The sequence below is a fragment of the Amblyomma mixtum genome, chromosome 3 (genome assembly GCF_055824585.1).
Source record: "Amblyomma mixtum isolate Tamu chromosome 3, ASM5582458v1, whole genome shotgun sequence".
Lineage (NCBI taxonomy): Eukaryota > Metazoa > Arthropoda > Arachnida > Ixodida > Ixodidae > Amblyomma > Amblyomma mixtum.
This window is the reverse complement of record NC_143014.1, coordinates 379,548,404-379,620,492: the sequence shown is the minus strand read 5'-3', so window position 1 is coordinate 379,620,492 and position 72,089 is coordinate 379,548,404. Positions and strand designations below refer to the sequence as shown.

At 48.0% G+C, this 72,089-nt stretch overlaps 1 protein-coding gene across 1 annotated transcript; it reads right to left on the bottom strand.

Annotated features, from left to right (window-relative positions):
* Window positions 1-28,451: 28,451 nt before the first annotated feature.
* On the bottom strand, window positions 28,452-68,667 carry LOC149356958 (protein dawdle-like). The gene is made up of 2 exons (XM_089576472.1): window positions 68,634-68,667; window positions 28,452-29,456 (listed from the first exon to the last, which is right to left on the bottom strand). The coding sequence occupies exons 1-2, from the start codon at window positions 68,665-68,667 to the stop codon at window positions 28,567-28,569; spliced, it is 924 nt and encodes a 307-aa protein (XP_089432598.1). The 3' UTR covers window positions 28,452-28,566.
* Between the last annotated feature and the right edge of the window lie 3,422 nt (window positions 68,668-72,089).

Here is a 72,089-nt window from a genome sequence, read left to right as displayed (position 1 = left end):
TAAACAGTTTTCTTTTAGAAGTTCTTGCTGTCTTCATTACTGCCTGGTCTGCCGTCACCACTATAAGTGAGATCTGGTGGAGGTGCTAACGGATGTCCTTGTCGCCCTCACCCTCTGGGAGCCGCCAAAGCAGCCCGAACCGTCTCGAAGACCACGAGAAAGCCACAGATGCAGTCCCAACCTAAGACGAAGTGCGAAGCAGCCGCTGTCTCCAGGGGCGTTCACCTGAATAGGGACTACTACCGGACCGCACGCGAGAAAAGGACTACTCAATTCCGACTTCAACCATGGCTACTCCATCCCCCATTGTTTTGCACCAGCCCCGACTGGCACTTACGTTCAACGGTTCACCGGGGAGGATCCTAAAAAATTGCTGGAACAGTTTGTCCGTGTCGCCGTATTCAACAGTTGGGATGACCAGACTAAAGTAAGCCACATTTTCTTCGCCCTGGAAGGACAAGCGAGAATTTGGTCCGAAAACCACGAAGCTTCTCTGACGACATGGGAACCATTCAAGCGAGAGTTCCTCAAGACCGGATACCCTTTGTCTCGGGGAAAAGAAAAAAGGGCTCCCACTATCGCACCTGCTGGCCACTTAGACGGGGCGCTGGAAGACAGCCCGGCGCGACTGCAAAGCGGGCTACCAAGGAGTACCGCGAAGTGATGCGGGTTTATGCCGTGAAATGTTGACATCGGAATTTGTCTCCAAAGAGAAGGCTGACCCCGCGTACCCTTCCGCGTAGCTTGCCTGTGCATTGATGAGAAACACGCGCGACCAGCTGCACACTGTAGTGCCGGAGCTCCCATTTCGCTGGCTGGCCCCCCTGGAAACAAGCGCTGCGCGCTCGCCGACGCTCAAAGCAGGCCCAGACTCTCTCGGGCATGTCGCGACGTGCAGCGTGACTCATCCAGCCAGGCCGGCGCCGACACGGACCCTTCTTACTCTCCTCCTCTCCGTCGGTGCGAATTCCTCCGACGCTCGCCGGCTCTCGACCATTGGTCTAAGTTGAACGGTGGCCAGTGATTGGAGGATTTGAACGGCTGGCTGCCGTAACCGTTACCAGCGGCTTTAAAAGCGGAGCAGCGCTGAACCCGAGCAGCAGACGGGCAGCAGAAGAGCCATCACGCCGGAGCTACGCTCGCCGCCGGGGCCGCCCTTCTTCTGTGTGCCTGCCCGTGGTGCTCTTGACTCTTGTATCATGTAAAAGCCCTTGTACATACTGTACATAAAGTTCATTTGACTCACCGTCGCCTCGACCGTTTCCTGGCTCGGACTCCCAGTCCCAACAGTGGTGACAGCGGTGGGATGCCCAAGTCCCAACAACACCTTGGGAATGTCACTCGTGGAGATTCCTGTCTGCACGACGACGATGGCACCTTCCTCTCAAACTCAACACGTGGTGGGGGCGTGTTCCCTGGGGAGAGTGCGTGATTACCTTCCACAATGAATTTGGACACGCCTTCCTCTGCAGACACCGTCTCCATCTAGGGATTTTTGGTGAGAGATCCCTTATAAAACCTGGCGCCGAGGACGGTCAAGGAGGCCCTCACATTAGTAGCTTGCTCTCATCGAGACTCTTCGACTGAGGAGCATTCTCAGTTGCTGTACGTGTGCATAATGTAAATAGTTGTATAAAGTTTTCGTTGCCTTCCTCCTAACCCAGACTCCTATCATCCTCGTCCAATCATCGGTCCGGCCACGTAGAAGACATGAAGCGGCTTTTTCGACGTGTCGATCCTGACATGACGGAAAAGAAGAAGATGGAGCTTTTGATGTGGGCTGCTGGAGAGGCACTTTTCGGTGGTCTGATCCGCAATCCACCGAAGGCCATCGCTGAATTCTTCAGTAAAGCGGCACGCTGAGAAAATCTTGGAAGCCCGAGCCCGCCATTTCCCTTGACAGCTCCAAGTGACCTCGACAACTTTCTCGGATGGCACGGCATTCGGAGGCAACTTGCGGGATGTCATCCGTAAAATTGTACGAGAAGAGCTGTGTCGCCTGTTACCATCTCCCAGCCAGTCTCAAGTAGCGACCCTTGGGGAAATCGTCCGCATAGAAGTGCAGCATGCGCTTGGCTCCCCTTCAACGTCGCCTCCAACTGAAGCTCCAGGTATGATCTACGCTCTTCGACTTGAACCAGCTGATCCCTAACGCTGCCCCCCTGTCCCCGCCCGCCCAGCCTAGAAACGGCGCTTAAGTCCCAGGGAATGCGACACACCGAGGAGATCCGACAACCGCCCGCTGTGCTTCCATTGCGGTGAAGCCGGCCGTATTCTTCGTCACTGCCCGTACAGCCGTATCGTTATTCGTGGTTTTCCCATTGACGCACCCCGACCAAGCTTCGGCCAACACCTTCAAGAAATCGACGACCACCTGCGTCGAGAGGAGTATGTGCCTAACCAACTTTGTCGCTCACCTTCGCTGCCAGCCACGCGCTTCGCGTCGCCATACCGCAGCCACGTAACGGCTCTTCGCGGTATGTCTCCGAGCCTCCGCAGGGGATACTAATGAAAGCAACCTTTGGAGGTGAGGTTAATGGCGAGCGAAACGACGAAGATACTCCACCGGCCACGTCGTATGAAGATACCGCACCCTAAAAGCCGACGCCGCACCCAAACGGCAGCTCGACCACGACCCAATCCAACGGCAAAATTACGCCGCCTCAAAAAAAAAAAAACATCCGAACACACGCCGTACACATGCTTAACGAAGCTGTGATCCTACACCGAGGACGACATGCAACTCAAGAACCAGGACATCTGACTTGGAAGTCGCTATCGACGGCCGGAAAGTTACCGCTCTAGTCGACACAGGAGCCGATTACTCGGTGATGAATTGAACATTCGCTGCGCAGCTGAGGAAAGTCACGACTACTTGGGAGGACCCACAAATTCGCACCGCAGCAGCCCACCTCATTACGCCATTGGGACGATTGACTGTCAGTGACTGTCAAGGACATAAATGACTGTTTAAGTCATCTGTCAAAGGACTGTCGAAGGACATAGATATCCGCGACCTTTGTAGTGTTGCAGATGTTCGCGTGACGTCATATTGGGCATGGATTTTCTAATTGAACATCAGGCGATCATCTACCTTCGATCCAGGCTCATAACGCTTTCGACGGATGAAGCCAACCCCTCGATGACTACCATGAAGCAGTATGTTGCCCTGAGTGTCCTGGATAAAACCTTATCAAGCGTCATGGTCACCGTAGGTGCCACGGGTGCCAAGAACATGGAAGCCATCATCAAGGGGAGCAGGGAGTTGCTTTTAGAGCGAGGAATCGGCATCACAAGAGGCATTGCATATTTCTGCGGTGGAACGACGATTCCTTTCTTCGACGAACTATCCGGCATTCTCGACGCTCCACCCTCTCAGATCCGCAATCCGCATCGAAGTTACAGGGAGTGCTTCTCGTCATCGCCGAAGGTCCAACAAACGCTGATTACCAGGCACCTCATTTTAACCAACTAGCACGCCCGACCTCTCCGCCACAGCCCCTACTGTTCGTCGCAGCCAGAACGACAAGCCATCCGGGACCAAGTGGAAGGAATGCTTCGCGACCACGTTATCAAGCCATCGAAGAGCCCCTGAGCGGCACCGGTTGTTCTAGTGACGAAGAAAGAAGACGCTCTTCGATTCTGCCTTGATTACCGCCGCTTGAACAACATAACGAAGAAGGACGTCTACCCTCTCCCCCGCATATTGGACCGGCTCTGCAACGCCAAATATTTCCCATCGATGGAATTCAAGAGCAGCTACTGGCAAATCGAGGTAATGAAAGAGATAGCGAGAAGACCGCATTCGTCCCTCCAGATGGCCTCTTCGAGTTCAAGGTGATGCCATATGGTCTCTGTTCTGCGCCAGCGACGTATCAGCGAGTGATGGACACAGTGCTGCCAGGACTGCAGTGGCAAATTTGTCAGGCCTTTTTAATGACTCCATTGTCTTCGCCTCGACCTGTGAAAAACCCCTAAAAAGGCCTCGAACAGTACAAGAGGCCATGTCACCCGGTCTAACTTTGAAAGCAGAGAAGTACCATTTCGCCTATGAACAGCTGCTGCTTCTAGGCCGCATCGTTAGCAAGTAGGGATTACGCCCAGACCCGCACAAAACAAATGCTATCGCACTGTTTCGACCGCCCGTCGATAAGAAAGCTGCGCGCCGATTCATCGTACTGCGCGTGTATTACCGACGATTTGTCAAGAAGTTCTCGCGCATCGCCCAGCCTCTGACCCACTACCAAAGGCATATGTGTGATTCAAATGGCAAGCACCGTAAGGGGAATCCTTCGAGGGACTTCAGAGCCGTTTACAGTCCTCCAGTCGTTTACTGTCCCCACTGATCCTCGCGCACTTTTATGAAAACGCCGAGACTGAAATTCATACCGACGTAAGTAGGGGGGGCTTAGGTGCTGTCCTCGTTCAGAAAACTGACGGAGTGGAGAAGCTCATCGCGCACGCTAGCCGTTCCCTGTCCAAAGTCGAAGCCAATTATTAGACAACTAAGAAGGAGTGCCTTGCCATCATCTGGGCTACGTCGAAATTCCGCCCCTACCAGTACGGACGACCGTTCAAGGTGGTCAGCGATCACCACGCACTGTGCTGGCTCGACAGTTTGAAGGATCTCGCCGCCGCGCTCGGTGGAGCCTGCGCCTGCAGGAGTTTGACATCACCGTCGTCTACAAGTCCGGACGCAAGGACTCTCACACCCACTGCCTGTCACGAGCCCCTGTAGATGCACCGCCGCCGGACGACAAACAGGACGCCTTCCTGGGACCCATCACCTCCAGCTCTTTTTCGCAACAGCAACGCTCGGACCCCAACCTAAAATGCCACATCGAGTACTTGAAAACCAAGGTTTCTTCACACCCCGCCTCGTTAAAGTGAGGATTGTCTTCGTTCTGTTTACAGAATGATGTCCTCGTAAAGAAGAACTTTGCAGCGAACAAAACAGCCTACCTTCTTGTTGTACCTGCAAGTCTGTGCGGAGAAGTTCTCCAGGGTTCACACGATGAGCCGACAGCTGGACATCTCGGGGTTTCTCGCACCCTCCGCCGAGTTCAAGACAAGTATTATTGGCCCCGAGTGTCTGCTGATGTCGCACATTATGTGAAATCCTGCCGAGATTATCAGCGACGAAAGACCCCTCCAACCCGACCAGCAGGATTTCTGAATCCCATTGAACCCCCCTCAAGACCCTTTCAGCAGATCCGCATGGACTTGCTTGGGCCGTTGACCGAAGTCAACATCTGGAAATAAGTGGATCCTTATAGCGACTGGCTACCTGACCCGCTACGCCGAGGCAAAATCCCTACCGAACCTAACAGCAGCAGAAGTCGCCAAATTTTTGGTGGAGAACATTCTTCTGCGACACGGCGCCCCCGATGTGCTCATCACGGACAGAGGAACAGCATTCACGGCGGAGCTGCCTCAAGCCATCCTGCACAGCCAAACCAGCCATCGGAGGACAACTGCATACCATCCGCAGACCAACGGACGGACTGACTGACGGACGGACGGACGGACGGACGGACGGACGGATGGATGGATGGATGGATGGATGGTAGATGGATATATGGATGGATGGATGGTAGATGGATATATGGATGGATGGATGGACGGACGGACGGACGGACTGACGGACGGATGGATGGACGGACGGACGGAAGGATGGAAAAGGCTCACGAACATTTTAAATCGGAGGCCTTTAAAGCATTTTTCGGCCCAATGCGTTCAATGACTGCAGTAACCCAAAGGATCTCGAAGGTGAAGTAATGGCGGAATTTCTGGAATTATTCCGCGGCTTAAGATGCATAAAGAATTGGAGCAAAATGATGCTCAAGGAAGGTTCCCAGGTATTCACCAAAGCGGCACATGCTACGAGAGCCACACACGAGAACCCGGCCGCATGGAGTCCTGCGGCACCATCCGGAAAAGAGAGGAACAGACAGGACTGGGTGAGTCCACTAGTCATAGTACAGAAGAAAGACGGTCACATCAGAAGTGTACGATATGGGTGTAGTTATGACGCAGTGAAACGTAAAAATGTGCGAAGAACAGGGCGCCGGACAGGAGAAGACAAGACGAGCGCAGTCCTGCGCTCTCCTACTTCACTCCGGTGTCCTGTCCTTCGTGCAGTTTTATGTTTCATTAGGTAATATCACTGTATGCATGGTTCCACGGCAAGTGAAGGAATCACTTAAGCGCGAACACTTAAGCGTGCTGCTCGGTAATCATTCTCACGCTTAAACGCTCATGCTGATTGTCACGTTATCTCTCTGACTGAATAAATGTCCAGAATATGCACTTTCAGTACGCCCTTTGGCCGCTTTCGGTTTCTTCGCCTGACTTTTGGAATGGCCAGTGCACCAGAGCTCTTCCAAAAGACCATGTTCCTTTTTTTGACGGCCTCCGATGCGTACTTGTGTGCATCGATGATAACCTGGTGTGGGAGACGCCACTAGAAAGGAGCGTAGCAACCGTTTGAGGAAAGCGCTGGAAAGAGCTCCGACTCATGGTCTGTCTCTTAATTTAAACAACTGCAGCTTTGACATGCAAGAACTCCTATCTTTTAGAGGTGGGGGGGGGGGTGACAAGATTACTGAACAGGGTATTCAGCCAGATCAGAACTTAGTAAAAACTATTTTGGCGGTGCCTGAATCACATGATAAGCGAGATGTTCAACGAATGGTGAGTGTGCTTACGTGCTACTTGAGAACGTACCTTCCCAGGCTGGCGGAACGCACAGCCCCGCTTCGGGAACTGCCGAAAACCAACACTAAGTTCGGTTAGAACAGCGGCCTCTCCAGAGTCTGGATGGACCTGACTAGAGCATTGGCGACGGCCCCTTCTCGCCTAATACTACCCAAAGCTGGAGACAACGGTATCTCTTGATTCATCTTGGTTTTACCTCGGTGCCGCCCTCCCTGAGTGTCACCAGCAGGATTTGAGACCTGCTGTTTATGCTTCTCGAGCTTTGACTGACTGCGAGCGGTGTCAGACAGTAAAAGAGGCGTTAAGCTGTGTATTCGGGTGTGAACGTTTCCACGAGTTTATCTATGGAAAGCACATTCAATTGAAACTAATCATCACCACTAATAAGATCCATATAAAAAATTACATCGATGACATGCCTCCACGCCTCCAAAGGTTCTTTGCCACATGACCTGTAGCCATGCCTTTAAGTACGTTCCTGGTAAGCATAGTGGGCTTGCGGATGCATTGTCTCGACCACCAATGAGTGCTTCATAACTGCCATTATCACATGAAGACGCCGAGGTTCACGCTGTCTCAGTCCTGTTTGATATGATCACAGAGGCGGCATATCAGATTTTCGGTAGAAACGGCAAAATGGTCAATCCTCTCCTCGGTGAAATGTCTTTGATACAATGAGGCTGTGCAAGGAGAGTTTAAGCCGTATAGTATGAATCGGAACTGAGTGTAGTGAACGGCCGGGGTGCTCTTCTAAGGCTCAAAAGTCGTTATGCCTCAAACCCTTCGGACAGGAAGGCTAAGTTGCATGCTGGCCATACAGGAATGAACAAATGCAAGCAGAAAGCACGCCTATTACTGTTTTGGCCTGGGGCGGCAGCGACCATTGAAGGAATGATTAAAAGGTGCTCCCACTGTAAAAAGTATGCCTACCGCCAACCTATTGAACCATTCAAGATGAGACCGCCGTCAGGACACCCCTTGTTTCGGTTCGGTGTAGATCAGCTTCAGTACACCAGCAAATAATATGTAGTCGTTTTTGATGCATTCTCCAAATAATCAGTAAAGAAATACCTGGAGCTAACAGTTCTGGAGCAGTACTTTTAGAACTCTTCCGTTTTTGCGCGCCACGGGATCCCTGTTGAAATGAGCCCCAGTTGACTTCCAGCGAGTTCCTAGCATTTTGAAGAGACATCATTTCAACTACAACACATCTAGCTTGAACCTTCCCGGCTGTATTGATCTCCCAAAAAACTGCACCAAAATTGTAAAAGGTATCACAAAGAAGGCGAAGCTCTCAAAAGAAAACTTAGTTTTTGGTCTCTGAAATACAAACTTCTACAGTTGAGGGAAATCAACCACTGAGCTACTTATGGGCCGACGACTGCGCACTTATCTTCCAGACTTCCCTCCATGCGATCAAAGAAAGTTTGAAAGCGTGAACGAACCCACTCTAGATCTCCTCTGACCTCCCTATGTCCTGGCGACTGCATCCGTATCAGGGGCAACAGCTCATGGAACACAAAGGCACAGGTTCAAAGCATGGTTGGGCCACGCTCATACCGTGGCACCACAACGGAAGGGAACTGCGCAGAAACCGACATATGCCTTCACAAGAATGAACCTCTGAATTCTGTCACAATCTCTGAAACAAATTCACCAGACAGTGGGGCACTATGCCATTCTGGCCACTGTCAGCACCGCTAGGCCCACGACGTTCTTCAAGGACACGTCGTCCATGCAATAAGTTGAAGTACGATGGCTCCTTCAGACAAATGGTTTGATATGAGAGTGGTAGGCTTCCCAAAGCAGCATAAATGCAGCCGACAAATAAACACCACACTGGAAGAAAGGACATATATAGTTGTCAGTCGGCCACGTGTCGGCTGCATTTCTGGTCATGTTCCACCAACTAGCACAGAAACGAATTCTTTCCAAAGGAAGGGGGGCTGTAGCGGAGTCCGCGTTTGTGTAACCAACCATGTGCATTTGGCAACGAGGAACCTGTATACAAAATGTTAAAATAAAGCCAGCTCTCTTTCCCCTCTTGGCAACACGAGTGCCCACACGGCCATAGACGATAATCTAGCTAATGAGCCTCACTGTTTTGAACTGTAGGGTGGAACCTCTTATGGAAAAGTATCGCGTGCTCAGCTATATCCACCTCCTATCCCCATGCACCGCATAATGTGTTCATCTCTTGGTACTTGACTCCATGCGTTTTAGTCGGCAATACTCCCGTCCTCGCTACGAGCAACAAAGAGGTTCCGCTATAAATATCGGAAGTAATTTTTAAAAAAAAAGGTCCTGCTTGAAGGTTCTGGGCTTTCCAGTGCCGATTTTGTCCGCAACCCTGTTTTCCGCAGCCCGATTTCTGTTTCTTTAACCTTTTTATAAACCTTTAAATCCTCTTGAATTACACTGCCATAGCTCCCTTGATAAGCAGAGATGCTTTACATTTGCGTCTATGTTCCTTTTCTGGCATTTTATAAACTACGTCACTGCAGACAGATTGTACTCTAAGCTCCCTCGTTTTCCGGAACATATTGTGTATCGTCCCTGGTAACCCATCGTTTTCCACCCATGCCCGCAGCTTCTCCTTCATCATCTGCATCGCAAGCCAGTAAACCACTGAGGTCACTGTTATCGGACCGTAGTTCTTTATGTTTACTCCGTCACCTTTTCCCTTGAATATGCTGCTCATACCACTTAATCTCCACGTATCATGGTCATTACCATCTGTTATCATTTTCCTCACTACCTCTGCTAATGTTTGCTTAGATTTTGCGCCCAATTTCTTTAATAACATAAATGAAATACTATCTGTTCCTGTCGATGAGCAACTAGGGACCCTCTTCTCCTGCCTTTCCCACTCTCTCTGTTCAGGAGAAACCGTGGCACTAACCAGTAAATCCTCCTGCGATAAAGTGCGTGTCATATTTCTTTGTTCTTTTCAATTTTTCTGTTATCGTTGTTCCTGTATGTTCGCCACGTCAGGCAGCAGCTGCCATCTTTCGGAGAGATGGGCAAGTAAGACAGGGAGGCTGGGAGGTGCTGCCACCTTAGAAGGGAAAAAGGACGGCTCACTTGCAGAAGCACGACGAGAGCGGGAGCCCCGGACATCCTCGCTCGGTACACTCACGGCATGTTAGAGCTCTCTAGATCAAACAAAGCAATCACATAACGGCTGTACACCCATCCTATGCAAGCCAGCGACTTAGGGTTCGGTGCAGTACGATGAACGAGCTCTCAAGACGAACCTTAGGCGCGTCGAACTGAAAAAGTCCCACATCACTTCGGTTGCATATCTGCACAGCCGTAACGCAAAACCCCGCATTATAACACAGGAAACAAAGAACGAAAGAAGCACCACGCTACAAAACAATGTGTCCGCCACACAAAGCGATAATGACGCCACGGTCGACTGGAGTGACTGGGAAGACGATGAGAGAGAAAGAGGTAGAGAGAGAGATTACCTAGGACGCGATCTGACATGATTTTTTACGCGATTTTCGATCTGACAGAGGTAAGCGAAATGAAATAAGTTGAATAGCCCCGCCGTGGTGGCTCAGTGGTTATAGTGATCGGCTGCTGATCCGATGGACGTGGGTTCAGTCCCAGCCGCTTCTGGCGCATTTCTATGGAGGCGAAATCTTAGAGGCCCGTATACTGTGCGATGTCAGTGCACGTTAAAGAACCCCAGGTGGTCGAAATTTCCGGAGCCCTCCAATGCAGTGTCCCTCAAGGCCTGAGTCACTTTGGGACGCTAAACCCCACCCGCGAAGCACAAAAAGTGCTAGTATAAATATAAAAGACATCTACAGCAACGCGTTTTGACGTATTAAAGTATATAGATAAAATTTTATATAGCCGTCCGATGTCCTGAAAACATTCTGTAGCCTAGTCTAATGCAACGCTATCTGTCGTTACCCTGACGTCTTGTAAACTTCTAGGTGATACCTTTATTAGATATAATGAAGTGTTCTAGCTGTTTTGTAGCTGTAGAATATAATGCTAACAGTTGGCTAAGGGTGATCTTATCTAGCTGTGGAAATGTATTTTAGCCGTTTTGTATCTGTGGCAATGGAAAGCTGTTAAATGAAAGGCACTTTACGAAGAGCCCAAGCTTGGTGTCTCACAAGCAATAAGAACGGCGAGGAAAATAAAATGTCTTGCATGGTTTGAAACAAAATATGTAATAAGGAAGTGTGAGAGAACTTATTGTTGTGATCTCTCTTGCCCTTCTTATGTAATATTTGGGCTTTTGTCTGCAGATTAAAGGTGTATTCGGTCTGAGAAGAGGTCAGGTGCCAGGTAATTGGTGCATCACATAGCAGTTTGTTCTGCAAGAAAGTTTGCATATCAAGAGTGCAAAAGAAAAATGCTGTGGCATCTCATTCAACAATTGCTTGATACCTAGGCCTCTGCTTAGCGCAAACCCGTCGTTAATCTGTAGACAACAGGCCAAACAACTGGCAAGAGGGGCAACACAGCACGGCAGTAAGTTTTCTCACACACAATAAATACACACATTTTTTTTTCGCAAGCATGCAAGAAATCTGTATTTCCTCCAAATTGAGTTCTTATTGCTCGTGAGATATCAAGATGGGCTCTTCGTAAAGTGCTCTTCACTTTTCCCGCGACGTATCTGTAATTGAATCGTGCGCCTGTCACATATTCCTGCAATGCCAACTGTGTGGGATGAAAGCTTTTGGAGGGCACATTGCGTCAGTTAAATGTAATCATAGTAGAACCTCAAGTAATAATCAAACTAAAGAAATAAAAAGAACCTATGTGGTTAGTTCTCAATGCAGGCACTGTTCTCAATGCAAAATAGAAGCAAGAAAGGGCTTCGCTTAAGAATTAAACATTTGTTGCCTCAATAAAACATATCTTGTGCTTTCTATTGCCGCAAACGTGAATCGCTGAACAAAATACGTGACAAATTGCCTCAAGACAATAAAAAGTGTCACTTGGAAGGAACATTTCGTGTCCGTCTGCTACTCATGGTAGGCACCAGGTGAATGTTTCCCACGAAGACTCCCACACAAATGTTGCTTGTAGTTGCACTCAAAAGAGGGCATGAAGAAAGGTCATGGTTACTGGGCAAACATAAAAACTAATGTCAATGTTCAGTACTCAATACTTAGGTCTCATTGCATGCATGTGAATAAACACAATATACACAGGACATCAGAATAACGGCCTAAGGGGCCAGTTGGTGCATGATAAACGAACGCGTGCGCAACAAGGACACTAACAAGAAAGGGACACGCATGTAGTGTCGCTTTCTTGTTAGTGTCCTTGTTGCGCCGCCATTCATTTGTTCATCCACCACTTTGCAGCACCATTGCAACACTACTTAGGCCAGGAGAATAATCAACATAACAAAATATCAAAAGCTGACTTTCAGTCAGATCATTTTGTTGCTAGAACTTTCGATAGTAATGAAGCAAAAGTTAGGCCAATGAACCATGCAGCTGTATGCTGTGCGCAATACAGCTGTATGCAGCTGTATTGCACATAATTCTTTCAGCTACATTATTTTTCCTGTGGGCAATAGCAGGAGACCTCAGGCAGTATACAAAATGTTCACAAGCTTCAGAAACTAGGCTTGCGAACCAACAAATAGATATATTAGCTCAGAACAGTCACATAGAAATGAGCTCCTTAAACACGCTATGAATGTATTGTCACTACCATGATTTCCTATAAACTTCTACAAAATAAGCCATCAACATTGAATGGGTTCTGTTTTCAGATCTGTAGTAGAAATGCGCTGAGTATAAAAAGAACAGGGCGACACAGGGCTGGAGGAAGCGCAAAGAAAATTACGTCTGGAAAAAACACGTCTGCTAGCCACGCGTTCAGAGAGAATGAGCAGAGAGATAATTGAGGCTTTCCTTATAGCTAATTGTAGCGAAGGTTGCGTCAGCACGCATTCAGTACTGCTATCGGCCAGGGAGATGGCTTTTCTTCGAAGAGAGCTCATGCCGTTTACTTAAGATATGGTTCTTACGCATGCTCCTTGATGGTCTTCCTTTTCCTTTATATGTACCATTTTGCATATTAAAATTCAGTTGATAGTTGCGATTCGTCCAGTCCTGTATCGTCTTGTTCCATTTATACGCAGCACATTTCTACTGCAGATTTAAAAATGAAACACCAACTAGCCCCACTTGTCGCACTGTTCTTGCACTTGCATGTGCATTAAGCATGCAATGTCATTTAACAACCATGCACAAGCTGCCGCAATGAATCTGCGTGATAACAGTCCAGCGGCTCGATCGCCAGCACAGCTTCTACTTCAGGGAGACTTCTGGACAAAGGGCTTGCGCCGACAATAGCCTTGATGGCTGCAAACAGCGTAGGTATCAGTAATACCGAAATATCTTGTTCTGTGCCATTTGTTGCCTTTGGTGGGTCATCCTGTCGCGTTGCGGTGTCCTAGGTTGAGGGCGGGAGTTATTTTTATTTTATTCAATAGTGGCAGCCGCCTTTGGTGGCCAAGGCAGGAGTGGGGATACAATTGCACAGTGCTTTGTCAACAGCAAACAACGAAAAAAAAGAAGGCCTGCAGGTAGGCAACAAAATTTCTGCCCAACAACACAAATAATAGTCGAGTAACAAATACTTTACATTAAAATACAAAACAACACGCGACAAGGGCAACACTCCAGAATCGAACCAAATACCCTAACTTGACCGGCTGGTGTTGATTGCAGATAAAAATGTTTCGGCTGACGATAAGGTGACCAGTTCACGAGGTAATGCATTCCAATCAGCTATCGTACTTGGAGAGAACCACAGCTTGTATGCAGTGGTTCTGCATTTGGGAACTACAATTGATCTATCGTGTTTGTGCCGAGTTTGTCGTGTTCTGTTTTGGTTGGCATTTATCGCGTCTTGTGTGAAAGATGGGGATTGACTTCAAAATAGCGGAAAGAGATCGAGGGCTTGCCACGCTTTTTCTTAGCAGCAGCTGTGTAGGGGTTTCCAGCTGTCTTGTCTTGTTGAGTTTGTTGATTGTGGTCTTGGATAGATGCAAAGACAAATTCAGGATTAGGTGACGGGTCATGTCGTTTGGACGGTTTTCCTTATACTTGTTCCACTATGCGTGCAAATTTAGCGGCTTTATTTTTTGGAACACGCTCCGGATGATGTGGGGTGTGGGCCGTTGCAGTTTGCGCATTTTGGTTACGCTCTCGACGTACATTCCTTGTGTGAGGGCCAGCTCATACTTTGTAGCGAAGGAAGACGGTGGAATGTCTTCAGATGTGTCCATGTCTCTGGCATTTGAAAGACTGCGTTGCTGGAACAGACTATCTTGTTACAGGGTAAGTGCAACAGCCCAGTGTAATCCGTTCAGGCAGCGGGGAATCTTTGGCGAATTCAGATATTACGGTGCGGCGACGTATCTCTTTGATGCTACCACCGTCTTCACGAATGTAAGCGGCGAGTATCCTAGCTGCGACAACGCCTTGCTCACAGAGGTACTCATACAGGTTTTCATTTGAATAATTCAGAGGTACGTCCTCAATTTTCCCATAGTTTAGCGTGTACGAGTATGGTACGCGGGCGCTTCAGCAACTTTAGCCAGTTCTGCCCTTGCAAGCCGACGGTTCGCGGTGGACAGCGTAGATACCGAAACCATCAAGCTTCCATCATTGTTGAGAGGATGTCTAAGCACCTTTTCTTGGGCCGACATTATAGCCGCCTTTGCTATGACGTCACGGTTGGCGTTTCATAAATTTCCTCCTTTTTATTTAGGCCTGAAGACGACAGGAACTCCGGCAAAACGTTTTTTTCTTGTAAGGCGTGACGCTAAGTGCGGTCTGGTCCATTTCATCTGCATTTTTGCACGAAGGCTCGCTAGTTGCGTGATCTTCTCGTGGTCTCATGTTTGCATTTTCGTGATCCGTAGCCACGGCTACATATATTATGTTGGGGCAACCTAAAAAGAAACAAAAATAATAAGCCCCTGCCTGCACCACATTTGGGCAACAGGCTTAATCTATTTATTTATTTTATTTATTCAAATACCCTAAGGGCCCGTGTGGGCATTACGTAGGGGGGGGGGAAGGGATAATAACAGTAAAAAAAATGAAACAGTATAAAACTGCAATGACTACAAAGGTCGCAGCTGCGCACAACATAACGAAATACACATAAACCACTGCAAACATACACGTTCATCTGAGTGCGGTTTTTCACAATACATACAAAATAATGGAAGGGTCAACACTACAACTCGAGGTAGCGTGTCAGAAATACTTCAAATTTGTCGTGATCATTGAGAGATGCAACGGTGCGAGGGGGCTGATTCCACTGACGGATGGCGAGGAGGAGAGGCAAGTGAAAAAAGAGACTGGGTCGAGCAAAGATAGTTTCGACTTTTATTTCGTGATCGATTCGTGGAAAAATGTGACGGGCCGGTGTGATATGGCACATAGCAAAGGAAGAATGACTATCATATAATTTGTGAAAAAAGGATAGAAGTGAAAACATTCTCCATCTTTCGAGCAAAGGCAAGTGCAGGTCCTTCTTTATTTCTGTTACACTCGATGTTCGCCAATAGTTCTGGGATATAAACCGGGCGGCTTTATTTTGCAAGGACTCCAGGTTCACCGCCAAGTATGTTTGATTTGGATTCCATATCAAAGAGGCGCATTCCACTTTCGAGCGAATTTGAAGAAAAGAGAAAAGGCACTTGGGCAATGATAATTTTACCACCCGTAGGTGGGAAAAAAGGAAAAAAAAAAGGAGGAGGGAAAGCTACTGTAGTGACCCACAGCCGCGGAGCGGGCCTGGGGACACTCCCCTGATTTCCCCTGGGAAGTAGCGGAAAGGATGTGAAAAATGGATGGGGTGAATGGTCGTCAGGAAATGGGTTATGGGAATTTGGACGGAAATGGGGACACCGAGTTGTTTGATCTGGTCCTTCATTTATATCGACTCCATATCTGGCCTGCCTGGCCAAGACAGGGAGAGCATCGAGATTGCCCAATGGTGCGGCCCCGCTCACGGGGTGCCCGACTACCCACCAAACGCAACGGGCTCCGACCGCCGGAGAAAGGAAAACCTAACACGGGGTCAGCTACCTGGGGCCTCTCCACAACGGGGTTTGTTTCCAACCAGTCAACTAATAGCCATCGAGTGCTTTGCGCGGTTTTTCGGACACTGGAAGTGTGTATGATGTAATCCGGACAGTAGAGGGTTAGGCCGTCAACCTATCGGCCCACCAGCCCTCGGCATCATGACCTAACGCCTCCGGGGGGACCCACCTATACTTCCAACCAAGCAACCATGTACTTATTTCCTCCCCTAGCTTGCTATTCTCCTACTGAGGAGGGAATGTTCAAGGCCGAGCGACCGGGCCACAAACCAAGAACGTGGCTTAGGGTGAGATGGCCGGGGCCTACTCCACTCGTACTCCACAACATCGACGGTTTTCACTGGACGTTTCAAGGTCGTAGTCCGCCCTCTCTACATCGGCATCCCGCAATGACCATTACAGCTGCGACCGGCCGTGAGGCCGCTATCCCGAGGTGTCCTTTTAGAGCCTGGCCACTGGGAACCCCCGCGCGGACCTGGTTTCTCCGGAACCAGAAACCGGCGCGTCGGTAGCCAGACTTGCACGCCCTGCGTGCGGAGGGAAGTAGCATGTATATGAAAACCTTTTCGTTTTGGACATGCCTTCCATGGCGGATTTCGTGGGTCTAACCTGAGTATAAACCCAGGCCTGCCTCCACTCAGGCATCGGACCTCACGCGCGCGACTGGCTCTCACAGTTGCCTGGGAGTCGCTGCCACTCTCATGGGGTTCGCTTCCTCAGAGGATTAGTCCCGCCCATCCCATCCCCACCGCTGGCGTTGCATCAGAACAAAGCCTAGTAGCCGAAACTACGCCGGCCAGTATCCGGTAGCGGGGGGAGGGGGGGGGGGAGGGCACGAGCAGGCCGCACAGTCGGGTTCATCCCCCCCCCCCCCAGCGCCGCGGCTACAATGAATGGGTTGGGGCTACCTAAAGGGAAATAAAAATAATAAACCCCAGCCTGCACCATATACTTACAGCAGGCTTAACCCAATTCTAAAATAAAAGAATAGGCCCGAGGGCAAATGGTAATTTTAGCACCCGTAGGTGAAAAGTAAAAAGAAAAGCGAAAGGCTACTGTAGCGACCCACAGCCGGGGTAGCGGGCCCGGGGAGACTCCCCTGATCTCCTCTGGGAAGTAGTGGGAAGGATGGGTAAAATGGGATGGGTTTATTTATTTATTTATTTCATAATACTGCAGGCCACTGCTTGGCCCAAGCAGGAGTGAACATACAATGTTACATAACCAAAATAATAAAGTTATTCAGTATTAGCAGCACACGGAAACCAAAAGAATAAAACCAAATGAATAAACTTATACAATGTTAGCAGCGCACGGATATCAAAAGAATAAAACCAAAAGAATAAACTTGTTGAATGGTTGTCAGGAATGGATTAGGAATTGTGGATGGGAACGGGGACAGCGAGGTGTTTGCTCTGATCCTTCGATTATCTCGACTCCGTTGCTGGCCTGCCTGGCCAGGGCAGGGCGAGCATCGAGATTGCCCAATGGTGCGGCCCGGCTCACGGAATGCCCGACCACTCCCCATACGCAGCGGGTTCCGACCGCCGGAGACAGGAGAACCTAACACCGGGCTGCAGTGGCCTCTGCTGCTGCTGCCAGTGCTGCTGTAGACGCTGTGTTGTTATTTGCCAGAGGTGCCATTGTGAAGGACTGTGTACGGGAAGCCTAGGCATGGCCCAAAAGAACTCACTCCACCGACCAGCACCACAACCACTGTGACTGGCTTCAAAATTATCGCCCTGCCCCGTCAGCGAAGGCGGTTGTGTGGAATGCGGCGGGCGCAACAGAAAGACGTGCAAAGTAGCCACAGGGCTAAAGAGGAGAGGCCGCGCGGGGAGCCCAGTGCAACCACACACATCCCTGCGGCCCGTTTTGCGGTGCGCCCCCAACTTCGCCCCCTTTGGCGCGGAGACAGGCACGTTTGTGTGTTTGTGTGTGCGCGCATGCGCACCTGCAGACGGCCTTGTTGCGAGGTACTGGCTGTGGACTCGGTGAAGGCTAGGAGTTGGGTCTTTATTAAGGGAATTTAACCCAAAAGAAAAGAGGGCCCCAGGCCCTTGGAAAATACAGACTGGCTCCCCGAGCGGCTGCTCTCTTCCGCTGCTGGAGGAAGACTCCCTTTGTCCGTTGACGGCCGAGTTTTCGAATGCCGTGGTCACGTGACAAAGCCGCCGCGGTTCTTGGAGGAAAGCGTCTTTGGGGGTCGAGTCCAGACCGCCCCGAGTTCCGATGCTAGAGGAGAGAGGACAGCCGTGACCCTCATAAACATGTCAAGTTCGGGAGGGGTGCGTTTTCGGCTGAACATGAGCGCCGCGTCCGCGACGAGGCCGGCACCCTGCGACGCCGAGGGTAGGCCGGAACGCTCGAGGCACAAACAGTTTCCCGGAGTTCGCGGACCCACAGGCCAGCAGTGTCTTGCAACGCGATAGCCTTACTAACGGCTTGAGGGGGCGGGGGAGGCCGGTGGCTAGCACCAGGAGGGCTCCCAGCAGAGGAGGCGAGACGCTGGTTTAGAGAAACCGTTGCCCCCCGAGGGAAACCTGATCCCCTTCGACACATCCCCAACGGGGCCGCCGGCCTTCGCGTCGTAACGGCCGCGGCTTCGTGGAAAAATCGGCGGGCGCCCTGGGTCGGCTGCATGAGCAGCGACGGCGAAAAACCGTTGGGCGAGGAGGACACAGAAGGAAAGAAAGAGAGTCCTCAGAGAGACGCGTTGGGGACAAGAGACAAAGGACAGAACCAGCAGAGTCGGACGAGGAGAACGGAAGCAGATCGCGCTGGTCCGTAGTCGGCGAGGCCGGACCTGAGGGGATCCGCAGCAAACTGACCACCAGCCGAGACGCCCAAGAAGCCTGACGCCTCAACCCGTCATAGTACCGCCAGCCGAGACGCCGAAGAAGCCTGACGCCTGAACCCGTCATAGTACCGCTAGCCGAGACGCTTGGGAAGATCCGACAGGGTCAAGATGGAAGCCCCAGTTAGCGGTCGCCGAGCCAATTTGCCGAACCGTGGGACCGTCACCAGGCTGAGCGCCACCCCGCTTGAGCAGCCGAGGGCGAAGCACCTGTTGGCCGGACTGGACCGACTCTTCATACAAGACAGCGGTGAGCGGAACTCCCAGTTTTACCTTCAGGCAGAGTGTGAATAAATAAGGTTGACTCGGAGGCGTTGTGTGTTGGCTCAGTTCTCCTCGCTTCAGCAGAACCCGTAGATAGCAACAAATAATTTGTTGCATTGTGACTGACCCCCGATAGGCGGGAACGTCACACCATGAGGGCAGAATGGGATGCGGCCGGTGAAAGGACGATCGTGGGCGGGTACGGAACAGAGCGGTCCGGAGACCGCCCGACGCGCTTCTCGTGGTGGGCCAGTTCCCCCAGATCGTCGCACGATGGATGGACGACACAGATTTACTCGTGTAGAGCCAAAAACACAAAGAAACTGAAATCAGTGGCTCCGCCCAGAGACAGGACACTAATCATCCTCTTCCTCGTCTCCACTCTGGCGCATCAATTTTCAGGTAAGCTGTGTAGCCCATTTCGCAAAGCAAAGCAACTGCCAGTAACCCTGAGAAAATCACTGTGCAGCGTGCTGGTTAAACAAAAAACAACCTGAAAAAATCAGGGGGCACTTTTACTGTCTAAAGTGCGTAGAGGCGAAAGCGTTTTCCGCACCACTTTCGCTGCTTCTGTGGCACTGGTGACGTCACATATAATTGAGTACTAATTACCAAGTGATTACAAATCACTGATTAGTGGTTAATTACTGATTACTTCCTGAATACTAATTTTACTGCTATTAATGACGCTTAAGCTTCGCCTTTAGGAGTGGTACGCGACAGCGTGTTGTAGCGCTGCCAGGGAGTCCACGGAACGCCACCACCCGTTCGGGCGCGATGCCTTGCCCTTTGAACGCAACGCTTTTTGAGGAAAGGAAATGGCGCAGTAATTCTCAGTAATTTCGGGGGACACCTGAACCGCACCATAGCGGAAGGGAGGAAGTAGGAGAGAAAGAAGACAAAGAGGGCCCGTAACGAAGAAAATGAAAATTGTATTTGAGGAAAGGAAATTACGCAGTAACTGTCTCACATATCTCGGTGGACACCCGTCAAAATTCAGGGGGGGGGGGGGGCACTTTTTTGGCCTAAAGTGTGGTCACTGATGTGTGGTTAAGATGTTAAGCTTCGCCTCTGAGTGGAACGCGACAGCATCTTGCAACGCTGCCCGGGAGTCCACAGAACGGCATCGCCCATTCGGTTCTACGCCTCGCTCGTCGGTAAATTGGTTTTTGAGGAAAGGAAATGTATCTGTCTTTCATACCTCGGTGGACACCTAAACCTCGCCGGAAGGGAAGGGAGGAGGATCAGAGTGAGCGAAGACACCGTATTCACTAGACGCGCCTTTGTTCATGCCAAACCATCGAGCTTGCATGGCGAAGTGGATAGCATGCTCGTCTCGCACGCCGAAGACCGGGGTTCGATTCCCGAGCTCGACCAATTTCTTACTCGTTATTTATTTATATGGCCTGACTAGAAAAGTTAATTAGGCTAATTGGGTAATTAAGCAATTAACTAAGCTCAGTCCCACTTGGAGCATCACTATACGATGCCTTCAATTGGTTGCATGGTTACTAGCCAAAGTACAATTGGCCCCGTTTGAAATTCGCGCACTGTGACGTCACGACCGTTTCGACGAATTGAAAAGCGTGACATTTCTGTCGACAACTGCTGCTTACAACGATGAGACATTAAAGGCTTTCGCCTTAAAATGTCTGCTCGGGCAGTCCTGCCCTATTTAAAAGTAAAGATCGTATATACTGATATACTGGATATTTCCAGCGTATGAAGACCCTGTAGCTCGTTCCAAACAAAACTGCTGAAGATTCAGTTGCCGACCGCGAGAGTTTTGAAGGATAAGAACCTGTGGTACACCCAGAGCCATACGTCGGGCCTATTTGCCAGAATTCAGCCCCCTGATGGTCAACCCGCAGAATCGATGCTTACAGATCAACTTCCTCAGCGTTATACATTCCATTACCACCCAGAAAAAAAGTGGATATTTGAGATCGCGAATATTACCCTACCCAATTCCTCATTTTCTGTGAAAGGAGCGTTCGCTAACTCCAAAGGTCGCTGCCGTATGTGTTGTTTACCGTCTGCGGTTATGGCTGTGATAGTTCTTCACTCCAGCAGCGTTGCCCCGTATACTCCGATGAGCTGTTTTGTCGCTGTGCTGTTCTGCCGCTGCGCCGGTTTGTGCGCCGGTTTGTCCGGCGCGCTGGTTTTTCCCTGTGCTGTTTTGTCGCCATGCAGTTTTTTCCATGGGCTGTTTATCGCTTTGCCTATGAAGAGCTCCTGTTTCTGGGCCACACTGTTAGCAAGGAGGGAGTACGCCCAAACCCGCAGAAAACATCTGCTATCCCACTATTTCCACCGCCGACCGATAAGAAAGCTGTGCGCAGATTCCTAGGACTGCGCGCATATTAACGACGATTCGTCAAGAACTCTCGCGCGTCGCCGAGCCTCTGACCCACCTCACAAAGGCAGACGTTCCATTTAAATGGGAAGCGCCGCAAGTTGAAGCCTTCAAAAACTTCAGCAGCGTTTACAGTCCCCACCGATCCTCGCACACTTTAATGATAACGCCGAGTCTGAAATTCATACCGACGCAAGCAGTGTTGGTGTAGGCGCCATGCTCGTTCAGAACGCCGACTGACTGGAGAAAGTAACCGCATTCCTTGTCTAAGGCCGAGGCTAACTATTCGACAACTGAGGAGGTATGCCTTGCCATCGTCTGGGCTACGTCGCAATTCCGCCCCTACCTGTACGGACGACCATTCAAGGTAGTCAACGATCACCAGGCACGGTGCTGGCTTTCCAGTTTGAAGTAGTCTGCCTATCGCCTCGCTAGGTGGAGCCTGCGCCTCCAAGAGTTTGACGTCACCGTCATTTACAAGTCCGGACGCAAGCCCTCTGACGCCGACTGCCTGTCAAGAGCCCCTGTAGATGCACCGCCGTCGGATGACGATGAGGACGCCTTCCTGGGACCCATCAGCTCCAGCTATTCTGCTTAGCAATAACACTCGGACCCCGACCTAAAACGCCTCATCGCATACTCGGAAGGCAACGTCTCTTCACCCCCCGCCTCGTTCAAGAGAGGATTGTGCGCGTTCTTTTTACAGATTGATGCCCTCGTGAAGAAGAACTTCGCAGCGGACAAAACAAGTTACCTCTTTGTTCTGCCTGCAAGACTGCACGAAGAAGTTCTTCAGGCTTCACACGACGAGCCGAAAGCTAGACATACACTCCACCGCATTCAAGACAATTATTACTGGCCCCGATTGTCTGTGGATGTCGCATGTTATGTGAAAACCTGCCGAGATTGTCAGTGACGAAAGACCTCTCCCACCCAACCAGCAGGATTTCTCAACCCCATTGAACCCCCCTAAAGGCCCTTTAAGCAGATCGGCATCGACTTGCTTGGCCCTTTCCCGAAGTCAACGTCTGGAAATAAGTGGATATTCATAGCGACCGACTGCCTGACCCGCTACGACGAGGCCAAAGGCCAACCGAACAGAACAGCCGCAGAAGTCGCCAAATTTTTCGTGGAGCACATTATTCTGCGACACGGCGCCCCCGATGTGCTCATCACTGACAGAGGAACAGCATTCATGGCGGAACTGACGCAAGCCGTCCTGCGTTACAGCCAAACCAGTCACCGAAGTACAACTGCACGCTATCCGCAGACCAACGTGCTGACCGTGCGCCTGAACAAAACCATCCCCGATATGCTCGCCGCGTATGTCGATGCCGAATACAAGACGTGGGGCGTCGTTCTGCCTTACATCGTCTTCGCCTACAACAGCGCAGTGCAGAAGACTACCCATATGACGCCTTTTAGGCTCGTCCATGGCCACGACCACGCGAGACGCCATGCTGCCCAACGTTACCAAAGAAGACAACTTCGACGTCGCCGCCTACCTTCAACGCGCTGAAGAAGCCCGAAGACTTGCCTGATTACGGATCAAAGACCAGCAGTGCACCGACACCAGACGCTACAACCTACGGAGACGCAACGCGGAATACAAACCAGGAGACCGAGTCTGGGTTTGGAGACACATTCGCTGCCGCGGATTGAATGAAAAACTTTTGCGCCGGTATTTCGGCCCGTACAAGGTTCTTTGTTGGCTAGGTGTGAACAACTGGCCTATGAAGTTGTCCCTGACGCTGTGCGCTAAAAAGACGTTCACAGGAAAAAAGATAGAGAAGACAGGAAAGAAGCGCGCTTCTTTCCTGTCTTCTCTATCCTTTTTCCTGTGAAAGTCTTTTTAGCGCACAGCCTTTCAAATATGAATATGTACCAACTAGCCTGTCAAAAAGCCTTACTAATTAATGCACCTTATGTTTTAAAGCATCGGGCCGATGCTCCTTTGAGAGGGGAGTAATGTCGCGAATTTTTGTAATATATTTGTTTGTTCATTCTCCAAAGCTGCCGGCACGCCGCTTTATCGCTTTGTTTGTGATGCAAGGCGCGACCAGATTTATCTCGGTTGCATATATGCGGAGCCGCTTCTACGTTGTTAGAGAAGGTCCTTGTACCTTTTCACGCTTTATCTCGATAGTTCGCTATCAGCTATAAGTTGAGCACGGCCGAGAGCGGCGGGCATTCGATCGGTTCGGCGACCGCCGAGCTCTCCTGTTTCTAAAAACGCCGCTACCGAGTCATTCAGTTCTTTGCGGGCGCAATTAGTTCCAATAAAGAGTTCCGTTTAGAAGCTATTCTCGCTGTTTTCCTGTTCGCCGGACTGCAGGCACCACCACTTCACAATATCAAATCACTGCATCCGCTCAAAGAAATGGGTAGTTTCCTTCCTTCTGCAGGAATCAGGGGGTGGTGCTTCTGTTGGAATGGACTCAGTCAGAAGGCGACTCAGTAACACCTATTTTCGGGACAAAGTAAGGTATTGAGAGCGACCTTCAGAAATCGTGGCGGCAAAGAACTTCCCCAAAACTTATAGCGGTGGCCAGTTTCTTCCATTTCTCTTTGTTTGGTTGGATAAGCTGATTCCAGGAACTAAGACCATGTTACGAGGGCAGGAGAAAAAAGTTGAGAATTCGGTATGATCTGCTCACTGCTGAGTTAAAACTTTTTTTCGCATTTAAAAAGCAGTATACAATTCGGGCAATGTACCATCATATGAAGAAGTGTAACCTTCGCAGCAGTTCAAATCCCTGCTTAAAGGAGCATTTAACATTCTTAAATTGTCACTTGGACACGACGTTCTTCCAGCCGCAGAGCGATTATGTGACATTACAATCAGTGCTTTCCCGTCGGCGCGGCAGTTACAAGCCTGTGACTGGGGTAGTCAGTCATAGAGAACACGACATGGAAACAAAGTTCGCCATGCCACCTCTTCTGCACTGGCATCGCACAGTACACGGGCCTCTAGAATTTCGCCTCCATTGAAATTCGACCGCCGCGGTCGGAATCGAACCCGCTTCTTTCGGGTCCGTAACCGGTACGATAACCACTGAGCCACCGCAGCGGCTGCACGATACTTGAAAAAAGTATCTTCGATACTGATACCCGATTCTCTCAAAAAGTGTATTTTCCAGTACGAATGAAAGATACCGAACCAAAATTGATTTCCGATGCAGAAACTGGATACATTATAGCCATTACTGCGGTACACCACTGAAATCGGCAATGTTAATAAAGCTGATATTACTGTTCGCTATGCTAAGAAATTTCTTTGTAGTTTCTGAAATTTTTGTGCATTTATAAGGCGTACTATATTTTAAATGCTTAATCCTGCCGCAGGGATTCTTTTAAACTCTACAGTGGTCACAGCTAGTCTCGTCAAAACTTCAGCACTGCAATGAAGCCGTGGTGACGTTGAAACGACCACTTCCATAAACAGCCTAGCAAATTGTTTTTTAACGCTGACGCTCCTCATGCGAACCGGTCTCTAAGCACTTAACCACATCTGAATAAACTTGAAACTTCTGATGCTCTTCGTTTGTTATGCAGTATTTACCGGTTTCCTTTGCCCTGCGTTAAAAGATGCAAGTTCCTTGGGAATAAGGAAGTAGAGCGGAGAAGTTATATCCCCAGCACTATGGGTGAAAGACGCACGCGGTATGAACGCAGACTAACAACTTGTTTATTGCGTCAGCGTCTTATTTGTCCTGCAACGACAAAATGCGTGCGCACCGAACACAAAATTCCATCAGACGCACAATTACCTTCTCAAGCCAACAAAATCCAGCACCTCTCTGTACAAGAGGATGGAAGTCTAACTTGCAGATTCGTCAGGGCCAAATCTCGTTAGCTGCAAGGCTTCAAGAATTTCACACTCATTTATGTCCCTCTTACTACACACGATCTCTGTTTAGCCCAAAGCGGCGTGCATGTTTCATCGTCATGCCTGTGTAACATGCAAGGCTTATGTAGCTGTTGTATACGTGCTGCATCTAAGGTGTTGGTGTACCGAATGTATCGGAAGATAGTACTGAAGATACATGTATCTTCATATACATGTCCCTCAGAGCGTGAGTCTCTTTTAGATGTTAAACTCTCATAAACCATCTTCTATATCGTTCTTGACTGGTGTCATGTTAATGCCAACCTTCACTATATCTTGTAAGGGCCATCACAAATCCTTACATCTTTACAAAGAAAAAGTACGCAGTACATGGCAGTATGCTCATTACAGCAGAACCGGTCAGAAAATGAGCCGCTATTTCACAACTGAGTTGCATGTTCTTTTTCGATGAGCTCAGGGTGGAATCGGTGAGCACTTCCATTCCATACAATAAAATTGGAAAATTCAGGGGGGCACTTTGTTGACCTAAATTTCGGTGAGGCGAAAGCCTTAAGCGCAGTGTTGTTGCTGCTTGCGGTTGTGTGGTTAAGATGTTAAGTACCAAATTGTTTGTGAATCTTAAATGCTGGAGACACTGGAGGGCGTTTGGGAGGCATGCGCCTGATTCGACGCCTTCCTGCAAGCACTCTCCAGGGTCCTAGACAAGAAGAACTACATATGTGTTACTACTGAGGAACGGAAGGATGCTGGTTCGAATACCATAGTGCAAAAAAAAGGTTGTTTTTTTGTGATCTGACTAGAAAAGCGTGACACCTCTGCTGACAGCCTTCTGCTGACAACCTTCTGTCGACAACGATGAGACATTAAAGGCTTTCGCCTTAAAATGTAATAGGCCACCAGCTCGGCAGCCGTGGTCAAGGGTTACAAATGAACAAGTCCAAAGGTGGAAGGTAATAATATTGTTTTTATTTTTCTTGTTTTTCGACGTGCGATGAACGAACAACCTATAAAGAAAGGCACACACGCGAGCACACACAGAAGCACTCTTTTTGCGCATGTTCTCTGTCAGGCATACAAAAACTACGAAAGACAAACGGAAGAAAAAGTCATTCGCTGTATAAATACATTCTTCGCACACCAGATAAATAATATTTCGCGCTTTCTCATCAATCGCACAGAAAATGAGACGAAAATATGCTAAGAGGAAAAATATAATATTCTATAAGTGAAGAAATATGGGGAGCGCATCTATAAAGGAAATGTTCCTTAGGGCTACGAAAACGAAGAAACTTGCGTGTCACAAACATTTTTGAGAGCAGAATAAAGTGGTTAATGACTACAAACGCAGTTCAGACGAAATGTATGCCGGTTGGAACGCTGAACTGGAGCGTTAGTTGAGTTTCCAAACCAAAATAAGAAAAACTTAGTGATGGAGCGAGTAGTTTCTGCTTTGTATGAGTCAGTCTCAAGCCCTTCTCAAATATCGGTCTCAGTGTGACCTGGGCAGAGGTTTGATAACTAAACAATTGAAAGGTTTTATCAGACAAAGGACATGCGCAATCGATGAAACTTGCCTTCTTAGGCAAAGTAATTATTAAAAGATGGCCTAAAAATATGTTGGTAAAAGATGAATAGTATGTGAAAAAAGAAATGAAGTTTGGGACATCACAATGTTTAAGAGGACTAGAGTATGAGAAATAAGGTCAGCTTGCGTGAAATGCCCTCGAAGAAGACCGAACCAACGGACTGAGAGAGAGGTTCGGAAGATCACTTGAACTTCTCTTGGTATTGAGCGTAAAGTCGCTCTCTCCACCTTCCTTCACTGCTGCGTGCTATTTCCGTCGTCTCGGCATCGGGTATGCTCTAAGGGCGAATGAAATCTTGTTGCTGGGCAGTCGGGAAGTCATCCTTTCTCCGATACAGCGTCTCGCCATGAGCGAGAGGGAAACATGGCGGCGATTGCAAAGACCCATGTACGTCCTCGCGTCCGCCAAGAAAAAGCGTCTGCAGAAGGGGCAGACGAGTCAGACGGAAAGGTTCCATCGTGCGAGTCTTGTATAGGAAACGTGCCATAAGGGAAAAAGCACGAACGTCTTTGCAGAATGGCTGAGAGGGACAGACGAGCTCAAGATCCCTGAGGCTCAAAAAGAACGAGAGAGGGAAGTAGGGGGGGTGTCGTCGAGGGAGGAGGAGGGATCGAGATACAGTCTTTCTCTGCTCTCCGTCTCATTCCAGGAATCTAGTTACGAGCGAGCACAACACATTTCCAGATCCTGATAATCCCGGGGCTCTAGGCTTTCCGTCGTCTGCTCATCGCATGCCCGCGTATATGAGTTGTGCCCAGCCGTGTGCACGTGGACAAGCATGTGTCGCATGCTTGAATGTGTCTACGTGCGACTGTGTCCTCGCCAGGCTTGACGACCCGGTCATCGTGATTGAAAACAAGAATGTTTTGGAGTGGTGGCGCAGCGAAAATGCAGCATCGCGTTGTCGGTGTTTTTCTCAGTGTTGCGTCTCAAATAACCGCGTCGCTTACGTGTTGTGTTCCTTGTTGTTTAGTATTTTTATGTTCCTGGCATCAGTTGCGACGTGCCCTGCTCGTGTCTCAGGTAACGAACCGTGTGCGCAATCCTGGAAAGCAGATATTAAGTGCGAGAAGAAGTGGAAAGACCTCTTCTTTGTCACTGACCGGGCAATAGGAGCTTAATACAGAAGACTGCTATTTTTTAAATGTGGAAGTTCGTGTGATCTCTCAATAAAACCACGTTGCTTCAGAATAAACAAAGAAGGTCTTGCCTCCCGGAATGTTATGAACTTAACTGTCCTGCTGTAGGTTGTTTAATAGTCCTAGAAAATAGTTTTTTCTTTCCTCCCAACTCGTGCCTAAGCTGAGGATGACTACAGCAGAGAAAAAATTACTCCCTAAATAAGCTAAATCCTATTCTAAAGACTGAAGAAAAGGCACATGAAAGTGAATTATCCACAAAAGTAAATTTCCAACTTCATGAAGAGAATATTGACCTTCTGCCCAAAGCCGGAGAATTCCAATCGACACGGAAAGTGGCCATCAGAGACTACAAGTGTGTTTACCTTCCAAAAACACATGCTGACTTTCACGTGACGATTTCTCGAGGTTCTATGGTAGCGTTCATGCAAAGAGGCTACACTATCAAGAACCTCAACACAATGCAGCTCGGCAAAACTATCCGGCCATTTGAGAACACATTTTGAATACACACTTTCATACATTCATGGAATACTGTTTTTAAGCGGTCTTCCGCAGAGCATGTGTGTCCCTTGCCTCCCACGCACAGGTTATGGAAGAGCACCGACTGAGTCACGAGTCCAATGTCTCTTGTTGGGAAAGGGAGAATTGTTTAACCTAAACCACACTCTGTGAGAAGGGGCTGTCACGCACACTCGCACGCCTCGACCACCATGTTGGGCAGGCTCTTCTGCTTGAGCACTTGGTCTTCGTCGATGAAGATGAGCGATATGGAGGAGAGGCGCGAAGGCGTACAGCACAGGCTCAGCTTGAGCGTGCTGTTGATACCGGCGCCCGCCGCGCTGTGCAGGAACCCCTGAACCACCGTAGTGTGGTGGTACTTATTGACGCTGATGTCGTGCAAGCACGACCCGCGGCAGAAATTGGCCGAGTATCCTGCCGGCTGGATGATCCAACTGTCCCAGCCGATCTCTTTGAAGGACACGTAGAAGGACTCGCGGCAGCACCGAGATATGGACGCGTTGCAGTCGACGCTCCTACGGGACCGGGACGGGCCCGAGGCGTTAGGGTCCGTGCGAACCACCAGGAAGGGCTGCTTGTCTCCCGTAGACCCTATGGGCGTCCCGAATGAAGACGACGAAGGTGCCGCGTTCCTCAGGTTGCCGCAGGTCTTGCAGCTGATCTCGAGTCCCCTGGGCCTGTTCCGGCGACCTGCCCACTGGGCGACCAAGGTGGTCAGGTCGAAGCGCAGCCACTCTGGCTTGGAGGAGCTGCTCTCGAAGGCGACCACTCGCTTGCGCAGCATCGGCTGGTGGGGGTGGTGGCGGTTGCTCCGGTGCGACTCCACCACGGACAGTTCGGACCCGACGAAGGTGTGGTTCACTGCGGAGGAGGACGCCGCCGCTGGGTCGAGGTCCTTGAAGACCCACAGCTCGGCCTGGGCTACGCTTCGGCTCGTCAGCTCGGCGCTCAGGTGGAAGACGAAGCAGCTGCCCGGATGCGGGCCTCGGGAGGCGCACTCGTGCGAATCTGCGAACACGGAAAATGCCACAAGAGGGGCCTCAGTTTTGGGGGCTAAAGCAAGAGAAACTGCGCCGAACACAGCAATCAGTCATTTAGTAGTAGTAGTAGTAGTAGTAGTAGTAGTAGTAGTAGTAGTAGTAGTAGTAGTAGTAGTAGGTTTTGTTTTGAACTGCATAGCTAAACATTTATGGTAAAGGTGCAGTTCCAAATGGGGGGGGGGGGGGTTCTTTTATCCTTCAGTGGGACCATAAGGGCTGTACAAAGCAGCTCAAAAACCATCCCGTTGGCCTTAATACTTTTGAACAGAGGCGTACTTATTCGCCCTTGGGTATGCCAGTGTGTTCGCTTTTCTCTCTTTGTGGATTCTTTCTTTTACGTAACTGTGAAACCTGCCACTCGGGCTTCACCGTGACGTCACTTCTACGGGGTAAATGGCCGTGGTGAATATTACACGAGACGTCACGATCCTTGTTCCTCCGCGCATTTCTCTCGGCCACATCACACCTCACTACGGGCTGCTTCGAGACTATGCTAACCTGACCTGCAGCTTCTTTTATTTCTTTTTTTCCGCCCGCGAATATCCTTTCTCGCTGCTGTTTAATGTGGGTGAGGACTTCGAAATTGAAATTGAACTTTATTCCGTCGAGGCGGAAAGTGACTCGAACAAAAGTGAAAACATATCACTTGACGTGATTCGAGCCCCCATTTACAAGGCATTGAGCAGTTGCACATTTACATATATTGCAGCATAATTAAGACAACATACACACATAGCAAGTGAACCAAGATTTTCCTGGCTGAAAAGAAAAATTAGTTGGTCGCATTTTACGTTGAAGTCTTATTTTGCACAACAATAAGATATCTTCATCATCTCAAGATTAGCATTATACACTTGAAAGAAAAAAAAGCATCATTGTACAATTCATAACCATCACTCTTGTTGTGTAAAAAATTCTTAAAAATTCTTGCTTTTGACAAGAAAAATTTGCAGACATATATACTGTCAATGAACTGCGTGTTATGGAGACAGAATAAAAATAAGGGGAACAACAAGAACACATCGGTGTGTCTGAGAAATCCAAGAGACCTCTTTCTGCGGTGACAGAGACAGACGGCCTCTGTCATCCCGTCCACAGGAGAAGCTGAACGACAAAATAAAAATAGCACACAGAAAGAGACCTCGGCGCACAAAAAGCTGAAAGCAGGGGTTCGAGAGACGTGAAGGGCAAGATTGCGGTGTTGCTAAGCATACAGGAACCCAGTCCCGACACCGTCAGCAGGTCAGAGTACTCCTCGCACGAGACACGTAACGAATGGAGCGAGGTTGCGTTCGCTTTGACGTGCCCCTACTCCGTTTCATACATAGCCGGCAACGCGGCGGAGGTTGCTGAAGCGAAACTACTCCGCCACGCATCATTCGTTCTTCTCGAAATTCCGGTCATTGTTTTGACTAATAGAAATAGCGATATAAAAAGATGAGGTAGCATTGAAAATCACGGTCCAAGCTGTGAGGCGCTCAGTGTTCGGGCTCTCTAGCCATAATTTTCGCGGAGTGTAAGCTACTTTTTGGGCGCGGATTTAGTAGAAGCGATTCTCCCTACCAACCGCGTATCATACCGCCACGTGTACTCTTTGCTTCTCAACATCTCGACGAATCGCAGGACGAAAATGTGGCAGGAGGTAAAACGAAGCCCGGGAGGTGCCAGTCACGGCACTTAAGATTTGCCGCTACTAAATATGCTTGTGTTAGCTTTGGTTGTATGGCAAACTACTTTTTGCACGCGTACTTAGCCTGCGCGAACCGGCGCGCTAGCTTTGGCAGCGTTACCTGCTATGTATGGAATGGAGTAGAGTGACTGCAGTGGCAGAACGGCCCCTTCGGCGGACAGATCGGTTTCAAAGGAAAGGGAGGATGTCGGAAGAGGGAAAGAGAGCGGCGCATACGCACACCACTGCTTAACGAGGTTATCGCCTCTCCGATCCCCAGGAAGGGCAGGCGGGTCGGGCCGCAAGCGAGAATGTTCTAGTGGCACTGCCCTCTTTTTGATAGCGACGAGGTTCTCCCTGGCCTCCGCTGGAAGTTCTCCCTGGCCTGCACTGGCGGGACAGTGTTCAGAAGGTCTGCAGATTTGGAGGCACTGAGCGAGCTAGCGTACGAAGCTCAATAGCGAAATATACCTGGCATTGAATGATGCCCAGCCGAAAAACACAGCAATTCATTTTTTGTCGACAGAAAAGATTTTCTGCATTGTTGGTTGCACAAGAACTTGCAGTACCAACAGAAATTTTTCTAGTAGGAAGTGTAATAGCAGGAAGTTTCAAGTAGGAAGTCTTAAGCCCGCCACAAGAAATAATTATGGAAGGCAAACACTCAATTAATATATTAAACAGTGATTACTTTAAAGTACAATACAAACAATCCTTCCACAACTTCAAAAAAGAGTGTGAAAAGCTATTAGTGGGCAGTGACATTGCATTCTCATTTTGTTAACTTGCGCTCATCCTTGACGACACATGTAACCTCAGCTATGTTGCATTATGATAAGTTATTTCAATGTTATTATTTGTTATATGTTATATTATGTTATGTTATTTCTCTCAGCGTTCGTAAAATATATTTGCCATTGTTTCAGCATTAACACTGCACATCAGTCTAAACCTTCTTTTTTTTCTGAAATATGTCTATGTACTGATCTATTTACTGCATATGCTATTTATTTTTCGGACCAATGAATTCTGTGGTTTTTCTTCTCTTTGTTGACTTCTGATGTAAGCCAATTTTGTTGTTAATTTACCATGTTCAAGAAAAAGCAATGCTTTCAAGACATGCGATCTAAGTAACTGAATTTTTCGTTGCTGTCTGCTGTGTGTTAAAGATATGTTTGGCAAATATGTGTGAATGATACGTCATACTGCCTTGAACTGTGGGGGCGCAGAGGCTCTGTAAGACATCTTTACCTCTGCCCCCTACATAGAGAGAATCCGTGAAACAATAAACATTCTAACATTCAAAATGAAATAATTTGTGTAGTTGCATTTGTCAGCTTGACAAAGCGACAAAACGTTTTGTCCTATTTTTGACGCTCTTCTGCCGCTGTTTCTTTCTTTTCTTTACTGGGTATCCATTTGTTCTGTATTTGATGATTGACTGCCGAATAAATTTTGAACTTATTCGCTTTTCGATACTTATGGTTGATCCTGGTATTTTCAACTAAGCTTTGAACATATGGAAGGAGCTTTTTTTTCGCAAGTTTAATGAGATCCTTTGTACAGGCACAGTACGGAGAAACAAAGCGAATATCTGTCTCTGTCCACATTTTGTCGCCTTATTTTTCAACACCATGATTTTCTCATCGTGTAAAGGAACTCCTTGTTTAGCTGGATTACTCCGGTAAACCTACACGCTTAAACCTGCTACACTTCCTCGAGTTTCGTAATGTGGGAGGGGGAAAGTACATGGGGGAATCAGGGCATGTGTACTCTTCCTTAAAGAAAACAACGAGAAGAGTGGAGCGGAGCAGAAACCAAACAGGAGGTAGGTGGGAGATGGATCAGGCTTCACGGCTTGGTTTTAAGGCCATCTACTCTTCCCCGGTCAAGTCAGCGTTTTCGCAGACACAGTCTTCAATAATCAAACGGGGCAATCCAGAGTTCGTGAGAGGGCACCACTGAGTGCCTTGTTTGGCTCTGTTTCGAATGCCTCAACCCATGGCGTGCATGTGGCGTCTGCACGGCACCAGTGCGAATATCGTTAGTTGCGTGCTCTCAAAGTAAGCGTGCCCAGTTTAAGGAAGAAAGCTGGGCTAGTTGGTGTTTGGACTGAGAGGACATAGTAGTAGCGCTAAAAAAACAGGCACGACAGAGTAGGGCTAGCACCTGTGTTTATTGTATTTTTTTTACTTATCAAATACTGCCAACTGCCTCTTGGCAGTCAAAGCAGGAGTGGACACATTGTTCTTGAACAATTGCTAAGTTGAGTTTAACAACGGCAAAGAAAGAAAACGTGCTATTGACAATCAGCCACGAAGGAATGCGCACAACCAAAAAAAATAGAAAGAAGCAATACACTTAGAAAGGCGGACGGCAAAGCAAGAACAGTTGTAAAGAAATACTTGCTGCATCATAGATAAGGTGACGCGGCCGTAACAAAATATTCAACAGAGGGCATGTCAGCGACCTCATAGGGTAAGGCGTTCCACTCGGCTATGGTTCGAGGAAAGACTGATGAACGGTAGGTGTTTGTTTTGACCTAAGTCATTGCAATTGTTTTGCTGTGTCTTCTTCTACCCTGTCCTCCCTGTTTTTTAGCGCTACTGTTATGTCATCTCAAGCATACCCAAGCCGCCTTATCCAGAAAGGATGTCGATCATCCGGCCTAAGCCATGCAATGCACGATACGTATGATCCATTCCCGGCGTAAATGAGGCTCCGCCACGAGCGGCATATATGAGCCACGCGGAAGACCGGTCCCCGCAATCTTCACTGGCCAGGGAACGGACGCGGCCGCCGTTGGCGTACGGTCTTTCGCAACTTCCACGATGCGGCGGAAACGACGAGGAGATACAGTGCGGCACGTGCGGCAGTGGTGCGGCGCTTCATTGAGGCGGCGACAGCAGGAAAGGGGTGGGCGTTGTAGGCGGCCGAACGAACCAGCCGACGGGGCGCTGAACAACTCTTTGGACGCTCGCTCCCACCGCCTATGGAGGAGAACTGTCTTGTGCAAATCCATGAAGTACAAAGAAAAAATTCAGGGGGCACTTTGGCTCTCTAAAGTGCTGCAAGGCGGAAGCCTTTCCTGGCGCACTGTGTGGCACTGACTGCAAGACTGTTTGGTCTGTACTAGTGCTTTATTTGACTACACACTTTGACGACACATGACAACTACACACTTTGACTGCTGACTTTGACTGCTGACTTTGACTGCTGACTTTGTCTGCTTATTTAGCACGACTCTCTCTCTGCTTCGATGAGTTCGGTTGTATCCATGGCTCTGTTTGCAGCAATGAGGTCTGCAATGGGGTTACCCACAGCCGCCTTACGCCCCCTGTCGGAGCGGACGAGAACTATTTGTTATTAGTTGTCGTTTGCTCCAAAAGGGGGCGTCAGGCATCCGTGGGTGCCTGACGCCCCCTTGATTATGCCTGACCTCATAATCAAATGTGATGGTATCCATCCGGATGTTGATGCAGGCACAGTCACTCTTTCTGAGGCCCTAGGGTTTAAAGATAACAATGGTCATGTAAATAAATCTGCAGTGGAAGTCAGCAAAAAGCGATTGGAAGATTGGTGGCTGAAAAGCAGAGATGTGGCATAAGGTTAGAATTGTAGGAAACCGTAGGCAAAGTTGATGGAGAATCTTAATGAGAATTGCCAACACAGTAAACAAAAAAAATAATAAATAAAGAAAAGCTGAACATGGTGGCAATTGCCACCACCCCGTTTCAAAGGGGGCGCTCCTATCCATCCATCCATCCATCCACCCCCCACCCCCCCACCCATCCATCCATCCATCCATCCATCCACCCACCCACCCATCCGTCCGTCCGTCCGTCCGTCCGTCCGTCCGTCCGTCCATCCGTCCGTCCATCCGTCCGTCCATCCGTCCGTCCGTCCATCCGTCCGTCCATCCGTCCGTCCGTCCGTCCGTCCATCCGTCCGTCCGTCCGTCCGTCCGTCCATCCGTCCGTCCATCCGTCCGTCCATCCGTCCGTCCATCCGTCCATCCGTCCGTCCGTCCGTCCGTCCGTCCGTCCGTCCGTCCATCCGTCCGTCCATCCGTCCGTCCGTCCATCCGTCCGTCCATCCGTCCGTCCATCCGTCCGTCCGTCCATCCGTCCGTCCATCCGTCCGTCCATCCGTCCGTCCGTCCGTCCGTCCGTCCATCCGTCCATCCGTCCGTCCATCCGTCCATCCGTCCGTCCATCCGTCCGTCCATCCATGACCTCATTACTTCGAATCCGCGCAACCTGACGTCATAACCGTTTCGACCAACCGAAAAGTGTGACACCTCTGCTGACAACCTTCTGTTGACAACGATGAGGCATTAAAGGCTTCCGCCTTAAAAAAGTGCTCACACCGTTCTGCTCGTGATAATTTTCTCTGCTTACTTGCTGCTAAAATGTCATACTTAAAGCACACACTGCGCTCGACGCGGATGCGTTGATTGCAGGTGAAGATAAAATGGAAATAAATTCCTGGTGAAAAACGACTTGTCCGAAGAGTCGAGAACGCTGAAAGTTCTGGCTCCCCTGCATTCAAATTTTTCACAAATGTTGGCACAGATCCTCCATGCGCATATTGCCTTGCGAGGCGACGGAAGGATGCAACCCGTGCGTTGCAGGTAATCGCGAGCGCGCAAAAATAAGCTTACAAACAAACAAACAAACAAGCAAAAATTCAGGGGGAAACTTTGTTGACCTAAAGTGCGGTGAGACGAAAGCCCTAAGCGCGGTGTTGCTTCTTTTGTCACTTATGTGTGGTTAAGATGTTAATTAAGTACACAGTTGTTTGTGAATCTTAAATGCTGGAGACACTGGAGGGCGTTTAATTTGGAGGCATCCGTCTGATTCGGCGCCTTTCTGCAAACACTCTCCAGCGTCCTATACAACCAGAACTGCATATGCGTTGGCAGGAAGTTGCGTAGCCATTAGCACACTCGGCTGAGTAACGGAAGGGTGGTGGTTCGAATTCCATCGTGCACAATGATTTCTTTTTGTGGTCTGACTAGAAAAGCGTGACACCTCTGTTGACAACCTTCTGCTGGCAAACTTCTGTTGACGACGATGAGGCATTAAAAGGCTTTCGCCTTAAAAAAAACGGAAAAGGCATGCAGCTACTACAATTTTAACCAATTTGTTGTTCAGGCCAAGTAAAGCGTCAAGTTCACTGCGACACTGAATTCGACTGCACGCGTCGATTCATATTCTTCGTCGCCCCATATAGCGGCTATGTGTTGTCGACGCGTCACGTTCAATAACAATTCTGTGACACCTTAAATAAATGAATCTATTACTGGCTTCGAAAATTTTGAGTCGTGTAATCTTCGGGACCTATCACTACGCCGAAGCAAACAATCGTGGGTATGAAGTGTAAGTATTAGCTTCACGAAACGCTTGAAATATTGATTCGAATCGACGAAACAGTTTTGTTGTTCTGTTCTTAGCACATTTACAATATAGCGGCGTTAAAAAGATAAGAAACCCTCTCTCAGCCACCATCTTCTGGCTAGGATTACTTATTCCCTGCTGCATTTGTCTGTAGAGCCGGAAGTCGCGGGATCGACGCCCATGGCGACACGCCACTGGAATGCAGCAAAAATGCAAAAGCCCTCCTGTGGTGACCTCTTGGAGCGTTAAAAGCAAGAAAAGCGATGGTTTGTAGGTGTCAATTCCTCAATTAACTGTTTTCTGCCTTTTCTCATTGGTGACGGAGTCTGTGGCGTCACGGTTGGCAGTTAGCAAGCCGCGTCAGTCACCGCTTCCAATGTCAAAGCCGCACCTAATAAAGGTCCACAATTATATTATGTCCGGGAAAATTTCATTATGCTGTAGCGCTCCGACGGTCGGCATTAATCCGGAGGCATCCACTCTTATAAAAATGGTCTATATACAGTCTATAGACTTCTTATTGACTGCATTGACTTCCTATAAACATTGCTTTTTTGTCTATTAATACTCTAAAAACTGTCTATAGACAAAAGTGTACTAAAAGTGTATGGCCATAAATCTTTGGCCATTGTCTACAGACTGCATATGGCATTTTTATTGCGTATAGACTGTTCTCTAGGATTAATGTATAGGCAGTCTATAGAATTTATAGAGAAAAGTCTATAGACACTCTATTGACTGTCTAAAACTTTTTCTAAGGGCACTACCGTGCCGCTCACAGTCACTTCTCTCACACAGTCAATTCACAGTCAGTTAGTGGCATAAAATCCTTGAATTATATGTTGTGTAGCTTTTGTCCCAAATATCTTCGAAGCCGTGTACAGTTTGGCTTTCCAGCTACCTTGGAAGTAAACTTTAAATGATTGATCGCGATCTTAGACTTCGAACACTGACGATGCAAAACGAGCTGCGTTACGTGGATCAAAAGCGAACCAGAACTGATAATATCTGACAAAGGCTGTACCTCCAGCCATTGTCTCCATGTACGGAAACTGTGCGAAGTCGTTGGCCCTGAGACACACGAGGCATTTAGTTTTATACCCGTGCAACATGGACAGATTCAATGTCATTAAGTGCTCCCTACCTTAAGTTTTAATGGCATTCATGCGGTGCCATACACAAAATTTAATGGCATTAGCCTTACTGCCATTCGCGACCTACTGAGTTCACCACAACTCATTCGCCCGTGCAATGCGTACTCTCGTTCCTATTCCACACGCAGAAAATCATTCTTCTTTGTTAGTAAGAACTTCCTAACAAGTAGGAAATGGTTAATTCTTAGCTTTCAGTCAGATGTGGCATCTATACCGCATTTTCACAGCGAAGACTGCCATTTTAACCAGCCTTTTTTGAGAGGTACTCTGGACTTGAGTGCTGACACGCGAGTTATGCTCACTTTTTCGACTTGTAAATCAAGAACAGCCGTATTTTATGTAAAATCATTTTTACTTTACATTTGAACAACATTCCCGGTGTCACGTTTTAGTGACGGCAGTCCAGTGATCAGGAAGACACCAGCCAGTCTTGGAAACGAAGCTCTTTATTTGGGCTGACTTGCGCCCGCAAAATAACTGAATGACTCGGCGGCGGCGTAAGCAACAAACGTGCTCGTCGGTCATTGAACTACGAATGCCCGCTGCTCGCGGCATCGTTCAATTTAAAGCCGGCAAGGAAACTTCGAGACAATAGGTCGAGATCATCTAGAGTAATCTAGAAACACGTAGATGCAGCTGTTCATGGCTGTGAACAATCGAGATAAGTCCGGTCGCTTCTCGCGTCACGAACAAAAATGATAACACCCCTTTTCTGCGGCCTTGCGAGAACGAACGGACGCTACAATGATACGTGGCACCGGTATATTGCGCTCATTAGCACTGTTTACATTCAGCTGAAACTTTTGACTGCCTTGCAAGCGTTATCGCCATCCTCACTTCCGACAATGGCATTAAATGTGGACGTGTGGTACCAACTCCGAAGATAATGACATTAACAAACTTAAGGCATTCAGCATTTACTGCCATTTATTGTGCGCGTGTGGCACGGGTATTAGTGCTTATAATTTCTCGCCTCTCTGCCCGCGTACCAGCGCGTTGAGCAAGACAGCATCTTACGCCTCCTGCTAGTGTCTTTCAACCACGAGACGTCATTGTCGGGGCTCTCCATTCCCCCCCGCCCTGTAACGGGAGAATCATTTGATGGCGACCACTTGTCTCGAGCAGCCGGCCAAGGCCAGATGGGGTTGACGTCATGCTTGCGGATTCCACCCCTATCGCTCGTGACCCTATTCGTGGAACCGCGAGCGCCCGATGGCCAAATCACGATGGCGGAAATTTTCAGCTAACCGCGGCGGCAAATTGCTTTCGCTCGCATCGCGCTCAATGTTGGTTGGTTTATGGGGTTTAACGTCCCAAAGCGACTAAGGCTATGAGAGACGCCGTAGTGGAGGGCTCCGGAAATTTCGACCACCTGGGGTTCTTTAACGTGCACTGACATCGCACAGTACACGGGCCTCGAATTTCTCCTCCAAAGAAATTCTCGCGCTCAATGTGCCTTCCGCTGATTACTTTTGATTTGCTTAAACTCTCCGTGCGCGCACTGACGCACAGTGGTTGCGAAAACGCAGCCCTCTCTAGAGGCTTAACAGCAGAAAAGAGGAACAATCGCTAAAAAAGAAAACAAGGAAAAACAATTGACGTTTCGGGGCCCGTACGGGTCCCTTGTTCACAATGCAGCGGATGGACGAAGGTGGTGACTTGTGTACGGTGCAGGTGGCATAAAGAGCATGCGTAAATCTCAGGAAGATTTCGCCGCGTTCGGTTTAAAACATATGGTATCGTTTGGATGTGATGTGATTCTAAAAGTAGGCGGGAAGATAAATACTTCTCCGTCGTGATGACTGAGGCGTTCTGCCAATCGATGGTATGTGGTGCAGCTTTATAGTGTTCAGCCAAGGCATTTTCTTTCGTGTAGCCTTTGGCGACGTCATTTTGATGTTGTTTCAAGCGCCTAATGAGGCTTATGCCCGTTTGTATTGAAGCACTAGAACTAAGTACACGCAAAAGTTTTCAGAGCACTGCGTTCGCTCACCCCGCGCCGCCGGGCATGGAAGGTATGAGCCTGACGCTGCCCAGTGTTGCCAGAGCGGCGAGCACCAGAACTTGCAGGGAATTTTCCAACGGCGGAGCCCTTCCAAAGGCTCTGCGCAGTCCTTGTAGGGCCTGCAGCCCTTATAAAAATGGTCTATAGACAGTCTATAGAGTTCTTATTGACTCTATTGACTTCATATAGATATTGCTTTTTGTCTATTCATAGTCTACAGACTGTCTATATACAAATGTCTACTAAAAGTGTATGGCCATAAACCTATAGATTGTCTATAGACTGTCTATGACATTTGTATTGTCCATAGACTTGTTATAGACAGTCTACAGACCTTATAGACAGAAGTCTATAGACACTGTATAGACTATCTAAAATTTTTTTGTAAGGGTGTATAGGTGCGCATGGTGCTGCCTAAACGTGTTGCGAGAATTCTTTTCTTTCTGGCTCTTCTGAGTGTTCACTGTGCCGTCGAAGTTGGCTGTGTCAACTACGCATAGATTTCAGCCCCTCAAAATAAGGCATTGCTACTAGAGACACCCAGGACACCACCGCGAAAATGACTATGCCGCTCAGAATGTTACGAAGTGGCAGCCATAGTCATTACCGACTGGAGGCGTGAAGAGGAATGTGCTACTATGAAAAATATTTACAAGGTCTCCATTATTCCTGGCATGTTGCCACGAATAATGGCAACATGCCTTCAATGGGGGCACTAAATCAGCAGCACTAAATCGGCTCTGAATCAAACTGTGCAGTTCTCAAAGAGCTTCCTAAATATGTCGCCAAATAATTAGCAGTCCTATACGTCTGCACCATTCACGACATGCTTCCCATCCAATAAGTGCAGAGCCCTAGACAGCGTCCCCATTTAGAACTAATCAAACGGCTCGTGCAGACGGAAACAGCACCGTCACGCTGTTTACCGCCCGCCTGACCTCTATCGCCTTCTTTGCTCCTTGGGAGGGGGGAGCAATCCCGTTTACGTGACGGGCGAGACACGTCTGCGAGGTGCGGGCAATCCTCGGTTTGCCCTTTCTACACGGGCCTCTCCAGGCTCACGACGGATGAGTGGGCCACGTTGAACCCCCCATCTTTCTTATCTCCGTCTTATCTCATATAGCGTACTAGCAGTAGTAGTAGTAGCAGCAGCAGCAGCATGCAAGCGTGGCTGGCCGAGCAGAATGCCTTCTTTCTTGGTGAAGCAAAGCCGGAACCTGGACGTTGGGGCCTACTTTGCTTGTTTTGGTTATTACGACCGCGGTCTTATTGCGCCCCTAGGAGAAGAAGTACAAAGAGGAACTCCGTAGGCACGGTGGGCTGGCTCGGATCCACCGCTCGTTTCGGCGCGAAAACAGGAAGAGCATACTAAGCCACGACTTAACGACGTGCGACAGAAATGTTCACAGCACTGCACACATATGCTTCCGCCCCGCCGCTGTGGCTCAGTGGTTACGGCGCTCGGCTGCTGACCCGAAAGACGCGGGTTCCATCCCGGCCGCGGCAGCCGAATTTCGTTGGAAGCGAAGAGACCCGTGTACTGTGCGATGTCAGTGCACGTTAAAGGGTACAAGGTGGTCGAAATTTCCGAAGCCCATCACTGCGGCGTCCCTTATAGCCGTAGTCGCTTTGGGACGTTAAACCTAAAACCAAACCTAAAGTCAAGGACAACGCAGCGAGCTATGGAAAGGAAAATGATAGGTGTAACGTTAAGAGATCGGAAGAGGGCGGAGTGGGTGAGGGAACAAACGCGGTTTAATGACATCCTAGTCGAAATCAGAGGAAGAAACGGGATCGGGCAGGGCATGTAATGCGAAGGCAAGATAACCGCTGGTCCTTAAGGGTAACGGAGTGGATTCCAAGAGAAATGGCAAGCGTAGCAGGGGGCGGCAGAAAGTTTGGTGGGCGGATGAAATTAAGAAGTTTGCGCGGATACGGTGGTTGCAGCTTGCAAAGGACAGGGTTAATTGGGGAGACATGGGAGAGGCCTTTGCCCTGCAGTGGGTGTAGTCAGGCTGATGACGATGATGATGAAACCAAACCAAACCATATATGCTTCCTCTGAACTGAATCGCCGGTTCTGGACCAAGGAGCTATTCTCGACGAATACTGTATCCTCCTGACCAAATAAAGTTTCTCCTGTCCCGCCGATTTGCATTAACACAAATCCTGCGGACAAAGTTGAAGGCGATGAGCTCGATTGGCTCAAGGCATGTAGTCTTTACAAAGGTTCGGGCAAGGTAATGCCATGTATTTATCAAGGTTTTTGTGTCGCTACTTATGCCCCTGCATTTAGCGAGCAGAATGTGTTCTGTTATTAACCCATTCATAAGGAGCATCTACAATTCCAATTTAAACGATGCGTGACTTAGAACAAAACGGACTCCAGAAAATATGCCTCCCCGCACAGCGCCACCAGCATAGCGAATGGCACCAGACCACTGTGTCGGCTGCTTCAGCTCGACTAATGGTTTGGTTTGGTTTATGGGGTTTAACGTACCAAAGCGACTCAGGCTATGAGAGACGCCGTAGTGAAGGGCTCCGGAAATTTCGACCACCTGGGGTTCTTTAACGTGCACTGACATCGCACAGCACACGGTACTCTAGAATTTCGCCTTCAATGAAATTCAATCGCCGCGGCTGGGATCGAACCGACGTCTTTCGAGTCAGCGGCCGAGCACCATAACCACTGATCCACCGCGGCGGCTGCTCGACTGATGGGATGGACTCAATATGCCATGTGCTAACGACGGCATGAAACAGTGACATTAGCAAGCACGTTAACATGGAAATAGTCCATTCTCGTTGCTATGGTCATGACGTAATCCCAGGGAGGCGAGGCCATTCAGTATTTCGCTATGACAGGCAAAATTACTGACACTACGGCTTTCGACCGGAGTGGATTTAATATCAGGCTTTTGTTGCAATTTTGTGATACCATTCTTTCTTGGATTGTATGTTAGCCATGGAGTTTTGCTGCATTCCCTTCTTGTACTTTTTACTCTCCCCACCCCCCTCCCTGTAATGCCAGACATGGCGTTGTGGGAAATTAATTAATTAATTGCGCTTATTTTTTGCGCCTTGCGCTCTCAGTTTGTTGGTGAGCACTCAGTGAATTAAAGGCACGAATTAATTCTAACATTACCATAATGCAATTTCATTCATCCGATACTGTTCGGTTGTTACCATTTCGTGTGACTGTCTGTTACTAGTGAGATCTAGCGAGGGCATAGGGCAGAACCGAATTGAAAGAAAAAATAATAATAACAGAAGGTGAATTGAAATGAAATCGCCATATCACCCCTCACGCTCCGTGGATAACGAAGCACCATGCCACAGCTACAATAGCAATAAAGCTGCAAATACACACAGACTGACGAACAAATCTATTCGCCATTGGAATATACGCCTTAGCCATGAGTGTTCAGCGATGTTTGTTAACAAATAGAGCCTCGTGTTTATATAGACAGTTCCAGCCCAATGAAATAATGTTTTCCAGGCTAGGTGCCTGACGTCAACCGCATCGTTCCGCATCTTACAGCTCTCGCAAGATATATTTTCACAACAAAACGTTGACAACAATGTTTGAACGTCCCGGCCAACAGCTTATGCAAGTAAGACATGATGTTGGGCTAGTCGGTTCATGGTTAGAGCGAAATAGAACTGCGCGAAGACGACGGGACAAAAGAAGGCACGAAGCAAATCGTAGTTCGGCGTGCGTCGATTCTCCTTCGCAAGGCCGCCGCAAAGTGGCGTCGAATTCGTGAAAAACACCAATAGGCGAATACAGGCCAGGCACAACTGTTACATACTTTCCTCTTGGGTGGAGTGTAATATGGGAAGTGCATCATCATCAGCCTGACGACTGCGCCCACTGCAGGGCAAAGGCCTCTCCCATGTCTCTCCAATTAACCCTGTCCATTGTCAGTTGCGGCCACCGTATTCTCATCCGCCCACCTAACTTTCTGCCGCCCCATGCTACGGTATAGGCTGCGTGCGCTGGTATGGTGGAGCCACCAGCGACCGCATCGCCAGCGCCCCCGCACGGCACTCCCCGCTTTAACTGGATGCCCAGTGTGTTTCAGTCAACCCGTCCGCATAGCAGCCGCGCAGTGACATCGTTGTGAGAATGGCACCTCGGCGGGAGAGCTGCTTTTATGCGGATTTGTGCAATGTTCGAAATTACAGATATTTCCCCGCTGACAATGAGAAGGCAGGAAATGGAGCATACATTGGACAAAAGAGATGTTCTTCTACAAAAAGGTCGTCGAAAAAGATCTTGATAAGATAATCGAAATTGCCCTCATTACAAAAGGCCTGGCAGCAGTTCAACGGTTTGTTTTTGTTTGGATTGCTTTTATTTACGTTCCTGAGCAGAAGTTATGAATCGTTGATGAAGGTGGCACCAAGAACGAAAAGTGCGCGTGAGCAGTTCGACAGCACACCGCTTAAAAACAATAACTGCCGACTTGCAGTATATAGCCATGTCCTTTCGTCCCCAAGGATGTTCTGTAGTGCTGCAACTTCTTACGGTAAGCTTCGTGGCCTGCTGAATGTATTTGGCCGCTGAAAATGTGCTGTGCAGCGGTTTAAACTGACCACTTGTTGTAATCCTTGTCAGCTTCTTTACAAGTCTTTTTTTCCCAACCGAAAGGTCTCGTTCCCCGAAGACACTCTCGTATTATTCTAAGAAACGAGAAAAGGCAAGTTCCTCCTTTTATGTTAACTCAGGAATGTTTTCAGTAGACTGCAAGATGACTTAGGGAGGGAATGGGAACCTTGCCGAACGTACCAAGGTTAGAGGACTTTTATTTCAGCTATTTCCTCAAAGCACTGATTAAATGAATGCCCAACGGCATTTTGTAAATAATGTACAAAGCTCCCCTGTCCTTTCACGCTATCGCTACCACTCACTATCGCTGTCTGCAAACTGAACGAGTTGCATCCACCTTTTGCTCCACGGCCACCTGGATCGAGCGCGCGGCGGGGTTGTTTGCCCCCACCTTTCGCCCCCTCTGTTAACCAGATGGCGCCACGCACTCTCCCCAAACTGCAGCGCATGGAGCCTATAGCCTTCTCTTGGAATCCACTCCGTTACCGTTAAGCACCAGCGGTTATCTTGCCTCCGCATTACATGCCCTGACCAAGCCCATCCGCTTTGGTCAGTTGTCATGGTTAAAGAATGCAGCGCGAAAACACAGGGACAAACGAAGAAGTGGACAGGACTGGCGCTGTCCTGAAAAAAGAAAGAGCCCAGTCCTGTACACTTCTTCGTTTGTCCCTGTCTTTTCGTGCTGCATTCTTTAACCATGACAACTGACCAACAAGCTCAAACAGCCACTTTAGTTGGTCAGTTGCTCCGCAGCCTCTGGGGACTAAGCATCATCATCATCATCATCATCATCATCCTGACTACGTTCACTGCAGGGCAAAGGCCTCTCCCATGTCTCTCCAATTAACCCTGTACTTCGCCAGTTGCGGTCACCGTATTCCCGCCGAGGGTTAATTGGTTTGTTCACAGAAGCTGTGAAGGTGACGGTTGCGCGAAGACGGGACGAACCACAACGAAGAGACACAGAGACACACACAAGTCTCTGTGTCTCTTCGTTGTGGTTCGTCCCGTCTTCGCGCAACCGTCACCTTCACAACAGCATGTACCAACTAGGCCCAACCGAAGTTTCATCGATGTTCCCAGAAGGTTGTGGCCAAGTACTACACCAAGGTGGCAAAGTCCTGCTCCGATGGGGGAGTGCGTTGTCGGTTCTGGTCACCGAGTTCAGGCCGCACCCCAGGCCTGGTTATGCAATTCCATCGACATGCGGAGTTAGTTTTTTTCTTTAACCCGGTGGAAAATTCCGCGGCACCGAGATTTGAAGCCCGGTCCTCTTGCACGCGAGGCGGAGGCCCTACGTCTACGCCATCGCTGCAACTCTTCAGAGCGTTCCTCCGCATTTCTAATCTAGCTATTTCTCTCTCCGGATCTACAACCTTGCTCGCAAATATATTCCCTCACCATTTCCAATAACTCACTGCCTATGTGGACTTTCGAGCCCAATAAACGCACTCAGGGAGAAAAAAGAAGCAATACTGTATTGAATTCAGGCGTTAGAAGGAATCCAAAACCGAGCTGCTCGTTTCATAACATCCAAATATGATTCTCGGCTGAGCGTTACTAGTATCAAATCTTCCATTTGTCTAACTCCCCTGTCATCACGACGTAAGATAGCAAGACTTTGCCTATTTCACAAACTTTATCATAATTTCCCGCATTTACGTATAAAAGCCTTATACTGCCCCCCCCGCCCCCCCCCCCCCTGGAGATCCTCCCGACGTGTGTTTAATTGCAGTAGTGCTCAGCGCATTCGCGGTACCACTAACGCTTTCAATAATTCATTTCTGCCAACTGTTATATCCGAGTGGAATGTACTTCCAGACGGTATTGTCAATGAAATCAACCCAGTAAAATTTAAACGCTTATTGGTCGCTCATTTTTCTACTCAATTCCTGTAGAAAGCCTTTTTATTCGCTTATTTACTGCCTTGTTAATTTCAATGTGTATACTGTGTTTATTTGTGCTTGCCACATATATTTGTGTTCTACCTTTGTGACCCGTTATTACCATTTGTAACCCCCCCCCCCCCCCTTGTGTAATGCCCCATTAGGGCCTTTAAGGGAAACTAAATGATGATGATGGTGATGATGATGAAGCGTAAAGAGGGAAATGCCGCAGTCTGTACCCTACCAGAATGCTCCCGAACCCGCAAGACGAGAGGTTCCTTGAGGGGGAGGGGGGGGGTGTAAGGGCTTGGCCGCCCCCAGGATTATATAAGTATACGTGCTCGGTAACACGCAGTGCCACGGGGCAGCGCAAACAACCGCGATAGCGAGTCGTTCGCAGAAGCTCGACGACGCTGCTGCTGTTGCTGCTCTGCCGGTGTTGCAAGCGACAAGTGGCGACCTGAGGAGCGTTTTCGGCGGAACTCCGTCGTCCGAGCAGCCGGCTGTTTGCTTCGTTTTGTTAATCGCGGTCATTGCTTTTTTATCGGGCAGAGAGGGACGACTCCTCTCGCTCGACGCCAGGCGCGGAACAAAATAAAAATTCTCTGCCTCTCCCGTAACCGAGAGTAGAGTAAGCATGCAATGTTTACGGGCCTAATGTCATCTCGGTGGACACCGTTGCAGCGCGGCCGTTGCAATGTTGCAGCGCGGCCTCCTCATAGAATTTGTGGAGGGATGAAACGCAATAATAATAACTGCATTGCCATATTGACAATGTCATTGTGTATTAGATAACGCTACACATGTCTAGACAAGTGAAATATGTATTTTTTTAAATAAAAGAATACATTCGTACGTCTTAAAAATCGTGGCAGACATAACTGATACCGATGCTTCCATGTTCTTGCGTATTTAGTAAGTACAGAAAATATCACACGAAATCTAGAACTATATCCGTCTGAAGCTAGCAAAGTAGTGCACGCCGCTGGTATGAAAAACGTAAAGGCCATGACATTAGCAACTATAGAGGACAGATATTTTAATGAATCTTTGTCGTTCAACAAGAACCTTTACATTTTTGCACGTATGCAATGGCCAGGAAAAACATCTCAATGACGTTGTCCTTCGTTCCTGTGTCCTGCGCAGCAGCAGCTGCCACCAGTCTTGTATTGCGAGTAATTTCATCGAAATTTTAGTCGCATCAGCGAGCGCATGAACAAACGGGGAGTTCTGCAAAATATACATTAGAAGTGCGAGCATGAAGCGTAGTATAAGAAATGCGAAGATACAACTTGATAAAGGACACAAAAGTGTCGCTGAAGACATTCACTGTATGTATACAGAAAACCTCGCAACAAGATATTTAAATACACGTACATATGTCTCCATTAAATCTACGTGTCTAAGCAAAAGTCAATCTATATAATGCGTCAAAGAAGGCAAATAAACACCTTGCGCAATCACAGATAGTAAACTTTACACGCGGAAAGACAGACGATCCAAGCAAGGAAAAAACTGTGATAGCAGAAGTCGCAATATGTGCGTGGGCCATGCTGCAGTCGGTGACAGTGCGAAAAATATCGGGGGGGGGGGGGGGGGGGGGGGCTGGGCTGAAGCCCCATAAGCACCCGCCCTGGCTACGCCCCTGGTGTTGAAAGCTACCTGAAGGTGCCAAGTGCTTCGGCGGCTCGTCTTGTTCTCAGCGGGTTGTCTTTTTTTTTGCTTTTCTCACATTTAGAGCTCCAGCTCGGGCTTCGTACTTCATTTCAGCTCCACGAATCGCGGCACAGAGTGACGGCGCACCGTGGTTGCATACCAACATGACATCGGGCTTCGCCAGTATTGCCATATTTTTTGTGTGTGTGTTTCCAGCTTTCTTCTGTATTAATCTCCCCTTTTGGGATTCAGTGTCTGGAATACTCCATGCAACTCCTCTTGTTATGACGTCACCACCAACCTCCTCTACCTATTTATTTCCTCCCCTTCCCTTTTTCCCAAGTGTGTAGAAGCAGACTAAGGCCACGAGTTTTGATACCTTCCGACCTCACCACATTTCCGGTCATTAAATTTCCTTCTCTGGTACTCTTCAGTTTCCTTCGGATTTTTGATTCGGCAATCAGCTGTGTCCCTTCTTACAAGCACTTAGGTATTAACATAACCTACTATCTATCCTGGTCCGATCACATATCAGCAGTCACTAACGATGCTAACCGATGTCTTGGTTTTTTTCCTCTGTCACCTAAGACTCGCCTCCCCGTCTGTAAAACTTAGGGCCTATCTAACCCTTATCCGACCAAAATAAGAGTACGCGTGCGCTATTTGGGACCCACATCAATAATTTCTTATTAACACTCTCGAATCAGTGCAGAATCGAGCTGCTGGCTTTATCTATTCTATCTACAGCTATTTCACTATTGTCTTTAATCTAAAGTTTCAAGCTAACCTGCCAGCTCTCGTTACTCGACGTAGAATCTCTCGACTTTGCCTCTTCCACAAATTTTATCATTCACAGCCATCCAAATCCGTCATGCAGCCTTCTCATCGGACCTCGCAACGTGGCAGCCACACCAGAAGTGTTTACCCGTCATTTTATTTATTTATTTCATAATACTGCAGGCCACTGCTTGGCCCAAGCAGGAGTGAACATACAATGTTACATAACCAAAAGAATAAAGTTATTCGATATTAGCAGCACACGGAAACCAAAAGAATAAAACCAAAATAATAAACTTATACAATATCAGCAGTACACGGATACAAAACATACATAAAATCAATATTAGCAGGTAAGTAGACGATTTAACGCATCAGAAAAATCTGCCCATACTTCTGCGCATCTTTTTTCATTCTTCGTCCAGACTGCAAAGGACTGGAATGATCTTCCCGTTGACGCCGTGCACCACTACAAGCCACAATATTTCAAGCCATCAATCGAAAAATTATTTTGTTCATGTAATAAGTGATGTATGTCTTTTTTTGTTTGTTTTCTTCATGCAACTAATTTACCCCTCATGTAATACCCCGTACATGGGGCCTTTGATGTTTATTTTAAATAAATAAATAAATAGTACGTAAGCCGATACGTTGTCGAAGCACTGTCGTCGGAATGAACCTTCCTGCTCAGGTTGGAATTTGCTTTTCCCACGTTTCAATCGCCATCAAACTCCACCGCGCGGACGCCTTCTGCTTGTGGGTAGCTTGCTATCGCCAGGCGACACAGTATCTCGCGAAGATGGCGTAATCGCACGTCACGGAACACGTGCAAATGCCCTGACTATCCACGTGCACGCTAGCTTAGCACTCTCGTGGCCGCAGACTGCCCGTCTGTCCCTATCCTTGTCTATGGCACCGTTGTCACACAGCAGAAGGAAATTTCTCGGAGGGGAGGGAATGCATAAATTCCCATACTTTTCGGCTTCCTCTCAGGCAGATAAATAATAGCGAATTTTATCAAGACTGCGCCAGCTAGTGGGAGGAAGAAATTACATTGTAAACAGAAGAGACTAAAAAGAAATTAAGCTGTAATCTAGCGCGCTGCCTTTTATAAAAAAAGGCAGCGCGCTAGAAAACAGCTCACCCCCTTCTTACTTCCACATGGGCACATTCGTGTTTAAAGTTTGCGAACGTTCTACAAGTGGTACTTGCTTCTATAAATTGATACAAATGCCGTTGACTGACCCTCGGCAAAAAAAAAAAAACAACAACAACAACTTTATATAGGCCTTATGGGCGTGATGCATTGCGTTTATTGCAGACTGCAGCATTTGAATATCAATTTTTCTCCAGCAGAAAGGTCCAGCGTGTTTTAAGCTCCACGAAACATGAGTACACATAAGAGATAAAATACGGCCAAGAACCCGTAATTTATTCCATGACGTTAAGCCTACGATGAGTTTATAACGCTCCTATTCGTATTTTTTACACCTGCTGTGCATTGTTTGTTTTGGGGGATCAGAAAAATATTGTAATCTAAAACATTGTGATAACTGAGTGCGATTCAAGCAGTCAGGGTCATTATCACAATAAGCATTGCGACAATAGCTACTTAAACGCATATAGTTGGTACAAGCTGTTCTAAGTGCCTGAAGAGGATTTCAGATGCAATCCAGGTCTGCTGTTTCTTCCTCTAGTAAAACTGCCTTTTTCTATGATGCCTTTAGGCTGTAAAAAAGCTAGGACTGGGAATAATAAGAAAAACAAAAACTTTTTATCTTACACGCTGAGTATTACCTAATCTTTTGCAAATTTTTAAGCCTTTATGCCTAATTTCCTCCCTGAGAAATTAAGGTCTAGGTACAAAAAAAGGAGAGAGTGCCGTGAAAAGAAGCTTAACAGTGCCCCAATTTATGGCATGTATTGAGATAACGAATACTGTTCGCAAAACTTGGTTCTCAACTGCTCGACGCGCATTTACGCAATTGACACTAGAGCACGCAGTTCAATATAGTTGTAGTATGCCTCCTTAGCGAAGGCAAGATAACCGCTAGTCCTTAAGGGTAACGGAGTGGATTCCAAGAGAAGGCAAGCGTAGCAGGGGGTGGCAGAAAGTTAGGTGGGCGGATGAGACTAAGAAGTTTACGGGGATACAGTGGCCGCAACTGTCGAAGAACAGGGTTAGTTGGAGAGGCATGGAAGAGGCCTTTGCCCTGCACTGGGCGTAATCAGGCTGATGATGATGATGGCATACAGTCTGAGCACTCTAGACAAGAAGTGGGATCGACTCTGTACTCTCCGGAAAACACTGGGGTTCCAATAGGACATGTCTTTTACAAATGTATCGTTCTGCAGTGCGCTCTACCTTAGATTATGCATGTATAGTCTATGGGTCAGCGAGACCATCGTATAACGACTGGATATAGTATATAACTTAGGTTTGCATCTTCCCATTTGTGCATGCAGAACGTCACCCATAAACAGCCTTTATATGGAGAGCAACGAACCATAACTTACAGACGGGAGAGCCATGCTCACGTGCCAGTACGTCTAAAAATCCGGTTGATGAAGAAACAACCATTTTACCCTATAGACACAAAGTGCCCATTTAGAACACCCTTTGACAACAAAGCGCGGGTTACCAGGCCACTGTTCTTGCGAGTTGAAGAGATATGCCAGGACCTTCGCGTACTAATCACATTACCTGGTACTGCGCAGACGAAATCCACTGCCTTCATAGTACAATATTCCTGCAATCTGCGATTTCACTGTTACACAGTTTCGCAAAAAAATAAACTCCACAACAGCATTTAATACAAATATTTCTTGCACTAGAGGAAAAGTACACTACTTTCACAGCTTTTTATACAGATGGTTCAAAAACAGATGTTTATGTTGAAAGTGTAGTGGTACAAGGGGATACGAATCAGATAGTAAGGCTTCCGTTGGGTGCATCTATACTCACTCCTAAATGTCACGCAATCTTTGTAGCCGTGCAAAAAATAGTAAACGAGAACCTCGCAAACAGTATTATATACACAGACTCGATAAGTGTACTAACAGCTCTTCACTCTGGAGATGCAATCACCCCTTTGCTTGGTGACATTATACACAACATAAGAACCACCATAGCTCACTGACAAAACTTAAAACCCTTCTGGGTACCTAGGCATAACAGAATTAAAGGCTACGAGAGAGCACACTTGTGCGCTGCTCAAGCCCATTGCAAGCAAATAAACAAATTAAACATACACTTTAATGATTGCATGCACTTATTACACCGTGAATTAAGGGGAAAATGCCAATTAAATTGGAGCAATGAAGTAAAGAACAAACTAGTCGTGATAAAGCCAGTTTTAGGTGAATGGAAGTCATGCACACACCGGGATCGTTTTAAGGAATTAGTTCTCTGCCGGCTTCACCTAGGACACACACACCTTATTCATTTTATACTCGAAAAACAAGAAGCACCTCTTGGTGAAAAGTGTGGAGAAGAACTAACAGTAGATCAGATTTTATTCTCGTGCACAAAAGTCGATAAACCTAGTTAAAAGTATTTTACACAGTTCTATAATGACCAAATTCCTTCACACACAATGTTACTGTTGGGTGAAAATGCAATTGTTGACATGTCTTGTGTGATTGGTTTTTTAAGAAAAGGAGGTTTGCTCGACAAACTCTTAAATTTTCACCTACTGCGTAGCTTCGTTTTTTGATACACCTCATCCGCCTTCTCATTCCTGAGAGGGGAGCTGAGGTTTTATTTGGCTCACCTGGAGGCTCAACATCTTTGCCCAGCAAAGGATAGCTGCTGAAGCTACCTGACCTCCTTTAAATCTTTTGCTATTAGCAATTTATCTCTCCTTTGTCCTCACTAGGAAATACAGACCAATGTTATAGGCCCTCTACACCGACAATGATTTTAATTTGGCAACAAAACTCTACACAAAACAATTCTTTTATACCTTCAGCTTGGCGCATGATATCCTTAGTTGTCTATGTGCCATAAAGCTCAACAAGCAAACAAACGAAGTTATCGGTAACTGAGAGGAAGAGGTGCCAAGAGTCCCCGTCGAACAAAAGACAATACCCAGTACAACTCACATTGGCGATAGGTGAACGTGTTTAAAAATAAGGTTTCAACAAATAACACTCCACTGCTCTAACACAGCCTTGGCCCACAGAAATCCTATATTTCCGATCCGAACGAAGCACTACGGCTACACAGAGCGTAGGAACAATGTTCATGTGGTCTTGCTGGTCAGAAAGCGCTGCCTAAATCTGACGCCAACATTGCCTACGTCATTCGAAGCCGCTCAGTCCGTCCCGTGAGCCGGACGCCTGACCAGCGACGACGGCACCGTGAGTTACGCAGCACTTCGAGCTACGTTGTCGCCGCCACCCTATTGAAAAAACTCTGCGTGAGTTTGCACGAGAATAGTGATTTTTGTACGATCACGTTCTTTTTGCACAGGAATGCGCAGAAATTGTGCGTTGACCTGTGCGCATTCTGTGCGTCCTGTGTGTACATGTCCGCGTACTGTGCGCTGATAGACGTCTATGCATACTCTTTGCGTGGAAAAAATCTTGGACTCTCGTGGACAACTCTCTGTGCGTGGACATCTGCGTGCTGAGAGGGGGCTTGCCGAAGCTGTGCGTGCTTATGTGCATACTGAGCAAGCTCAGTGAGGCTGCGTGTGGCCATGTGTGCGTTTGCTTGCTTAGTAGCAACTTGTCGAGACTGTAAAGGCCCATTTAGTGTGAAAGCAAACAAAGTTCAGCATTCAGTTAATGATTACTTCTCAATAATGAGCAATAAGCTCACGTTTTGCTGTTTTATAATTTTCGTCTTGGCGTAAGTACCCATTAATCATTTTCAACTTCAGCAAACAAATAACCAAAAAATTATCTTTTAGTGCAAAATGGTTGTTCCCTTCGATACTGCAGGGACCTGTACATGACAACATGCACACTGAGCAAGAACTTGTCAACATTGCAAGTTCATATTAAAATAATGTAAAACACAAGCTGCTAATGACTCTTACAGCATCCTTCAGTTCTTCCTTTAACCAATTCTGAAAGTTACAGATATCTTATAGATGCATGATGAAAGCCATCCAGAGCACTTATGTTGTTGCCCGTCGTGCAGACAGCCATATTTCGAAATCAGAAGCAACACAACCATTTGTTGCTTGCACTCGAAAGGAGTCAATCAATGGAATAACTCTGGAAGGGCAACAGTGTCTGTTAGGTGTAACAAACAAGCTTGGGGATATAATCAGGTTCAATCAAACATGACGTGCAGAAAGCGAATTGTGAGCTGTAACAGGAATGTTACGAGGCAATTTCCAAAACTTAAAGTCATTAGCATAAATTTACATACATGTAAAAAGGCCATGTAAGCCTACATGAAAAGACAGTTTTGAATTCACAATTGGTGTCAAAAGTTCAGAAATTAGTGCCCTCTCTCAATTTCACTGACAAATCACAGATCGATTAATTAATTCCCAGTATGGCTCCAGAACAAATCCAATGAATCTCAAATGTGCGAAGTATATATACCACACATGTTGCCTGATTAGCACCAGCATTGCATGATGCATGACGAAGTATCACACTCTTCATTCTTCTTCAATCTGTTTTGAAATTCGCACTACCACAAAGACCATCTGGATGGACTATGATTCCATCATATTGCTGAGAGTCACATTCGCAGACCAAGAGCAACACAACAGTGTGCTGCACATGAGTGGATATAATGCACTGGGACAACTGTACACAGTACGGAACGCTTGTAAGGCGTCAGGTATTTGCTTGGGGAATGCAATCGAGTTCAGTCATGTTTCATGTGTAGAAAGGAAGATAAAAAATTCAGGGGGCACTTTGACTGTCTAAAGTGCGTAGAGGCGAAAGCGTTTTCCGCACCACTTTCAGTGCTTCTGTGGCACTGGGGGCGTCACATGTAATTGAGTACTAATTACTAAGTGATGACAAATCACTAATTCATGGTTAATTACTGATTAATGCCTGAATACTAATTAACTGATAATTAAGCTTAAGCTTAAGCTTCGCCTTTAGGAGTGGAACGCGACAGCGTGTTGTAGCGCTGCCAGGGAGTCCACGGAACGCCACCACCCGTTCGGCGCGATGCCTTGCCGTTTCAACGCAACGGTTTTTGAGGAAAGGAAATGGCGCAGTAAATCTCTGTCATCTCGGTGGACACCTGAACCGCACCGTAGAGGAACGGAGGAAGTGGAGTGAAAGAAGAAAAACGAAGATGGCCCGTAATGAAGAAAATGAAAATTGTATTTGAGGAAAGAAAATTACGCAGTAACTGTCTCACATATTTCGGTGGACACCCGTCAAAATTCAGGGGGGGGGGTGCACTTTTTTGACCTAAAGTGTGGTCACTGATGTGTGGTTAAGATGTTAAGCTTCGCCTCTAAGAGTGGAACGCGAGAGCGTCTTGCAACGCTGCCAGGGAGTCCATAGAACGCCATCGCCCATTCGGTTCTACGCCTCGCTCGTCGGTAAATTGGTTTTTGAGGAAAGGAAATGTATTTCTCTCTCATATCTCGGTGAACACCTAAACCTCGCCGGAAGGGAAGGGAGGAGGATGGCAGTGAGCGAAGACACCGTATTCACTAGACGTGCCTTTGTTCATTCCAAACCATCGAGCTGGCATGGCGGAGTGGATAGCATGCTCGTCTCGCACTCCGAAGACCGGGGTTCGATTCCCGAGCTCGACCAATTTCTTACTAGGTTTTATTTATTTATATGGCCTGACTAGAGAAGTTAATTAGGCTAATTGGGTAATTAGGCAATTAACTAAGCTCAGTTTCACTTACTTGGAGCATCACTATATGGTCCCTTGAATTGGTTGCATGGTTACTAGCCAAATTACAATTGGCCCCGTTTGAAATTGGCGCACTGTGACGTCACGACCGTTTCGACCAACTGAAAAGCGTGACATTCTCTGTCGACAACTGCTGCTTACAACGATGAGACATTAAAGGCTTTCGCCTTAAAAGTTGTAGCAGAACTATGAAATCCAACATGCAATACTTAACTTCCCCAGGTGATCTACACACACATAAAAAAGCATGAAAGGATAAGCTCAGCGGTACTGTTCAGTTTGATGTCCTTTGAGGTTTGACTTGCGCATCTGTATGCAACCATAAGATACCATCTTGAAGTTACCAGAATGCCCAAAACAACTTTGTTGAACTGTTCTACTCTAAACTGAAATACTTTTCCTTAAAACATTTTTTTTGCAACATGCCGTAGAGCTAATTATAAAATAAAGAAAAGAAGCTGATAAAATTTTCTCATCTCAAACGTACTGATAAGTACACAAATCTGAGTGTTTTCAAGAGAGGTGACGCACCCGGTATTCAGTGTCCAGAAGCATACATAGTTGACAGACGTCATGTCTGGTCACAAAGTCAATACCAAGTAAGGCGCATATTCTAACCTGCAATTGCATGAAGCTGCACGTGCTTCATAGGCTGTAACTCCGCCAATAACTGCTACATATTTCCCACCTCTAGCACGAGTGCGGAATCAGTATACAGCATGGAAACAGCAGTTTTGTTGCTTTAGCTTCTTTACTATGCTGTTTAGGCAAGAGACGAGTTGAAATATTTGCATGGGCAGTTCTCGATTGAAGTAACGTAAAAAACATCCGCACTCCTTTCTGCTGAAGCGACTGGTGGACCACTTTTGCATGTCGCATCTCGTATGACTTGCTAAGGGTCCAAACTGACACACGCACTTCGTCAAACCTTCACCCAAAACACTCTTCGCTTTTGCTATAAGCTCCGGCCACAGGCTGTAAGTGTCCCGTCACCGTTCACATCGCAAAAGAAGGCAGCGCTCGCAGGCGGTCAGTTTGAGCTGACAGCGACAGGCGTTGCAGGCACAATAAGCACACCGTCGACTAAGTTTCCAAGGAAGCCACACTGTAGACGGGCGCCGTCTTGTAATCGAAACACACCACAGAAACAATGGCCACTGTCGCTGCTTATGAGCCAGGCATTTTTGCAACGAAGTTAACAGTGCAATAGGCCGAAAGGTTCGACTCATCAAACGACGGCACCGCACTGCTGACCTCATTATCGTTGTCGACCAGACATCCATAACACATATGCCCAGACGGATCGCTTAATTGGCAGCTGCTACCACTCTTGGATGAGAGCGCGCCCACCGGCAGCACACACCGGTAGTCTTTCTTTTGCGATTCCAGCACAGTAACAGCGGCGCGCAAGAGCGCCCAGCAGCATTACGAGAAAACAAGCGAAGCTCACGGCGGTGATCTCAAGAAACCATGCAGCATGTCGGATAGGCTTTGGATTTGACGCGCTAGACCGTGCCCACTCACGCACGCACGCACGCATGTACCGACACGCATATTCATGCGTCCACCCGTCACAAATTTCTCAAGTTTTTAATGCTAATATGTGCACAAGAACTTAATTATTTTTGTCACGAAAGTTCATTTGGTTTTAGACCTTTGCTATCGCACTGCCCAAAAGCATAGAGCCCGAGAGAGACGACCTGGAGGAATGCCTGGAGGCGATGCCGTTCTAAACGGGCCCAAGGAAGCCGGAACTGGCCGAAGCGCTAGCCAACGAACGCAGCGACTGGGGATTGTATGGCGGTCAGCGTTACGTTAGGAAAAAGTGTGGTTTTTCTGCAATTGGCACTATTAATTCATCATACCTGTGAGAATGTGAAATCAGTGCAAATCATGCCAGATTTCAAATTGAGGGACGCATGCAGAATTTGAAGCAAACCAGCCTTCTACTGAAAATATCGTTCTGCTGTGGTCTGTTCTTTTGAATGGTGGCATGTATTGTAGAAACGATGCTGGTTATCGATATGCAAGTGATGTCTCGTCTGAGGCTAGCTTGTGAATGACTGCCGTGGTTATGAATTTCTTGTTGCCTGGCCCACTTCGAAATGTGGTTAAACAGTCATGTTCCATTCTGCGACCGGCTCCTTTTTGTGCCTTGCATTTTGCCTTACATGCTTGATTCTGGTCCATTTTTTGCACTGTGCTGCTGTTAAATGTGTCTTTTTACCTTGCAGCAAGCTCCATATAGCTTTACCAGCAATGCCTTTTCCAAGCTCTCCAGTATAGCTGTGCCAGCCTTTCACTTGGTGCTACGATGCCCAGCAAGCAAGCAGGCTTTTGAGGTAAGCACTGAAGACATCTTCCGACACAAGTAGCTTTTATTTTCCTGGTCCACTGCTACTTGTGTGACCCCTCGTTATGTTGATTTTGGCAAGTTAGGTTGCCTATTAAGGGCTCTCTTTTGTTTTTCACCTGCTGCTGTGTCCTACTGCATTGGTGTTCGGCTGCTGAGCCCAAAGACGCGGGATTGAATTGCGGTGGCTTCGTTTCGACAAGGCGAAATGCATATTTGCTCGTGTGTTATGCGCTGTCAGGGCATGTTAAAGAATCTTTGGTGGTCGAAGTTTATGCACAGCCCTCCTCTGTGGATGGAGCTAATGTTCAACTTTGAGGCATTAAAGGGACACTGATGGCAAACTGAAGTTGGCCTGTGATGATGGAGTTCCGCATTCTAACCACAAAGACGTCGCTTTTTCTGAAAGTGGAGCTTTATAAGCCAGGGAAAGCAAAAAATACAATTGTCATCAGCACCGGCTGATTTCGGAAGTAAATTGCGATGCGTTGACTCCGTTTTTTTTTGGCACAGATTCCAGAGGCTAGGCTGAACTGCCATTCACCTCAGAACGGTGATCATGGAGTCCTTTGTGTAGTCTTCATGAGTTCAAATCGAGTGGCGGGAAAATTTTTAAATGTAATTTTTGCGCCAAGCATTGTGTTGGTGGCCTTTGCGCTGCTGTTAAAAAACGGAATAGCAGTACGGTATCCCATAAAACTAGGTTCAGGACTTGCAAGAAGTGGTTTATCACATTCCGCTAGCTTGTACAAGAAACTACTTCAGGGATATGTGCAAGTGTCTTTAATGCGTTCCTGAGTGAGCACTAACTCGTTAGGGGGAAGGCAGCTTCTAATCTGGCACTACAGTGCCAATGTCGTGAGTGTAAATCATAAGATGACCCATCAGTGTGCATGCCTGATTTCTGTGACACTTCAGTGGTGTATAGAAGTGGTAGGGAGTATAGGTGGCGCCGCCCTGGTTAGCTGGCTGCCTACCGTGCTCTGCTTTAACCTGCCCCTGGCCTGGTCCAGGGCCTCGCCCGCCCCTGGATTTACACTACATCGCTTCAGGAAGGCTCCCGAAGCACGTGGAAACCATCGGCATCACGGCCCGCTGCCGAACTGGCCCTCCAAGCGTCTCCAAAACTGTGAAGCGGCGCGGCGCCTCGCTAAACCTAATGCGCCGCGCCTCCACCGCCGCAATGCAGCGTCTGACCAAGCCCCTGCAGCCCAGACCCACCGATGCCGCCACGGCGGGGCCTGTTGCAACCGCGTCGACAGCTGTCTCTCAAACGGGTACGTTCAACGCCGCCCACGCAACCGAGCACATTCCTGCCGCACTGCACGCCTTGAGCGACGCTGGGAGCACCGGATCGACGGCCGCGGCGCAGCCGGCAGCGTTCGTCGTCGGCGCAGCGTCCACACCTAGCCAACTCCACGCTCTAAGGGACGCCAAGAGCTTCGGGGCCATAGACGCGTCGCAGCCGGCTCCGTTCGTCGCCGCCGCTGGAGCCGCTGCACCTACTCCAGCCAAAGGTCCCACTCACACCAAGACCTCCAGTTCGGCACCCGCGTCGCACACTGAGACTCCGGCTGAGGAGTCAGACATGGACCTTACGACGTCCCCGGCAGACGACACTCCTTCCCAGGAAATCGGCTGGACCACCATCGGTGCCAACCGTAAGCCTGCCACCGCAGCCCGACCCCGCGCCGAGCTCATCACAGTTGCCATCCAGCTTCCCCCTGGAACCCTCACCCCCAAGCTACCTCTCTACGACGTACTTGCCGCAGTCGCCTCCGCTGCACAACTTTCCTCGAAGACCAGTGCCGACATCACCCTTCAGGCCAGGCCAGCCCAAAGCCTTGTGTTTCTAAAGACTCATTCTCCTCTCACCGCCCACCTCCTACTCTCTGTCACGCATCTTCAGCTTCATGGTAAGCCTGTCACCATCAAAACTTACACCCCCCATCCTCCCATCTCATGCCTCGGCGTCGTCCATAACGTCGGGGGCCACTTTACTCCTGATGACCTCATGCATGACCTGGAATCTTTCAAAACAGATATTCTCGCTGCTCGCATGATGGGATCCACTCAATCAGTGCTCATAACGTTCGCTGGTACCGTCATCCCCCACTTTGTTTATTTCAAACGCGTTGCCTTCCGGTGCCGTCCTCATAAACCTAAGCCTCCCACCTGCACCCGTTGTCTCACTCTAGGCCATCGCGCCCACCAATGCCCCCAGCACAGCGTTCCGGCCAAGTGCCGTCGCTGTGCTGCTCCTCTACCCGCCGACCCTTCCGCTCATGTGTGTGCCCAGCCCTGGTGCGTTCATTGCCAGGTGAACACCCACCCCTCCCTCGACCCCACTTGCCCCTTCATCCTTGATAAGCAACGCGAGTGTGCTAAAGCTGCATACCTCCGACGCCTAGCTTTGCGCCGGGCCACTCAACCCACCACCCCTTCCTCCTCCCCCGCCTCCTCCTCCTCCTCCTCCTCCTCCTCCTCTAATCATGAATCTCCATCATCTCCGATCACGTCACCACCAGGCTCCTACGCCGCCATAGTTAAAGGATCCTCGGTGCCAGCGTCCCTCTCTTCCCCTACACTACCCTCTCCATCCTTGACTGACGAGAGCCGCTCCTTCGACCTCCGGCTCGCAATGCTGGAACGCCAGCAGCGAGAGCAGCAGCGCATTTCCCACGATCTACAACAGCAGATACATGCCTTGACTCAAACCCTCCAGACAACCACCTCATCTCTTACCTCCCAGCTTAGCAAGCTAAATGAGCACCTTGCCACGTTCACCACTCCTTCCTCCAGCGCCCAGGTCGCCTCTTTGGCTGACCTTGTAGAAACCACCACACAGGCACATCACACTCGCTTGGTTCAGCTGGAAACTTCGGTTCTCCAGATCCTTACCACCCTCCAAGCACAATCAAAGCAATTGGAATCCTTCGCATCTATGCTCCAATCCGTCCATGAGTCACTGCCCCGGCAAAAAAGAAGGAACGCGTACCATCGCGTTCCTCTCCACTATCATAATGGCGTTTGGCGAGGACCTCGAGATTGTGCAGTGGAACTGCCGAAATCTTTGCCACAATAAGACCCCCCTCCACCAGTATCTACTCACCCGCCCCTCCCTACCTCATTTTATCCTTCTCCAGGAGACCCGGACGGCCCGCAATGTCCCAGGCTACCGCGCCTACCATGCCACTACGGCCACACCACTTGCGTCTATTTATGTACGCAGTGACGTGCTCGTAGAGCAAATTGACATCCCCTCCACCCTCCTTAAATATTTAGTTGGTGTGGTTTATTACCACCCTTCTTCCCGCATCTCACTCGTCCTTTTGTCTTTTTACAACCCCCCTGTCACTTCCTCTTTATTCTCTGCTCTGGGCAAATTCCTTCACTCTCTTTCTTCTACCTCCCATCTCCTCTTTGGTGGTGACTTTAATGCACCTCACACACTCTGGGGCTACCCACAAACCCTCAAACCCGGCCGCCTCCTCCATTGTCTGGCCCAGGAACGCCACCTCACCCTTCTTAATACTCCTGGCTCTCCTACTCGAGCGGGCACTGCCTCACGATGCCCTACGACACCCGACCTCACTTTCCCTCGGGGTTCACTTTCCTTTCACTAGCAGGTGACAGCCGAAACTCTTCTAAGTGACCACTTTCTCATCCATATCACAACCTCTCTCTCCCACATCCCTCGCTGTCATCCGATTATTCACACTGACTGGCATGCTTTTCGCACTAATCTCGCCTCCGACTCCTTTCAATCCTACGACGACTGGACGTCGCGCATCTCTGCAGCGCTCACGTCCAGTAGCCGTCGCGTTCGCTCTCGTTACCCAATCCAAGACCCAGATCCTCACCTTCTCCGTTTATGGCGTCGCCGTAAACGTCTTCAACGCTCCTTTCGCTCCCAACCACACAATGTCCAACTTTCCTCCCGGATCACTGCTTTGCGGGCCGAGATCGTCGCCCACTGCGCTTCCCTCGAGCACTCTCGTAGGAGTGCTCTTTGTGATGGCCTTGATTCTGCATTGCACTCGCGATCCGCATGGTCTCTCTTTAAATTCCTCCTTGGTACTAAGCCTGCCCTTGCTCCCACTCTAGCTAAAGCCCTCACTCAGGGGACTCCCTCCGAAGTTTTTGATCAACTCGCCTCTCTCAACCTCCCGCCCCCTCTGGCACCCTCCAACCCGGTGTACTCGGGCGGACCTAACCCCGATCTGGACCAATGCTTCACTCTCCGGGAGCTCGAATCTGCTCTGGCTGCTAATTCTACACGCTCGACTCCCGGTGAGGATGCCATTACATACACCACACTTCGCAACCTTCCTGACTGCGCCAAAGAATTCCTCCTTCAAACCTACAATGAGGCCTGGGAGAGCGGCTGCTTGCCGGGCTCCTGGACATCCTCCCTTATTTCTATGATTCCAAAACCGGGCAAACCTCCCTCTCTCTCTAACCTCCGCCCAATCTCCCTGACGTCGTGCGTTGGTAAGACCCTTGAGCGAATGGCTCTGACTCGCCTCTGATTTTCTTGAGGCACGGGAGTTCTTCCCCCATTCTCTCATTGGCTTCCGACGCCGCGTCTGTGCACAGGACATGTTTCTGATTCTCCAGCAAACGATCCTCTCCCCTACACCTACTCAAATTTACGCACTTGTGACCGTCGATGTTCGCAAGGCCTTTGACGGTGTTTGCCACGATCACATCCTTTCTCAACTCGCCTCTTTGGATTGTGGTTCCCGCATGTACTCCTATATCCGCTCATTCCTTTCTAAACGTGTGGCTCGCTTTCGAGTAGATACCCACTTGTCTAACCCACACCACCTCACCCGTGGCACTCCTCAAGGTGCTGTTCTGTCTCCTACCCTTTTCAATCTCGCTATGGCCCCTCTCGCCTCCCAGCTAGCTGAAATTCCCGACGTGCATCATATATTTTACGCCGATGACATCACTCTCTGGTGTTCATCTGGCTCTCCCGGTCACGTACAGGACACCCTGCAACGTGGCCTAGATCTCATCGACTCCTTTCTCACCACCGCTGGCCTCTCTCCTGCTCCTGAGAAATCCGAGCTTCTCCTTCTCAACCATTTCTCCTACCAGCGCTCACACAACCACTTCGTCTCTCTCCACCTTTCTGGCTCTCCCATTCCTGTCGTCACACAGTGCAAAGTTCTTGGCTTCCCTTTGCATGCGGCTAAGAATGTGCAATCCCTTCACCGCGCTGTCACCACCTGCCACTCTGTAACTCACCTCCTGCGGCGCGTGGTCACTCGACGCTCAGGTCTCCACGAGGCTCACGCGTGCCGAGTTGCCCACGCGCTGGCCCTCAGCAAGGTCTTGTACTTTGCACCATACGCTTCCTTCACTCAGACTCAACTTTACGCTCTCGAGACTGCCCTTGTGGGCCTCTACAAGGCAGCTCTCAACCTCCCTATCACTACCTCTACCACTAAGCTCTTTGCCACAGGCCTCTTCCATCCTCTTCGTTCTCTTCTCAGTCTCCATCGCGACTCGCAGCTTGCCCGGCTTTCCCTTACCCGTCAGGGTCAGTGGTTATTGACTCAAGCGGGTATCTCGCCCATTCCAATCTCCCCGTTTACCTCTCCTATTCCCACCCCCGCCCCCAGTCTTCGTATCCTTCCCCTCCCGACCAACATGTACCCCGTCCTGCACGCCGGACGTCGTCATGCTGCCGCACAGCACCATTCCCCTCTCTTTGATACCCAGGGTGTAGCTTACACGGATGCCTCCTTCGTAGCTCCTCGAGGTTCCTGCGGCTACGCCCTGTACCATCCACACCTCCCTGCTCCTGAAACCCACACCAGCGGGCCGTATCTACACCCTCCAGACGCATTGTCTCTCGAGGTCCTCGCCATTGCGCATGCCCTCCAGTCATTTTCCCTCCTTCCCTCTCTCCAAGAGTACACAGTCTATTCGGACTCTCAAGCCGCTATACACCACATACAGAAACGCACCCTGACCCCTTCTCTCCAAGAGGAGGTCGAACGAGCGGTCTCCGCACTGCAGCCTTCCATCGTTTTCCTCCGCTGGGTCCCTGGGCATTCAGGGATTGACGGCAATGAGCTGGCCCATCAGCTCGCCCGCGACACACTTTTCCGGGCACCGTTGATCCCCTGGCCCAAGCCCTCGGAGGACGGTGGGAGACTCACCATTCGCCGCACCACAAAAGAGGTGTACCTTGAGCTCCGCCTCGACAAACGCCTTTACCCTCCCCGTCATCCATCACTCACGGTGCCGGAGTCTCGCCTTCTTCGGCACATTCAGATGAATGCAGTTATCACCCCGTCCCGCCTCTTCCTCTATCGCTATCGATCGGACCCTTCCTGTCCCAACTGCCCCTGTATCTATGCGGACCTGGCCCATTGCCTCTTCTATTGCCCGGCTGCTCAGCAGTCGGGTTCCTTCCCCCCACCCTCTCTATCCATCACCACCTGGCTCGACTGGCTTGGCGCTGAAGGGGAAGAAGAACAGCGGCTTCTGGTCGCCCAGGCGGTCGAAATGCTCGGCCTGTAAATTATGGTCGATTAAAAGTCTTTTACTACTACTGCTACTAGAAGTGGTAAACAAATCTGTAAGGTATTTGATGCATATCTCCAAGGCAACGGCTGCATGTGTAGTGAAGCCATTAGTCAATCTTCAACGGAAAGAATTTCCTCTTTTAGATGACGTGCTTGTATATCAGTGAGAGTTATTTGTTGTCCTGCCTTTCGCTGGTGTGGGTCATGTGTGTGCGTATCTTCATGAGAGCCTTCTTTTCCTTCACAAAAAATTCAATTGATAGTCCAACCTGTTTTCTTCTCTTTTCCTGTGTTGCATCTTTTGGCTGGTTTTAAATCTGTAACTGAGCTCAGACCGTGATAATTACAGCCGGAAAACAGGGATACTGAATGTGAGCTTGGCATACATGCGTACTGTACGTGTGAAAGTGCAGTTTACAATATTCAGAAATGCTTGATAGCCTTCCAAGAATCTAAAATTTTGTTGGAATTCCTTTTTGTTCTCTATTCAAGTGTCGAGAGTTTTTCCGCTTCATCGTGTGATTAGAGCCACTTTGGTACTTAAGCTGAAATCTTTTCTTTAGCCTGCATGTTTCTCACTTTTGGGACAGAAACAAGGAGGCTAATGAAAAGAGTTCAGCTTAAAAGAGTATAGACACCTTATCTTGGTGGCATGTTTTCTTCTCTATAATGATGCGGAAGACACTACTATGCATGAATCACCATCTGGTATTTGCGTGCGACCGCTAAATAATTTATAATCAAATTTTTCGGCCATCCTGTTTCAGTGCACAATTTGACTATGGCTATGACATCAAAGAGAGGTTATAGGTCACGTGAGGCGTGGGAAAACTGCACTTATAATCGCTGCTTCATCATTTTAATTCGCTACAGCGCTGACGCCAGCATTCCTCAAGAGACAGAAGTACCAATTGTATTGCAGTTTTTCACGCCTCACGCGACCAATAACCTCACTTTGACATCACAGCCATCATTCAGCTGTTGAAACCGAAACAAATACAGCAGGAGAAAGAAATTTGATTACAAATTATTTAGCGGTCATATGAGGATGCCATGTGGTAATCCGTGTATAGTACTTTGTCTTATTACAAAGAAAAAAAACACGTGCCAAACGATAAGGACAGCAAAGTGAGCTATGGAAAGAAAAATGATAAGTGTGACATTAAGAGACCAAAAGGGGGCGGAGTGGGTGAGGGAACAAACGCGGGTTAATGACATGCTACTTGAAATTAAGAGGAAGAAATGGGCTTGGGCTGGGCTTGTAATGCGAAGACAAGATAACCGCTGGTCCTTAAGGGTAATGGAGTGGATTCCAAAAGAATGCAAGCATAGCAGGGGGTGGCAGAAAGTTAGATGGGCGGATGAGATTAAGAAGTTTGCGGGGATATGGTGGCCACACTTAGCAAAGGACAAGGTTAATGTGGAGACATGGGTGAGTCCTTTGCCCTGCAGTGGGCGTAGTCAGGCTGATGATGATGATACGTGTCACACCTGCTGCTTCGTGCTATCAGCTGGCCCATGCTTGGCCGACCAGACTAGCCAAATTTGTGATGTGGGTTTTCTATTGCACCTGCATTTGTGTACACAGAGGACTTGAATGGTAGCAGGTGATCCTGTGCATGTGTTCACGCCACAGCACACATGACCCACACTGAAAGCTTCTCTGCCTTTAGTAAGGCAGCTGCATCAGTCTGGGACATAACGTATCCCAGTGCTAGAGTATGAGTACATTGCTCTGGAATTTTAATCTGGTATCAGGTAGGATAGCGCAAAAGAAGGCTAGCGCGGCTGCTTAATATTCTCTTGGGCAGCTGTGTGATTTTCAGTGCCTCTTAGTGTAATCCGTGAAAGTTCACTGTAACCCATTCGTTTTGATGTAAATTAGAGTCCTTAGAGCCCTCTACTTTTTAATGATAATAACAAGGTAATGCAGCAATTCAACTGTACCTGTTCTTTTTCAACACAGTAAAGTGCTGCTGGGTCGAGTTCACAGTTTTACTTTGTAGTGTGCTCAGGCTGTCATCATCATCATCATCATCAACAGCAGCAGCAGCCTGACTTTACCCACTGCAGGGCAAAGCCTCTCCCATGTCTCTCCAATTAACCCTGTCCTTTGCCAGTTGCGGCCACTGTATCTCCACAAACTTCTTAATCTCCTCCACCCACCATTATCATTACCAAGCTCATACAAATGGATTGATGCACGTAGTGTCAGGTGCGTAATGTGATACCACCAGCTCACCCCAAGCTGTGCTCAGATTTGCCTAATTGCTGCAGGAGCAATAAGGCAGGCATGAGGCTGAGAGGTGCAAAAACATGATTTTTCAAGAATGTATTTGTGGAAATTGCAATTAATCAGGTGAATTTGCTTTCATTTTAGGAGCTGCACACAAGCTGTGCGTCTTTCCATGCTGATCATGCTGGCCAGGTACGCTTATGGTTACATTAATAGGTTGTTTTCATAATGGCAGTTGTGGATTTCTGTGTGGTTTTGAAACATAAATTGTACAAGTATTTGGCCTGCCCCAAAAGTATAGTGGTGCATTCAGGGCCAGTGTTACAAAGGGATGTTTTGATTGCTACAAGTACTTGAAGGCCCCTCTGTGTTCACTGTGGAAGGCCCCCTCCCTACTTAGGAATTGCTATTTGGGTTACTCAGTCATTTGGCAGAGGAATAGTGTATAGAGATAAGGGATGGAAGAATGCTTCGAACTAAAGAAAAAAATCCAGCAAGCAGTCATAGAAGCAGAAGTACAAAAATGGCAAGGCTTTCTCTAATTTACATCGAATCTTTTTCACTTAGACTTCTTATTGCATAGAACGGCTGATGCTTGGCTTACACACATATTTTCTTTAGGTATGCAGTAGGTCTGAAATTCTTGTATGATATGGTCACGGTGCCAAAAAATGATGGTGGTGTTAGAAAACTCGGAATACAGAGGAATGTCTTACAATCAGCAGCGAGACGTGAGGCCAGTGTTCCTCGAACTAAGTTCGTACACCTTTCACGTCTGGCTGATGCAGCAGCTGTTCTGGTTATACACCTTCGAGTACAAGTTAGATACAGAGCACCAATAGCACTATCTATACAAGACGCAGCGTGTTCGACATTGCACTCGTTTCGCTTACATGCTCCCATCTTTCATTTGTTAAAAAGTGGCCAAAAGTGCTCAATAAGCTGAGTAGGCATCAGAAAGGCACTTCGACCTCATATATAGCAGTAGAGTTCTTACAGAATAATATAACTTGTGTAAGTATGGAATGCCCACAATTGAAAGGCCACATTTCTTTTCAACTAAAGTGGCTGTTTGGACTTGTTGGTCAGTGATCATGGTTAAAGAATGCAGCGTGAAAAAACAAGGACAAATGAAAAAGTGGACAGGACTGGCAGGTGTTCATTTCTTCGTTTGTTTTTGTCTTTTCGCGCTGCATTCTTTAACCCTGATCACATTACTTTGTGCTTTACATTTTTTTACAAAGCTTGTGCTCGCAAATGTTAGAACATACGAAAAAAAATAGAAGCCTGGCTGATAACAGCCAAAAATTTTGACCTGCCAAATATACTCACGAATGCAACAGTGAGACAAGTGGGCAAAAAACAGCAGTACAACTTTTTTAGATTTTTGACAGTAGTGGTGCTTGTACTGCAGCTACTGCTAGGATAACATGTCTTGCCTCTGCAGCTCTGTTGCCTTCATGCATATATTTTGTAAACGAAAGGCTTTTTTGAATTGTAGCCGGCCTTCAAGGTGCTGGTGTTTTGGCATCTGTTTTAACCTCTGTATGCAAAAGCCTTGCCAAAAATAGCTATCAGGAATTGCGTCCATTGGAAGAAAAGTGGCATAGGATTGCGATCATTCCGTACATACACCAGTTATCTCATTCTTGGAAGAATGCTGGAGCCAGGTGCAAGGTTGTGAGGGCCGTTTGGCCCCTAATAAGCTTGAGCACCTTTGCCCACTCATTGACTAATGGAAGATAGGCAATAGTAAGAAAAAAAAAGCACAATGTCAAGCACAGCTTAACAAATGTAAACTGTGCTCGTGGTGTTTTTTCTCATTCCTTTGCTACATGATTGAAGATAAAGGTGCTATCAAAGTAAATGAAAGTAAATGGAAGGCAGGATTAGTGAAAATTTTTGATTTCTTAGCGTAATTTAGATTGTGCAAATTATATAGTGCACCAATAAATTTCGCACATTACGATTTGAATGCAGGTGTACTTTGTCCAGGCCGGCTGTTGCATCAACCCAATATTAAGGGAGTAGAACTTGCATACCGAGCTGCCTCATCTCTACAATCTTGTGGGTCATTGTAACTTGTCCATCTGGACAGGGGAATTTTTCCAATGCTGCTTTTGTTTTTCGGCACCATGTGTAGCAGATACAAAGAACTGCCAAGCTCCCGACCGCTCAGCTAAAAACAGTGTCATGCGCAATGCAAGCATCAACCTTCCTACATGATTGCAATTGTAATTACGATTGCAATGAGGTTTCTGGCAGTAAATTCAGTTGTGAGTCATTGCTCATGCTGTGTACTTCCTTTGCCCCTCATCTCTGGGTGCTATTCCTTCTTGATAGTCTTCCTGGTCTGAGCTTCTGTGATAGCCTGTTGACATACACGAGAGATGGCATCTGCGAATTTAGTGTGTTATTGGCTCTGACTGAGAAACATGCACTTTCCAGGACTACTACCTGCAGATGTGCCATATCTATTTTCATAGCTACTGTTGTGCTGTAGTTGTGCTATCCACTTCCCTGTTTTGTACTGGAAGGTTTCTAGGCTGTAGCAGGCCAGACACATATAACTGTAATACATAGAGTGCTGTATACATTAGTTAAAATGCATCGTCATCAGCCTGACTACACCCACTGCAGGGCAAAGGCCTCTCCCATGTCTCTCCAATTAACTCTGTCCTCTGCCAATTGTGGCCACCGTATCCCCGCAAACTTCTTAATCTCATCCGCCCATCTAATTTTCTGCCGCCCCCTGCTACATTTACCTTCTCATGGAATCCACTCTGTTACCCTCAAGGACGAGCGGTTATCTTGCCTTCGCCTTACATTCCCTGCCCGAGCCCATTTCTTCCTCTTGATTTCAAATAGGATGTCATTAACCCGCGTTTTTTCCCTCACCCACTCCGCCCGCTTCCGGTCTCTTAACGTTACACCTATCATTTTTCTTTCCATAGCTCGCTGCGTTCTCCTTGAATTAAGCTGAACCCTCATTGTTAGCCTCCAAATTTCTGCCCCATAGGTGAGTACCGGTAAGGTACAGCTGTGTTAGACTTTTTCTCTTGGGGGATATTGGCAAACTGCCTTTCGCGATCTGAGAGAACCTGCCATATGCGCTCCACCTAGTTCTTATTTTTCTAGTTATTTCCCTCTCATGATCCGGATCAGCGGTCACTACCTGCCCTAAGTATACATATCCTCTTACTACTCCTAGCACCTCGCTACCAATTGTGAACTGCTGTTCTCTTGCTAGACTGTTGAGCATTACTTTGGTTTTCTGCATGTTCATTTCTAGCCCCACAATTCTGCTCTGCCAGTCTAACTCATTCATCATGCTTTGCAGTTCATATCCTGAGTGGCTTAGGCAGGCAATGTCATCAGGGAATCGCAAATTACTTAGGTATTCTCCAGTAACTCTTATCCGCAACTGTTCCCATTTCAGGCCCCGGAACACCTCGTGTAAACAGGCGGTGAATAGCATTGGTGAAATCGTGTCTCCCTGCCTGACACCTTGCCTTATTGGAATTTTATTGCTGACCTTATGGAGAACTATGGTAGCGGTGTAGTCGTTATAAATATCTTCCAATATTTTCACATAACACTCTTCTACACCCTGATTCCACAATGCCTGCATGACAGCTGTGGTTCCACCGAGTCAATTGCTGTCTGGTAGTCAATGAAGGCTATATATTGGGGTTGGTTATATTCTGCCCATTTCTCTATCACCTGATTGATTGCATGAATGTGGTCTCTTGTCGAGTATCCTTTACGAAAGCCTGCCTGATCATTTGGTTGATTGAATTCGAAGGTTGTCCTGAGTCTATTAGTGATTACCTTAGTAAATACCTTGTAGACAATGGATACTAAGCTGATCGATCTGTAAATCTTCAAGCCCTTGACATCTTCTTTCTTATGAATTAAAATAATGTTCCCATTTTTCCAAGCTCCTGATACGCTCGTGGTCACGAGGCAAGCGTATACAGGGTGGCTAGTTTCTCTAGCATAATCTCTCCTCCATCCTTCAAGAAATCTGCTGTTACCTGATCCTCACCAGCTGCTTTACCCCTTTCCATTGTTCCCGAGGCTTTCTTTACTTCCTCCCTCGTTACTGGCGGGATGTCCCATTGCTGTGCTCTACTGCCTCTCTCTGTAATGTTCTGATTACATTCACTTTTTTAGAGATTTGTGCAGAACTCTTCGGCTACTTTAACTATCTTATCCATATTGCTTATGACATTGCCCTCTTTGTCTTTTATCCCATACATCTGGTTTTTACCTGTGATTAGTTTTCTCTTCACTGATTTTAGGCTACCTCCATGCTTTAGAGCATGCTAGGTTTTCTCCATGTTAAACTTTCTTATGCTGGTTACCTTGCACTTATAAATAACTTCGATAGCTCTCCTAGTTGTAATCTGTCTCTGAAGTTAGACGTCCTCATGCTTTGGCGTTTCTTCGTCAGATCTTTCGTCTCCTGAGATAGCTTGCAGGTATCCTCTCGAATGATCTGACCACCTACTTCTGCAGCACGCTCTAATGAATTTAAATATGTATTTAAAGATAAGAGTTAAGGTGGGAGATTGAGCTTTGAGATTTGCACTTCAACTCGGGAGTTATGCCGCTGCTACACAGAATACTTGATCGCCGTAGAGATATTTCATCATCTCGCACCAAGCTGCTGTGGCGCCACTGTCACAGCTGATGATTTTGCTGGGAAGCTGTTGTAGCACTCACGCAGTTTTCAAAAGGTGGTATTTATTGTTTTTGTGCTATTGGCAACAGTGATAACATGCTTGCTGCAGTGTTTTGTGGCCAGCCTTCTTTTTTTTTTTCAGTGAAATAAGTTGTACATTTCATGTTGAGTATTCTTTCAGCGATTAAATTGCTTTGATTTTATTGCTTAGTGTATAGTTGCGAGTGCTCCATGTCTGAGTGCAAATTTCTACCACTGAAAAACCTTCAAAATCTTGATAGATGTCCACACTGTTCTAGGGACTCTGTGGCTTTTGAAAATGCCCATTTAGCTGCATTCAAGTGCCACTGAGTTGATAGCCATTTGAAAGCCTTCAAAATGCGTGTGCGACATGGTTATTAGATTTTGTGCAGGTTTGATGCTGAGCAGCCTGCATGCTTGAGTCGGGTTTTTCAGTGTCTGTATTTCAAACCTGAAACTTTTGCAAATCATCATTAGTTCATTAATGGAAGAACTACTTGTGCCCTTTTCTGGAATTTCCAGAAAACAGATTAACTGATTTTTTTTGCATATACTGCTACCTTTTTGCAGGTGCTGCATAGTGAGAACGTGTATCAAGACGCCAACCTGCTGGACTTGGAGAAACTGAAGAAATTGTTTAGCCACTGTGTGGCACCCATCATGAGGGATGTGGCATTAATAACGCCAGTTAAGGTGACCTTATATATGTCCTTTTTCAAGCATGCTACACACATGAGAGCCATCCCACGAAGCACCATTTCTGCAAAGCTTTCTATCTCACAACATGCAT

Excerpts from the sequence above, each read along its gene's own strand:
- LOC149356958 (XM_089576472.1), bottom strand. The coding sequence starts at position 68,667 with ATGACCCACAAGATTGTAGAGATGAGGCAGCTCG. Across the intron at positions 29,457-68,633 it reads TGTAGAGATGAGGCAGCTCG|CCCCCAAAACTGAGGCCCCT; the intron begins GTATGCAAGTTC and ends CTCTTGCTTTAG.